We start from the raw sequence: 71791 nt of genomic DNA, 5'->3' as shown, positions 1-71791 counted from the left end.
GAATTCCACACCTTCCAGCCAGCCCGCCCACTGGCCAGCCCTGAGTAAGCGCCTGTCTTGGCCCTGTGGAGGGAGTCAGAAACCAGCTCCCTGCCCTCATGGGCTGTGCAGAGAGCACTTGCCACCGTCTGGGCCTCAGAACCCCATGTATACAGTAAAGGGGCTCTGCTCGGAGGTCTCCAGGGTTCCTTCAACAGCTCCATCCCATGCTGTCAGGGTGTGAGGACAACATGAGGGGATATTCTCCAGCGCATTTTACAAACTGTTTAGGGAAACTGACATTCTGTGGGATGTGAATAATGTTCAGTAAAGCAAAAGGTAGGGAGAAGGAGGTTGTTTCAGCCTTCAATATTTAGTTAAATTCAAATAAAAATTCTCTGGATGTTTAACATGTTTATTACACTTGAATTTCCTCAAGGGACAATGCAGTAGATAGACAAAAGTAGGCTTACAGAGTGGCTGAGAGCACCAGCTAGGTTTTGAATCCTGGTTTGCTACTTTCTAGCTGTGTGACCATGGGGAAGTTCACTGGCGTCTCTGATCTGCAGCTTTAGCACTGTTGTGGGGAGGAAATGCAGCATTGCATGCAGAATGCTCTGCACACTGCCTACAATATAAGCACTCAGTACATGCAAGATCATTATTGTATTGCCCATGTGGCACTTCTGTGGAGAAGTAGTTAGAAGCATCCCTTAGAATGCTGGTGTTCCATGAGCCCAGTGTGGGCAATACTGACTGCTTTGCTTGTTTGAGCACTATGCCTGCCTTGTCACCCTGCCATCGGAAGACTCCTGTGAGTACCTGCCCCCTTTCATCAACTTGTGCTGAGCACAGGGTCTCAGGGCATAATGGGCACAGAGCTTGGGTACTGAGCACAGGGTCCTGAAAACTCAGAGGAACCCAAAGAAGGGTGAGTAGGTGGGTGTGGTGGCAGCAGGGGGCATCTGAGAGGTCATTGGAAAGGACGAGGCTGGAGAGGTGGGCTCGGGGAAAGTCATGGGAGACCCCAAGGCCCGATGAAGAATCAAGGCTTTACCCTGTAGTGACAGGGAATTGTGATGGAGGCATCTGGGGGTGCTTGCTCCACAGTGCCCAGAGGTACTGCCACCTGCTCTGTGTTGCCTCACCTTCAGGGCACATCTGGGAAGACAGCAGCGTCAACAGCTAGACCAGGAGGCAGGAGACACTAGGCCAGGAGGCAGGAGACACAGATAGAGGGTTGGCCCCCTCTCTGCACTGGGTTCGCAGGACACGGCACTTTGGTTTTCCATGTCCCAACTTCCACTTCTGTGAAATGGGGGGAATCACCCTTCCTGAGCAGCCTAACCCACAGAGCTATAGAGGGTTCATTGAGATAAAGTATTTCAGTAAGCACCTGAAGTTGAGATCCGACTATGTATCAGGCCTGTGTTCAGGCCCAGAGAAGACTGAGATGAACAACACTGATCTCTGCTCTGGGCGGTGGAGTGTTCGGGCTTACAGCACAGTGAGATAAGTGGTATAGTCAAGTCAAACTCATGGAAGGGCCCTTCGTCCAGTGTGGAGTCTCCTGGAGGAGGGAGACATTCAGGAAGGTTCTCCAGAGCGGGCAATGCCTCAGCTGAGTCCAGGCACCCCGGGTAGTTAGTGGATGAAGAAAGAAGAAGTAAGGTTGCAGGCAGAGGACTCAGTGTGACAAAGGTATGGAGGAATGAAACACTGTGGTCTATATGGGCAAATGAGGAGCCGGTGGTATTGTTAGAGCACTGCATTTGAGCTATGGAAAGAGACTCAGTGGATGCTACTGGCAGGAACAATGCTTGCATTTAAACAGAGGACATAGTCTAAAGCTAAAGAAGCGAAGCTCTTTCTGGAGAATTTTGTGAATTAGCTAGTATAAAGCTTTGTTTGTGCCGCCTGAAATTGTCCCATGGTCCCTTGGGTCTCTGTGAGAGGTTACATCAGTGGTGCTGGGCAGACCACAGGCCTTGAATGCCAGGCTGAGGAGTTTGCTCTGTAGCCTGCAGTCTAATGGAAGAATTAACCATAAAAGCCAGGGGATTTAGAATGGAATCATTGGCATTCTTTGCATGTGCAGGGCTGGCTAGGCAAGGAGGTTCCCAGAAGAAAGACAGAAGGACCTTTGCCCTCCACCTGCACTTAGGCAAAAAAGTAGAATTAGGGTAAGGTTGTCTGAGTGATCTAGCTATTGTGCCTGCCCTTTGGGCTTCAGCGTCCAATCTCCCATATTGCAGGGGCTTAAGGCATGCCGCTCCGGAGGCTAGGTGGTAAGCCCTAGCCGCTGCCCGGGCTTTCGGGAGTTATTGCAGGCAAAGAAGCCTGAGCCACGGAATTAGTCCTGCTGTTACCCAGAGAAAGGAACTTGGCTGTCCTTCCCCAGCTGGGAATGCATGCTCTCCAGCCTGCTGCCATTGGGGGGAGTGTCTCTCAGCCTACTCCTTGAGCCCCCCTGAGCTTCTGAGCTTGACCATTGGATCTCCCATCTCGAGGCCTCTGGGGTGGAGAGAAGCAAGGGCTGGGAGACACAGGACCAAGCTCTGGCCCTAACCTACTGTGTGACTGTGGGCAAGTCCTCTCACCTCTTTGAGCTTCAGTTTGCTCATTTCCAGAGTGAGGAAGGGCAGATATGAGCATTAAATAAGATAAAGTGCATGGGAGGGATTTGCAGTGGAAGAGGTATCCTTATCTTTATTAGAAGAGGCAGAAGGAGAAAGCAGAAAAGCAGGACAATGAATGGAGATGTGAATGCTGCCCTGTTATTTGATAATCTTATATTATTCCAAAGTTTTATGGTATAGTATGGACATTTTGTCTATGTTTTTTAAAATTAACTTTGTCTATTAAAGGTGCATACTGAAATATTTATGGACAAAACTATATAACATCTAAAATGTGCCTTAAAATAAGGAAAGGGTGATGTGAGTTTGGGTAGGGATGAAATAAAGAGTTGGTTGCTAAAGCTAGGTGAGAGGTACCCAGGGATTCATTATGCTCTTCTGCCTACTTTTCTGTTTACATTTTCCCATAGTAAAAAGTTAAAGAGCATCGCGTTTAGAGTCAGACTGACCTGTCTTCACCATTTAATAGCTGACCCAGGGAAAGTCACTTCCCCTTTCCGATCCCTCTACTCATCTGTCAACAAGTATACTAATAATAGTACCTGCTTCTTAGGGTTCTCACAGAGACCCCACATGATAGTGCATGTAAAATGCTTACCTCCATTCCTAGAACACAGTAGGCATGTGATAAATTATGATTCCCTTCCCTTCCCCTCTAGCGATCTTCATCAAATGTCATCTGTTATCCCCCTGCCCTGCTGGGTGTATCCAGACTCTCTGGACTAGGGCCTGTCTCAGGTGGAGGAAGATGATCATGCCCAAGGCTTTCTCCAGTGGTTGGTGAACAGTCAGCTTGCTGAGCTCGGTTGAAGGAAGCAAAGGGAGCTAAGGTCGTGTCCCCACCCACCCTGGGAAAAAGGGAAATGGGTGAGGGCAAAGCACTTGGATTGAGCATTTTCTCTATACTGGCCATAGAGCTTTACAACCACCCTGTGAGGTCAGGGCTTTCACTCAGAGAGGTTGGAAACTTACAAGTAGTTGCACAGCTAGTGAGTGAAGAGGAAAGAGGAAGGATGGAAGAAACAGAGAGCAGATAAGCATAGAGGGGGGTGGAAAGAAAGTGGCTCCAGAGGAATGGCGAGGAAATGGGAATGAAATGAAAAAGGAAGAGGATGGAAGGGGAGAAGGAAGCACCAAAGGGCACGGAGTGGGAAGAAAGCAAAGAAGGGGAACAGAAGTGGCCAGTTCCTCTCCTTCTCCTCCCCATCCCTCAGGTGATGAAATTACTTCAACACCATCAGCCTCTAGACATGAAGGTTGGGAGATGAGAAGACCAAGCCTGTCTCCCCCCGGGGTCCCATTTTCCCTGCTAACCTGACGCTGGTCAGCACTGCAGGGTGGTGGACAGCGCCCAGGCCACACCCCAACTGGGCTGGCATCACCCTCCCTCCTGGATCTCTCTTCCACATGCTAGGTCTGAGCCCCACAATCAGCACCCCCTTACCCCGTCTCCTTTAAGAGACTCTTCTCAGTGGGCTTAGGACCTGATCTGAAGGACCAGGCAGACTGGGGGTGAGGTATGGTCTTTCACCAATCAGCCTTGGGTAGGTACTGGGGGCTTCCCAAGAAGTGTGACAGTCGGACTCTTCCCACAAAGGCTCAGTGTGCTTGGAGAGTTAAGACAGATGGGCTTGTAGAACAACAGGAGGCATCTGGACTAAGTAGGAGCTGGTGACCTGTTCTTTGAGCCTCACAGAAACCCAGCCCTTTCACTCATCAGCTGTGTGACCTTGGGGCAATCTAAGCTCTTCACTTCTCTGGGCCTGATTTCTACATCTGTAAAGTGCAGATTACACAGTCTGCCCTGCCTGGCTCTCAGGAGCTGTTTGAGCATATGTAGGATTATGGGTGTAAAAGCACTTTTTGATTCTTGGTGCTCTGCTCGTACATGAGCTGTCATTCCTGGGTGCCAGCCTGGGTGACTCTGAACCATGTTTCTCTGTAAGGCTGGGGTTTTTATCCAGGGATTACACCAGAACCTCAACATGAGGTTAGCCCCTTGCTCTTCTCGATGTCACTCTTGGTATTTTATCTCTTGCTTTGTTCAGTGTGTGAAGACACACTTGCTCAGTCATTCTTAGTATGAAATATAAGGGAAAGATGTGTATTTTTTGAAGAAGAGATGTTCTTTTATCAGAAAATCCATCTAGATTCTCTTTTAGCCATTCAGAGTGAAACTTAAGTTCAATAATAACTATATGGATGGTTACTATACTATTTTCCTCTCCTTTTAACCTGATTTTAATTTCTCTACTGCTTTCAGGCTGAGTTGCCACCAAGCTGATCCAAAGACAAGAACCAGGCTGACAAGCCTGAAACACTCCGTTCCAGCCATCAGAAGCGACACTGAACGTAGAGGTAGGATACATTTTATAACTGGATCAGTTTCCCCTGGCTGCTGTAACCAAGTACCTCAAACCTGGTAGCTTAAAACTATAGCTATATATTCTTTTAGAGTTCTGGAGGCCTGAAGTCCCAGAGGTGTCAGCTTGGCTGCAGTTCCTCTGGATGCCATAAGGGGGGGTAATGTGGGGTGGGTGTGACGTGTTCCTGGCCCCTTCCAGCTTCTTGTTGCTGCCAGCATTCCTTGGCTTGTGTCCGCATCACTTCAATCTCGGCCCCTGTCTTCACATAACCTTTTCCTCTCCGTTTTCTCCTCCTCTGTCTGTATACAACTCCCTGTGGCTCTCTTTTATGAGGCACATGTGATTGCACGTAGGACCTGCGTGGATAATCCAAGGAAAGCACCTCCCGAGAAGATCCTTAACTTAACCACATCCTTTGGCAAGTAATGTAATGTTCACAGGCTCCAGAAATTAGGACATGGACATATCTTTGCTTCCGCCATTCAGCCTACCACTCCGTCTGAGAACCCTAAATGCATAGAATCATCTACTGTCTCTTGTTCATTGCATTAATTAGTGGTGAGAAGCAAGATCTCTGGGAATCGGACCTCTGGGCTCCCATTCTAGCTCAGTTAGTTACTGTGGAACGTATTCCTTCCTACTTCAGCACCTCAATTTCCTCCCTGAAAAACTGAAGATAGTATCTCCCATGCAGGGTTGTAATAAGGATTAAACAAAATACTCTGTGAAAATACCTAGTATAGCACCTGGCAGTACATACTCAACAAATGTTGAGTATAGTATAGTGTAGTATGCTATACTATAGTATGTATAGTATATATAGCATAGTAAATACTCAACAGATGTTAGCTGTTATTAGAGATGGTGCTTTTAGCATATGTCTACAAATTCTTTAATATTCCTCCCTTTGAGGGGTGGAGCTTAATTCTCCTCCTTTTGAGTATTGACTGGACCCAGTACCTCATTTTTTAAAAAGATTTTATTTATTTATTTATTTGATAGAGACAGAGAGACCACAAGTAGGCAGAGAGAGAGAGAAGCAGGCTCCCTGCCGAGCAGAGAGCCCGATGCGGGGCTCGATCTCAAGACCTTGAGATCATGACCTGAGCCGAAGGCAGAGGGTTTAACCCACTGAGCCACCCAGGTACCCCTACAGTGCCTCGTTTTTAATGGACAGAATAAAGCAGAAGTGACCATGTGTGACATCAAAGACTAGATCAAGATGCTCCAGCTTGCTCCTTGTTCTCTCTCAACTCACTTGCTCTGGAGAAGCCAGCTTGCAGGTCTCCAGCCATCAGCCAGCAGAGAGTGAATTAGGAAGAGGATCCTCCGGCCCCAATCAAGCCGCTGGATGCCTGCAGCTCTGGCCAGTACCTTGATTGTAATCTTATGACTGACTCTGAGACAGACCATCCAGCTAAGCTGCTCTTGGATCTCTGACCCACAGAAGCTGTGAGATAACAAATGTTGTTTTAAGCCACCGAGCTTTAACATAATTTTTACACAGTAACAGCTAACTAATTATTATTATTTATCTTTAAACATTAATTATCTATTGCATGCCAAGCAAGAGGGTTTACAGGGATGGCAGACTACCAGGCCTCAAGGAGCATTCAGTCTGGTGAAATGTCAAATGATGTTTAGAATAAAGTATGAGACAGTGCCAATGAATTGTATAGAATAGACAAGGCCAAAAACCGCTTTATTTAGACAACATTCTGTAAAGGGGGCTGCTGATCTGGTACTAGGATATAGGCTGACATTCGGGCAGAATCCAACCATACTGGGAGTCTGTGTATAACAGTACCTGTGGGGACTTTATGAAGGAAGAACCTCAGTCACTCTTTAAAATTACACACTGTCGGGGCACCTGGGTGGCTCAGTGGGTTAAGCCTCTGCCTTCAGCTCAGGTCATTATCCCAGGGTCCTGGGATCAAGCCCTGAATCAGGCTTTCTGCTCAGCGGGGAGCCTGCTTCCACCCCCCCCCCTCCCCCGCCTGCCTCTCCGGCCCCAATCAAGCCGCTGGATGCCTGCAGCTCTGGCCAGTACCTTGTGATCTCTGTCAAATAAATAAATAAAATCTTTAAAAAAATAAAAATAAATAAAATTACACACTGTCCTGTGATCCAGCCATTCCACTCTTGAATGTATACCCCAGAGAAATGTGGTTCCCCGGAAGACAAGTATAAGGGTGTGTATTCATAGCAGCATTATTCATAATACCCCTGAAGTAGAAACAGAACTTCTCTAGGAATCCATTAACCAAGGCTTGCACTTGAACTTTGAGTAATGTCCTATAACATGCTTAAAGATGTTCTTCAAATGTTAATAAATTCCCTGAGATAAGAGAGTATCACGTTCCTGCAGGTGGCCCAGATGTCCGTAAGCAAACTGTAATATAGTCACACAATGGAATACTTCTGAGCAATAAAAAGGAACAAACTACAGTTATATTCAACAATATGAGTGAATCTCAGAGACATTACGCTGAGCAAAAGAAGTCAGACACAAGGGAGCATACCTGTTTATACCAAGATCAAGATCTAGAACATTTCTGGTATTTCATTGTGTTCACATAATAATATCTCAAGTAAAAATTTTAAAGGTAATTGGAACCACTAAAAGAGAATAGAGCATATTATTAAATAATAATTACATATATTTAAATTATATTTATGCCCAAGTATATATACAACATACTGTAAGCTGAGGGGCTGGGACAAACATCCAGCTTCTTGATGGAGGCTCTCCCTGGCTTCGCTGTGGGACTGACTGAAGGAGCACTTCCTAAGTGGGGTATGCTGGAGTACTGCAAAAATGTAAACTCAGTTTTAGCTACAGTAAGTCCTAATGTAGTTGGAAGACTGAATCGGAGGGATCATGGAGTACAATTCACTGTGAGTGAGAAATAAGCACAAGCAGCAAGGGGTCATCTTGACAAGGGATTATACCCAAACTCTGCTTTGTGGGTGTGTAAAGGAATAAGCCCGAGCAGCCATTGGTACTAGTAAATCGTGTCACATTGTTGAGAGGCATGCAAGTCAACCCTGTAATCTCCCTGGAGTACCGTGTAGTCCCTTCAGGCATGCCCCTAGAAACCCTAGTATTTGAGAGTGTGTCCCAGTTCCCAAAGATCAAGAATGAGTCAACTAAGGAAGTGTCTCCATTCAGCTCTGTTCTGGGCCTTTCTTGTCCCACATCCACACATCTTCCTCTGGAGTCCTGTTCTGGGCCACCTGCAGGAGCATGATACTCTCTTATCTCAGGGAGTTTATTAACATTTGAAGAATATCTTTAGGCATGTTGTAGGATATTACTCAAAGTTCAAGTGCAAGCCTTAGTTAACGGATTCCTAGAGAAGTTCTATGTCCTCTGCTCCCTCTTCAAGATCCCTGTGCCTTGCCTTTATATGCATCTGAGGGTTGCCTTCCTTGTCTACTGTTGAAGCCGGGATTTGATCACGTGACTTGCTTTGGCCAGTGGACGTTTGCACATGGAATGCAAGCAGAGACTTCATAAGCCTCCTTGCACAACGGGGTTTGCCCTCTTTCTTGTTGCTGGGGACCTGAGTCTACCACATAAACAAGTCCAGGAAGACTTATCCTCCTGGAGGATAAGATCATGTCAAGAGAGATTCTAGCCATCCCAGCTGTCCCAGATATCCCAGCTGAGGCCCTGCACATACGAATGAGGCCAGCCCAGACCAGAAGAACCATTCACCCAACTTACAGACTGGCGAGAAATAATCAACCTGTTTTTATTTTCTTTTGTTATAAGCTACTATGTTTTGGGGTGGTTTGTTATGCAGCACAAGCTGACAGATACAGAGAGGATGATGCCATTTAGTAAGATTCTAAATTGGCTAGCCAACTGAAGAAGAGGTGGTGGTCCGGGAGAGGGACATTGCTGGGAGAAGAAAGAGAATCCGCAAAGGCACAGAGGCATGGAACAGTGTGGCCTATGTGGCCACCTCATGCTTTGGCCTCACTGGAGCATAGGGATGGAGGTGGGAAATGACAAAGAATATAGTTAAAGGAGTAGGGGCGGGGGCTGGATCAGAAAGAGCCTTCTATACCAGGTCAAGGAATTTCCAGGTAGCCTGAGGTCTATGGGGAAACCATGGAAATCTTTTAAGCAGTAAAGAGACATAATTAGATTTGCAGCCTTAAACATATCATAGCTGTTATTAATGGAGTGTTTACCGTATTCCAGGTGCTTTCCATATGTGTGGCAAAAAAATGTAGCCAGGTTACAGGGTGGAAAGTGGATTTGAGGTGGTCAGGAGGTAACAGGCTGACCAGTGAGGCGACTCCTACAGGAAACTGGGGAGAGTGGATGGAAGCCTGAACTGAGGGGGTGGCCACTGAGATGGGAGACGATGGGGGCAGATAGGCGAGGTGTTTGGGAGGCAGGACTGCCTCGGAGGACAGAGAACAGACTGCCTCTGTCCTCTGCATCAGCAGAATGAGGAAGGAGGTGGTGTCTGGGGTGACTGCTGAGTGTCTGGTTTAAGTGGCTGTGGAGAATTTTGGAATCAGTTGCATTGAGGATTCTCAGTTTCATATAAACCCAGCTCTCAAGAACTGAATGGGGCTGGTGGCTGTCTTACCAGTCCATTCTCTCTGCCTCACCACGGACAGTGCTCAGGCTGACGATAGGTAGTCTAGGGCCAAGCCATTTTTTTCTGTGATTGGGGAGTTATTTTTATTGTATTAAGAGCTAGCACATAAGACCCATGATTTCATAAACATTATTGCTTAGCAAAGGGCAAAAGAAGTTGTTTCCATTTACAAAGTTGGTTAAAAGAAAAACCTTGTCAGTAATGGTCCAGGTGTATGCAGGTATGGCTAAAATAGGGCACGAGTGCCGTTCAGGGCACTCTGCAGCACCTAGAGTACACATCTTTTCCAGGGGATCCCAGAGAGCGAAGGCCCATCTCTTCAAGTGGCCGGATGGGACTGACCCGTGGCAGAGCCCGGCTGTCGGCCAGCATCTCTGTCTTCGAATCACCTTCAAAGCGAATTGCAGCTTGTCCAAGTGAATGATTAGGTGGTGGCTGTAAGAAGGTATAGACAATGAACATGCCCGGTCCTCAGAGGCCTTGAGGAGCCTCTGGCTTAGGGGAATGAACTTGTCCTCACCCGCCTGCCTGCCGCCTGCCTCCTACCTGCCTTTTGTGAAGATGTTTGCATTGTCCCAAGAAAAGATTCCTGTATTCAGGCTAAAACTTTGTGTGTGGATGTGGGGACCTGGTCTTGGCGGACACTGGCAGGCATGGGACTCGTCATGCCCCTGGGAGTCCCAAGCTACCCCCTAGGCAGGTAAAGGGCAATGCCAGGCTCCTGTGAAGGCACAGCCTCTGGCTCGGCAGACAGGCACGTGAGCTCTGCGGCCCAGCGGCCTGCCCTAGCTACTGGGTGGTGGATTCCCGCCTGGACACAGCCTTTCCCCATGGGCCGGGCCTCCCTTTGTGCAAGGCTGCAACACAATATGCGTAATCCTGCAGACCTGCCCCGCAGAGGCAGGCGGGCAGGAGCGCGCTTGGCTTCCTGTCTTGCTGAATGGGTTGAATGGGCGCTGGGCCTGCTGTTAATCCCCCAGAGGCTGACTGTCCCGGCTGGGGGAGGGGGGTAGGCCGAGGAGGAGGGAGTGGTGGGTAGCAGCTCACACGTCTCCAGGCAGGAGGCTGGCAGGGCCCTGCCCCAACAGTTCCTCCTACCTTCCTGGGGCAAGACAGGGAACCAGCAACGACCTTGCTTGCTGGCACCCTCTTGGGACCCTCCGCGCTTCTCCCAGCACTGTTCTTGGCCAGAATTGGGTGTGCTAGAGTTAAAAGCAGGGAAATAATTGTAGAAAAGAGCTTTGAAATCCCGGTATGTCAGAACCAGAAGCAGCCTCAGGAATTCCATTCTCTCCCTCTCATTTTACAGATGGGCTAACTGAGGCCCACATGGGTCAGGGACATGTCTAAACTCACACAGTGAGTAAGTGGCAAACACAATGTAGGAAGCAAAGGCTCCTGATTTCAGTCCAGTGGCCTTTCCAGTAGTGCAGCAACTGTTTCCCAAACTGTTTCCTGCAGCACCCCCAACTGCCGGGGCCATTTAGTGCTCCTGACAAGAATTGCATGGTGGGCTACACCAGGAAATGCTGTGACGCAGGAGCACATCAAGGAGCAGTCCACCAACTTGGACCTCCTCCCCAGCTTACCTGGCAGTGCAGTTCTTTGTTTACACGGCGTCCTTTCTCTCACAGAGTAGTACTCTGAAGTACTCTGAAGCTCATGCTCAGCAAATTCTGCCCCAGACCCTGCTGTAAACTCTTTAGAAGTGACTATGAACATGGTGAGGGTGTTTCTGTTTGACCTCCCAGGGGTTTATGCCATGTGGGGGCCTAGACAGGCAGCATCACATCCAAGATTCAGAGTTGACCAGGGTTTATTACTGGGTGCCTTCCACCTTTGGACAACCTTTGGTTGTCTCTGGCAGCCCTGTTGGCTGGCTAATAGAACCTCAACGTTACAGTCATGGAAACCGAGGCACTGGTACTTGGTTACTTAAAGTCATTTGGCCAACAGTTAGCAAAACTGGGTTTCAAGTCTAGGTCTGCCTAGCCTCTTAAATCCCATGTTCTTGGTCTTCTATCATGTTCCCCTTTCCTTTTTAAATAATTTTTGATAATAAGCAAAAAAATCACTGGAAATAAAAAAGATTGGATTCATGCCCCATTCCAACCTGATGTATTGTGTGACCCTAGACAAGACCCCCATTCCTGATGCACTGTGTGACCTTGGACAAGACCTCATCTCCCAAGGTCTCTTCTCCTCTCCCTTACAATGGGAGGGTTAGACAAGGCACTTGGTCCCTGTGGATCTCTCCTGCTCAGCATTCCATGACTCCATGATTCTGGTCCTCAGACCCAGGCACAGATCATCTTGTGGGGTAGGTCTAGGAATAAGATGACATGAAGCTGGGCTCGTAGGTGGGGCAGAGACAGACCAGCACTTGCCTGAGAAGGCAGGGCAGGTGCCAGCTCACTCCTGGCATCTTATCAGAGCCATGGGAAACTGTCACCCAGGGCTCAGGGATGGAGTCAGCCTTGCATGGTGCTAGTTCTCAGTAGCATGACTTGTGACACCCTCACAGGCAATGACCTCCTTTGTGGGTGGTGGAGAAACTTGTAGGACTGGTGAGGGTGGGAGTCAGGCAAGGAGCAGGCAGGTAGTAAGACGGCATTGTGGCATTCTAGACCTGACTTGGATTTACTTTTTATGGGCTGCATTTGTCATAATTTAGCCAACAGGTCATTCTCTTTTTACAAGAAGGTGGTTATCTTAGTTGGGGTTAACCTAGAAACAGACTCGAAGGCAAAGATTCAAGTGCAAGTAGTTTATTTGGGAGAGGATCCCAGGAAATGCTTCCAGGATCATGGAAATAAAGCAGAGCAGAGAGAGAACACCATGAATGACATGTTATCATGCAAGTGACCCCTGTTGGGCAACTGGATCTTGACCACGCTGGGGAACCAGTGTGGTACATGTATGTGTTCAGCCTTAGTGTTAAGCCACCTGAGGGGCAAGGCCGCTGGAATATGTATCCCCAGCTTGGGTGTCAGAGTGTCAGCCACTGGTTAAGAATCGTTTCTAGGGAGGGGGCTGTTCATTCCCAGCATGTCTGCTCTGCCCTGGGAAGGACCACCAGGGAGAGCTCCTAGGCAGAGTGGCAGGTGCTGAGGTCCCATGTGTCTGCCACAGAGAGTTGTGAGCCAGAAGCTGAGACAGCTATGCCTGGGGAGGGGTCTAAGCTCCTCCTCAAACTGCTAGGGCCTGGGTGCAGGAAGGGGAGGGGGAGGAAGGCTGAGCAAGTCATTTGCCATCTTGGAGCTTCAGGTCTCATCTGGCAGATGGAAGTGGAATCCCTGCCCTGTTTATCACACACAGGACCAAATCCTAAATTACACAAAGATGAGGAGTATATAGTCATCCCTCTCCAATCTATCCTCCCTGCCTGCCTGCCCCAATACCACATGCCACTTCTCATTCACTTCACCTAGGATTGTCAGCATTTGGGTCCTCTCAGCACCTATACTTCTCTCCTGCTCCTCCTGGCCAGATACGCATCCCCCTTAGAATGGGCAAGGACTTTAGATTTAGAAATTATGATTTTTAGATTCAAGAGGGAGCAGAGGTATATGGGCCTGGAAAACAAAAGGTCTGGATGAAAATCTTAGTTCATTCGTTCATTTGCTTAATATTTATTGAAGACGTACCCTATACACAAGTTGATGGTGCTTGAGGAAGAGGACACCATTCCCAAAGGAGCTCTGTACCCTTGGGTAGGCTGGTCCCTTGCCCTTTCTTGGCTTGTCTCCGCATATGTGAAATGGGCCAGGTGGCTCCTGAGGTACCTTCTAGCACTGTCATGTTTTGTTCTAAGTATAGCACCCCCAGTCTCCATGAGATCTGTGGCCTGGTGTCCAGGAGGCGTCCCAGGAGGCCAGCACCCAGCTGTGTCTGGAGACAGTGGGCACGGGCAGGAAAAGATACACGACAAGCCCTCCCATGAGACTGTCACCGTGCCTGGGCTTTGCCTGCTGAGAGCTCTGCGTAAGCTCTGCAAACAGCGGCTGAAGATGGTGGATTTGGGCAGCATTAAGCTGTATTAAGTCGAGCTGTTTCTACAAAGAATATGTTTTAGGATAAACCTGGAACCAAAGGCGCACTAAGAGGGTGTAACCCATGTGAGAAGTGGCTTCATGCCACCCCTAGCACCTAGCGCAGAGAACTGTTCCCCTTCTCCGCCCACATGCAGGACTCCCAGAGAAGAAAATTGCGTAGCATCCCAGTCCTCTCTTTATTCTAGGAGCACATCCCTGGCGCTTTAGGCACATGACCCAGGCTGAGCCCATCAGAAGATGTTTGGTCCAGGTACGATCATGTGACCCAAGCTGGGCAAATTTGGGTCCTTTCTTGGGACTTTTTAAAAAAGCTGATTAGAAAGAATCCTTTCCTGATGGATGTTGGAGGTGTGAGCCTAGAGCTGTTGGGAGCCATGTCCTCATCGTGGGGAACCCTGTCTGTGGAAGGAAGGAAGGCAACAGTTAGAGATGAGAAGCTGAGAAGAGAGTGTCTTGGTGTTTGAGTTCCTTGTCCCAGACCTCCCAACCTAAGGCCAGCTCCACCCCTGTCCTTCTTGGTTATTAAATCAATAAAATGCCTTTTTAAGCTTTATTAAGAAATAATATTATTAGTAGAGTTTTGTCACCCCAAAACAAGAGAATCCTAAGTGAGAACAGTTCCTTCCATGTATTGGGCTTACCATGCGCCAGGAGCGTTTCACTGCATCACCTTATATAATCCTGCACACGGCCATATCGGCCATGATTATTATGCCCATTTTATAGATGAGGAAGCTGTGAGGCAGAGGGTTGAGGGACTTACCTAAGGTCACTCAGATGTCACAAGCTGGCGAAGCAGGGATTCAAACCCAGTGCTTTCCAACACCAAAAACCTCGCGCTTGCCTCTTTGGTCAGAGGCAAGTGTATCCCCTGAAACCCTTCTAGTTCCCACCCTCTGGGAGACTGCCTTCAAGACAGACCCACCTTCCATGACTTGACCTTCTGTGTCTTGGCTTCTGGGGCTGCATTTGCATTGCAAATAAAATTACTCCCATAGGAATTTTCAATCATGGGGGCTTATGATGGCTCTTCGCAGCTTAGCAAGTTAGAGTCAGTCTCCACATTTGACCTCTTCTTGTACCTTCGCTGAACTGAGCACGTTTTTTTATTGACATCCTTTGGAATGTGAGACATTTCTGATCTTGTCAAATCCTAGCCATAAGACCTTCAAATAGTACTGTTATCTCCAAAGGCTCAAGAGAGGTGAAACAACTTGCCTAGGTCACCCAGCTTGTCAGGCAGTGCAGAATCTGGAGCCCAATTCTTTGTTTAGGTTATTCCTTTTCTGATAGATCTCTGGGTCCCTACAGCTCTCAGGGTTTCAAGCCCTCTGCCACCAGACCCCTGTGTCCAGTCATAGATGACAGTGTTGTTGGAGCTAGCACTAGTAAAGAATGTGCAGAGAGCCTTCCTTTTCTGCTTTTACCCAGCGAGAGCTTGAGTTTTCCTCACTGGAAACTCCTATGGGAGCTGTAGACAAGGCTGTGGGCAGGGACGTGGGGTAGAGTAACTGCCCTACCCTTCAATGAAAGAGGGTTCCCCCAAAGCCAGTGCAGACTGGAGGGGGTGCAGGAGAGCTTAGGGCCGACCCTGGCACTGGCAGTGAATCGGTGAGTGACCTTGAATATGATCATCACCACCTACTCTGCTTCCAAGAAAAAAATATTAACAACCACTCTTGTTGAGCAGTTTTGTACATTCTGATGTCATAGTCACCCTGTGGAGCAGGTGCTGTAGTCACCTCACCTGGCAGATGGCAAGCCTGAGGCCAAAGCCATGAAATCCCATGTCCAAGGCAACATGATGCACCAGCAAGTGGCGGAACCAGGATTTGAGCCCCGGCAGTCTGGTTCTAGAGCCCATTCTATTAACTACTTTGCTGTAGCATCTCCCCCTCCCCCCCCACAAGCCACACAGTTATGATTGCAGAGTTCTGGAGGTTAGAAGTGCAAAATCAGTATCTTTGTTTTGAGTCATCAATCAGGATATTCTCCACAATCCCTTCCAGATTTGATGGGGAGGAGGAGGGGCACTCCAGCATGATTCTAAGGTTGAAATCACTAATGTTGTATCAAGGTAAAACTAGAGTAAACTTATCTAATCTCATTTCAAAGTCAGTCCACCTGGCTTATTTTATTATTTTTTTAAAAAGGGGGAAAAAACCCTGTTCTTTGCCACGTGCGTGGATGGATCGACTGAGCATGATTCTCAGCACTTTACACTTTGTACAACCAGTTTCAATGTCTCCGAACCCAAAGGATCCTCTGGTCAGACAAAGAGAGTTGTCTCCCATTTTACTGATGAGGAACCGGGGGCCAGAGCCGGGGAAGCACTTGCCAAGTGTGTACGTGCTTGCGTGTTTGTGTGTGTGTTTCCGTGGGCATGTGCAGGAAGGGCTGCGAGTGCCCCTGCAGGCCTGGATCCTGGCCTGGAGAGGAGCTTGTCAGTTTCGATGCTTGGAGGGGAGGGTTCCGGCCCACTGCCCGTGTATGGAGTCACTCAGACTTAGCTAAGTACACAACAGCCAGGAGCCTGCGTTACAGCTGCTGAAATGAGAGGGCAGCACAAAAATGTAGGTGTAGCTCCTTCCCTCCTCCCCCCTGCCCCTTTCCTCCTGCCTCCCACAGGGCAGAACTGCCTGGAACAGGCCTGGCCCAGCCAACGAGTCTGCACACGCAGCATCCAGGAACAACTGCAGGGCGGCTCTGGGGCACATGTTTCTACACGCGCCCTGCTCCACATGCATGCGTGTACACGCATATGTGCACACACGTGGCTTCTTAGGAGGTATACTTGGGAAAAGTGTGTGGCTCTGGGGTCCAGGCCAGCTCAGCCTTTGACTCTTTGGTGACCTCTGACTCTTCCCTCCTCTAAGCTTTGACTCTCCATATATAAAATGGGCATGATAATGTCTACCTTCCTGAGCTATTACAAGTATCCCCAAAAAAGACAGCAGAATCTGAGAGCCCTGGGTCTGAAGGAGCCCTGGGAGGTAATTAGCCGAATGCTTGCGTTTCACAGACAGGGATACTGAGGCCCAAAGAGTGAGAAGGAATTGCCCAGATCACAAAGCAAGTCAGGCACAGATTGGCTAGAACACAGGCCTCCTGACGGGACGTGTGCACCAAGCCCAAGACTTGGCCGTGGGAAGAGCAGAATGCTGTTGAAGATGAGTTCTTGCTCCTGCATCTGGCCATCCATGTACATGTGATTTTGAGACCAAGATACACTATAAATACCACTTGTTAACACAAACTCACATGTACTCTGCTGGGGGATGTCCTTCTTTGTGAAATGTTAGCTCAGAGAGGCAAACAAAAGCTTTTATGAATCTCAGTTTGCTTAATGTCTTTGATGTGCTTCATGCCTACAAGTTCATACTAAGCTTACCTGTCTCCTGGGCTCTTGAATGACCCTGTATCAATCAAGCTTTCCCTAAAAGGTAAATTCCAAAATGGAGAGTCAGGGGAGCCAGGTTTTAGGGCCACTGGGAGTGTTTGCCCAAGTCCCTGACCCTCCATTTGCCCAAGTCCCTGACCCTCCATTTATAAGTGGCTAGGCTTGCACTCATCTGGTGTGTTCTCCCTGCCTTGCCTGCCTCAGCCCCTGGGACCCACCCCAACTGCACTTCCTCAGCCAGATTCTCACTTTGCCCTCTGCACCGCAGCTGTCCATATACACTCCTGCCTGTCTGTCAGGGCAGGTACTCCTGGGCAGGAACTGAAACCCCAGTGTCCTTCAGGACCCAGTCTACAGTTGCTGCTCAGGAAACATGTGTCCAATGGAAGGGCTTCTGGTTGAACTTGGAGTTAAGCTATGCAGGTAACAAGAAGAAGGAAGAACCTAAAGACAGTAGGTAAGGCATTGGGAGAGTCAGGATTCCTTTCTCCCACCTCTTCCGCCACCGAGCCTGAGTACTATTCCAGACAAAGTGACAGGACTTCCCAGGTGACTGAGATTCTCTTAGTAGTAATTGTATGCATTTATTCAGCACATACCATGTGCCTAATGTTTCATGTACATGTTAGCTGTCACCCTAACATCAGCTCAAAACCCATTTTCAAGATTGGGACCTGAGGTTCAGAAACCTCCTTATTTACTTCAAGGAGAGGAGATAGGATTGGACCTTGGGTCTGCCTTGATTCCCAAAGCCAGGCTTACTCTGATAACACAGGCCTCTTCTGGAACATTGATACCCTCAGGAAACTTGGGACTAAGGGATTTCCCTTTGCAGGACTTTTTTCTTCTTGTAGACACAGGGAGGATAGGACCCTGTCTCCTCATGGATTCTCCTTCATCTCTCTGACCTCAGTTTTCTCATGGGTGCAGTGAAGAAAGGGGCCAGTTCTACCCAAACTTATTGGTAATTCTGATAAGCCATCCATATTCTTCACTTGGGCTTTCAGGAGTGAAGACAAGGAAGAAGTGGGCAGGGAGAGAGCCCAGTTATAACAGGGGGTCTTCAGTACGGGACACAGAGGGTCTCAGGCTGCCTGGGATGGGGATAATTCCCCTCACTGGTCCACAGTCATGGAAATGTGGAACCCAGGAAGGTGTGACACCTCGATGAGCAGTAGAATCACCTGGGGATACTTGCTAAAATGCAGATTCCTGGGCCCTGCTCCTGGAGAAACTAAGGCAATAGGTTTGGGGAAGAGATAGAATTGTGCATATTTTAAAAACTTTTTGAAAATATTTATTTATTTGACAGAGAGAGATACAGCGAGAGAGGGAACACAGGCAGGGGGAAGTGGGAAAGGGAGAAGCAGGCTTCCTGCTGAGCAGGGAGGCCAATGTAGGTCTCCATCCCTGGACCCTGGGATCATGACCTGAGTCGAAGGCAGATGCTTAATGACTGAGCCACCCAGGCACCCCAGCATTGTGCATTTTTAAACAAGTGCTCCAGATTATTCCAAGACAGAAGTTTAGGAGCCACTGCCTGAGATATCTGGGTTTTAAGATTCTTCTAAGTTTGAACACTGGGGGCCAGGAGAGCTAATACGGGGGAGAATACTGCTGTGACTTACAGCCCCTGATTCATTTGAAATAGTCACACGTGATAAAATATTTTTATATCCTACCTTGACCCAAATAGGATTTTAAATGATATAGGGAAAAAAATACACTCAGAATCCTAAAGTTGAAAGTTAATTAGTACTTTCATATATGTACCTATAAGAAATGCATGTCTGTATTAAAACAATATGTATAAGCATGTCCATAGCAGCATTGTTTGTGATAGGTAACAACCTAAGTGTCTTAGGACAGTAGAATGGATAAATAAATTGCAGTGTCCTTGTACAATGGACAACCGTGCTTCAGTGAAATAAACCATTGCTACAGTGAAAAACTTGGATGAATCTTACAGACATAATGTAGGGAGAAGGAAGCCAGACACAGAAGAATACCTACTGTATGATTTCATTTATAAGAACTTCAAAAACTTATGAACGCAAAAATGAATCATGATGATACCTCTGAGGGGTATTGACAGGGAGGGGGGCAAGAATAAGTCTCCTTGTGGTCTGGTAATATTCTATATGTTGATCCATAGGCAGAGACATAGGTATATGTGGGGGGGGGCAGAGGGAGAGGGAGAGGCAGACTCCATGCTGAGCAGGGAGCCCTACACAGGGCAGCTCGGTATCACAACCCTGAGATTAGGACCTGAGCCGAAACGAAGAGTCAGATGCTTAACTGACTGTGCCATGAAGGTGCCCCTAGGTATGTGTGTTTGTAAAAACTCATCAAGCTATACACATAATCTGTAATCACTTTGCTGAGTGTGTATCATACTTCAGTTTTTTAAAAAATGTTACGAAAAAAAATTGTAAGCAGGGGAAATCTCAGTGAATTCCAAAACACGTTCATCAAGCAAACCATATTCACAGGCCAGAATGAAAAGCAATTAGAATTCAGTTGTCCCCCAAGGTCCCCTTCTTGAACTCCTCTCCTTTTTGACCTTGAGAGGCTGGCATTGTGTGATGAGATACCAGGGTCCTCTCAGTTCTGGCTGTCTCACCTCTGGCTTGCTTTGATATACAGGGTCCTCTCTCTCCCTTCCGGTGGCCCCAAGGCTTTTCCTCTTGGGGTGGTCAGGCTCAGCACTACCTCCAGCCAGGCTCACTTCCTGGGAGGTCAGGTGCTGCCCCACCCAGGGTGTCTTTTTTCTTCCAGAAAGCCATCTGGCTAGGGCCCAGGGCCAGAGGAATCCAGGGCAGTGAGGATGCCGGTCCCTGGGAGATAGCACACACCTCATCTCCTACGGCGACACTCTGCTCTAGAACCCATTTACAATCCCTACTGTACCCTTCTCTACCCACTCCTGCCTGTCTCTTCCTGCCCAGTCCTTACCTGTGGTATGCTAGTAGATGTTTACCAAAGGCTCTCCTGAAGAAGGATGTATAATATATATCTGTATATGTTTACTACACATTTTAGGGATGTGAAGAATGTGTAGCATCCAATTTACGGATAATATGCAATACCCTGTCGTAAATCCCATATGCTTTTAGCTTCAGTGCTGCTATTCCTTGTAAAATCTGCTGTCAGTTTTTCTAATTCCGTTGCCAACAATAGCATTGCAAAACCAAACTATGAACAAATGCTTGGTTACCATAGGATGCGGTGAAGAAAAGAAGTCGCTCATATTGTGGAGTGACGTTCTTTCATGAATGTTGACTGGTATTTTCCTTTACATTATGAGTAAGACAAAATGAAATAATGAAGACATACAATGGAACTTCACTCATTCATCAGTAACAAAGATAACTTGTCTGCTGAGCAGATAATAGTTTTCAAGTACTGGAAGAATTCCCTCATATTTTAATGCTTTTCATAATATTAAAAAAAACAACAACCTGTAAGCATGGCAGACTTTTGAATTTAGTCTGCATTGTTAACATATTCTCCATCATTTATTAGAAGTCCAGGGTCTGAATGCTTGATTGTCAACAAAACATTAAGCCAAGTTCTGATTTGGAGCGTTTGCCCATTTCTGTGATGTCAATACTCCCGATGCCGGAGTTTCAAGATGGTGACTTGGTGCCATTGAACATGGAGTTGAGAATAGATGCCCATGACTCTACAGTATTCCCACCGCACAGGCACAGTAGGTATAGACAACCTCAAAGGTACAGATAATAGTAAGAGAAAGTAAAATAATGAGGATATGATGAATTTTGCATATTACCTTTGCTTCAAATATTTTTTATCAAATTATAAGTGTATAGAACTTATTTTAATCAACGGCTTTGCCTAAGCACCGGCCTGCAAGGTTCCTGACAATTTAGCAGTCATCCCTCTCGAGCTAGCACAAACTGACTCTAGCACGCTGCATGCCCCCTACCGCGTTCAAGGTCCAAATACCACTTCCTCTTTGATGCCTTCCCTGATCACTTCAGGCAGAGACCATCTCTCCCTCCCATGTGCTCTGTGAGGGCGGACACCAGATCGGACCTGCCTCTGTTCCTTGGGGCCTGTCACTGAGCAGGCTTCCTGACTTTGAAAACTCATGGCAAAGCCACGTGTTGAACCAGCCCTCTCCCCCCCCCAGCCCCACATGTCCTCTGGGACATGACCCTCTTGGTGCCCGGCCCTCAGCTTTTCCTCTTTGCCACTTCTCCTCCTGCAGGCCACATGGGAACTGTAGGGGCAGGTTCTCAGGGCAGAGACAGCCACTTGGCCTCAGTTTCTCTGCCTGTATAGTGCTAAGGAAGGAGGGCATGGCAAGAATAAAAGCACAATGATATTCCTTGCAGTCTTTTTTTTTTTTTTTTTTTTTAGGGAAATGTGGTTGTGGGCACTTGGATGTGGTATGTACATGCAACTTAGTGTCTTGTGGTTTCTCATTGACATCATAAGCCATTTTCCCTGTTCCTGTATAGATTTCCAATTTTCCACTTTTAGTCGATGCTAAATGTCATTTTATTCGATGAGAATTCACTTTCACTTTCCTTTATTTTGAGACATTTATATCATTTTTGGCTTTCTGGAACCAGTTTTGTCTTACCCTCACCAGCATCGAGCGTTTTCAGTTCAGAAAATACATACTAACATAAACACCATAGATTTTCTTATTGTTTAATATGTTTATGTTTTAATTCCTAGTGCTGTTGGACATTTTTCTGTCAACTTTTCTACTACGAACTCTCTCTGCGCTATTAAATAGAGAGCACAGGACACAATGCAGCTTGATTCTTAGCGTCTTGAGTCATTACCAACACCAGGGCCTTCTGGAATGTGTAGGCTTTTGACCCCAGACTGTGATTTTGAGTGAATACAGCTGTCATTTATACTCTCTTGGACATTTCTCCTGTCAGGCTGTTAAATACTGCTTTTTTGCTAGGGTCAGCGGGCCAACTCCTTGAGTCTTTGTTTGCTTCTCCTCAGAGAAACCAGACATAATAACAAAGCTTGTTAGAACTGCCTAGAAGAAAATACACTGGGCTTCGGAGCCTGGTCACTTCACGGTGAGGAGGGTGCTTGGGTTCTTGTCATCTGGTGCCTCCTCCCAGAGGCCTTATAAATTTGTATCCTAACTCTTGCCTGGTGTCTGGTTGTCTGAGGATGTTGGATCAATGATACTGAGAAAGGGGAGTGACTGCATTTGGCTTTATAAAAATCAAACTGCTAGATCAAATGTGGATAAAATACTTTTATGTATGTGTACCTTGAGCTTGACACTTGAAGCCTCCTAGATATATTGTAGACCCTCATAGTGCCATTATGGGGTAGGTATGGCTTGACCACTTTATGAACAAGGATGCTAAGACCTGAAAAGACCGTACATCTTACCCAGTTGTCTCTCAGCAAGTGTGTGGCAGGGCTGGCCATGGAACTGGGGCTATGGACCACGGCTCTCTAGCTAGATGCGAGGTCTGCGTGACTGGAGCTCCCGAGTGTCTGGCTCCTTCACATGTTTGCTCATGTTCAGAATGCAGGATGTGGGGTAATTGCCTTTAAGTACAATAAAGGAGAAACAAACGGCTGAGCTCACAAGGTCTTTTGTTTGGGATGGTACCTGTTTATCTAACTGACTCTCCCTGAATCACTAATAATGTCTCTGGAGCCAGGAGACGGGCCACCCTGTATCTGAGACATAGGCGTCTCTCTTTGGGGTTCAGAAAGTCACGTTTCAACCTTCTTGGTGCCTTGTGTTAGACAAATTCAAGAAGAGAGGGGTGACTACGGTGAGGGGGGGACCACTAATGCCGTCCTGAAGACACCCACAGGGGCTCTGAGCTTTCTGGAGGCAGGGCGGTCTGTAAGAATCTGTGGCACATGAAGGATTCCCTATGGATGACCCTCTATGGAAAGGGCATTAGGCCCAGTGTAGTGAGAGACACAGTATAGAAGAGAGTGAGCAGGTTTTGGCAGATCAGATGGACTTCACCCAGGCAGACCAGGGCTGGAATTTGGCTGCCATCTGTGTGACTCAGGGCTAGTCACTCAGCCTCTCTGGGCCCAGTCTCCATGCACCTAACTGTGGTGCCTCCCTAAGGCCTGTGCTGTGTGTAACACTGGTTCTCATTTCATTTCCTATGTTTTGAATGTCCAGCCTTCTTTGGGCTAATGTTCTCAGTGCTCTGCCTACACCCACTCGGATCCCCTTACCATTTTGGAGCCCATCTTTGGCCACATTTCATTTCTTTGGCTGCTGGAATCCGCTTTGCCTGTACCCCAGAGAGCTAAAGAGCTGGAAGCACCTGGGGGATTGCCCACCCACATCCTGTTTTTCAGTAACTGATGGGTACAAAGGTATTAGTGCTCCAGCCCCCTCGCCCCTGTCCAGGACAACCCTGGGATGTAACTTTCACTGGAGTTCACTTGTGGGCTGAGCCAAAGTTATCACAGAGTGGCTTGTCTGATAAGGTACTTGCTGGGCCTCCTCTCCTCTCTGATCCCACTTCCCCACTTCCGTGCTTGTTTGGGAACACTTCCTAATTAATCACTTGCACATGAGTCCTTGTCCCCAGGTGGCTTCTAGGGAGCCCAGTTCAAAATGCAGCTGTGGAGCTGCTGCTGTCTTGGGTACAAGACAGACCCAAGCAGGCTCACAGACACTCCCGGAGCTCTTCTCTGCCACCCATGTCAAAGGAACCTGCTAAAAATTCAAGCTTTCAATAAAGCACGAAGCAAATTTTTAAAAAACTCTTGAAGAAATTGATTTACCTTTGAAAGGTTAAAGGATGTTTTGTATATATGGTTTTGTTTGAGTCTCGTAGCACGGCTGATATAGGAAGAACTTATGATCTCTTTTTTACAGATGAGGAAATTGAGGCCCAAATTGACAATGTGATTTGCCTAAAGTCACTCAGGCACACATGGCAGAACCAGGTCCAGGAAGCCAAGTTTTCTAAGACTTCGTTCCTTACTGCGTGTGGCACAGAGGTTTGTTTTGACAGCGTGACTGACGACAATGAAGTGCTTTCCACCGATTTCTCTTAGTGTTTGTTAACATCTTTATTCATCCTTTTACAGTGTTCTTAGAGTTGGCCCACTCCATTATTCTTAGAAAGAAAATTCCTTTCACATAATTATTTTCATTTTTTTTTATTATTTTATATTTCATTATAAAATTTCTCATCACATAAAATTTGGGATATACAGGGGAAAAAGGGGAAAAAAGGGAAAAAAATTCTCATCACATAAAATTTGGGATATACAGGGGAAAAAAGAGCAATATGAAAACAACTTTCATCATCCTCACGGAGGATGCTAGCTTTCTAGCATTTTCTTCTAGTCCTTCCTGCTTTCTGTGCATGGTTATTTCTTTGTGGGTTAAACACTTAGGATAATTATTCCTAATCAACGCATATGATTGCCAATGCACAATCATCTTTATTGATCTGTAAGTGCTATCTTCTCTTCTTTTCTAATCCCCGTGCTTTCCTTTTACAAGATGAGTTTGGTCCATCTTGTGCTGCAGAGTCAGGCAGTGCTCAAAGAAGTGATGGAGACATGCCAAAAAGATACGGAAATCAGCCTGAAGAGACTCCCATCAGCCAAATCTGGGATAATTCAAGCATCAAAATAGTCATGAAAATAAACCATTACAAAATAGGAATCTCTGAATCATTGTGATGATAGATCAGTAATAAGTGGATGAATACTGAGGAAGAGGCTCTTGCTTCCAGTAAAATGCCAGCTGATCAACACGAAGGGAGTTTTAGGGCTGGAAGATTGTTTCGCAGCCATTGTGGTAAAGCTTGGCTTAAATAAAAATTGTCATTCTGGAAGGAGCTCCTCAAGGTGAAAGGAAAGGCTGCTAGTTTGCGACGTGAGGACGTATAAAAATACAAACCACACTTCAGGGTGAGCGTGCAGCTCCCAGGAGGACTCTCTGTGGTCATCATGAGACCCTCTTATCTGTTCTAAGTGAAAACTGATGGATACGTTTTGATTCTGCTATGTGTGTGCTTGTTGTTTGCTCTCTGCCATGTCTCTGGATGTGAGAGGAGGGAACTAGAGTGTTGGGTGTTTTTACCTCTCTTAGAGCAAGGCGGCCAAATCACCTTTTTGCCGTCCCTGCTCATTCAGATGCCGCTCCTCTCCGTCACAGTGTCAAACTTGTTGCCCTGTTGTTTTATCTGTAATGGTAGGTAAAAAGAAAGAAGACACCTCCTCTTGGATCATGGCAAACATTTATGAGAAGCCTCCCAGCTGTTTTCTAGTCCCCTACAACTTGGACAGAATGAAGTCCAAGTCAGAGAAGCAAATATTTGAGAGTTACATGTGGGCTTAGGGAATGTTTATCCAATCTGGGTAAGAATCATTTGTCACTAAAAGGCTCCACACACCCTACCCCCATCACCGTGTCACCTTGCAGAAGGTCAAGTGGCCTTATGCACGAGGCTCATGCTCTGCATTCTTCATCAAGGGGCACAGAGTGGTGGGTGAAGTCACTGCTGTCACAAGCCAGTAGTCAGGAGGGGATTAAGAGTAGAAGCCCGCCTTTGCGGGGGGAATTCAAATATGCCATACCCTTTGTCCAAAGGCCAAACAGCAGAGGGCTAGGGCTTGTGTCCATTTGGGACAGAGCTTTAGAAAAAGAAACAGGTAGACTGAGGTCTAGGCATCATTAAGACGAGTGGTCTCAAGCGACAGTTACACAGCATATTATGGTTTATCCCATCAGTCTCCTCAGCCTGCTCAAGAGAAAAGAGGTCTCTCCAGAAGGCCAAGTTCCAGCCCCAGCTCAGTTCCTGACTTGCTGGGTAACCTTGGGCTGGTGACTTGCCTTCTGTGGGTCTCAAGTTCTGTAAAATTAGGAATGGAGTAAGTAATGCCTAAGTTGGCACCTGATTCTTTTTTTGGAACCCACATGATGACTCTGAGATGGGTATGAAAAAGAGCATCGCCCCCATCTTACAGATAAAAAAAACTGAGGATCGCCAAGTGGAAGAATTGAGGCCAAAGGTGCAGTGGACATAAGTGGCTCTGAATTCCCTAACTCTTACATTCTTTCCATTACACTGACAACCCTATTGCATAGTTGCCATCGGAATTTTTGTACTTGGGACAATTGTGGGTGAGGGAACGGTATGGGCAGAGGCCCAGAATCCTGTCTTTGTAGCCCAGACACATCTGTCTCCACTTAATGCTCACTACTTTCTCTTTAGGGGTTTAGAAAATTGGCTTATCGATGTTTTGTAACCTTGGTTTTCCATCATCACTGAAGGAAGATACCACGGCAGGTAGTCAGAAATAACCCTGGAATGACAAGAATGTAGCCGTCTCTCTTAGGCATGTCAGCAAAAGATGCACCGGCTGATTCCAAGCAGAAAAAGGCTGAGCTGAGAGGCACCTGCCACAGGCCATGTGAGCACCAGTGACAGTAGCCCATAGGTTAGGGACTCTCTAGGCAGCCACATACCAGTTGAGAGCTTCACCCATGTCAACTCATCAAATCCTCACAGCAGTCCCAGACGTGGGATACATCATCATCCCCATTTCACAGAGGAGAAAACCAAGGCCCTCCAAGGCTGTGGAGCTTGCCCAGAAAGTCTCCAGGTATGTGTTGGAACTGGGAAGGAATCTGATCCAAATCTGCCTGTCTGCAAGGATAAGGTCTGTTTTTATAACCTCATAGTACACACTACCTTCCAGATTACTTAGGGATAATTGCAAGATTCTGTAGACACACACATACACACACACACACACACACACACACACGATTAAATGGCCACTTAGAACCACTAATAGTGGATGCCTCTGTGGAGGAAGACTGGTAGCTTGTGGGCATAAAAAGAAGAGAGATTTCCTACTAACCATAAATTTTTTACCCTTCTAAAATTTTGAAACATACGCATATATCATCAATTCAAAATGAATTTATTTATTTTAAGATTTTATTTATTTGTTAGAGAGAGAGAGAGAGAGAGAGAGAGCATAAGCTGGTGGAGCGGCAGGCAGAGGGAAAAGCAGGCTCTCCGATGAGCAAGGAGCCCAACACAGGACTCCATCCCAGGACCTCTCAGATCATGACCTGAGCCAAAGGCAGACGCTTAACTGGCTGAGCTACCCAGATGTCCCTCAAAATGAATTTACATTTAACAAAAGGTTACCTAGTATATTGGTTTCCTGTGGCTGTTATAACAGATTTCCACAGCCTGGGGCTTCAAAGAATAGAAGGCTTTTCCTCACAGTTTTGGAGGTCAGAAGTCTGAAATCAAGGTGGTTCAGGGCCGCATTCCTGTCCAAGCTCTCGGGGGGAGTCCGTTCCTTGCCTCTTCCAATTTCTGGTGGCTTTGGGCATTCCTTACTTGCGGTACGTCATTCTCATCTCTGTGGTCACATTGCTTCTTTCTTCCCTTCTCTGCACATGTGTGTTATAAGGTTATGTGAGGCCGCGTGTAGGGCTACCCTAATCCAGGGTAAGTTCTTCTCAAGGTCCTTGACTTATTCACATCTTTGGTCGTGTAAAGTCATGTTCGGTCTTTTGCTATATAAGGTAATACGCATAGGTAGCAGGGGTTAGGGTATGGACATATCTTTTGGGGGCCACCATTCCACCCATTACGGCTAGGAATTAGCAGGTGAATCTCCACCCCTTCCTGTCTGATGTTGTTTCCCCCCAGTGTATCGCTCTGGGTAAGACACTGGAGTCTGAACACCGCAGCTGTAGCTCTGAAGCTCGTCGAGAGTGTTTCTGTGGCCTTCTTGGAGAGTTATGTGCACAAGCTTGGAAGTCAGCCTGGGCGGGTTCTAATAGCTCCTCCATTTGTCAGCCGGGGGACCCTTCGGAAAACAAATATGCCAGTTTTGCTGGTGATATTACTAAAGTACAATTTTAATATGTGTAATGATATTACAGCCCTTCCGTTAGGCCCTCAAAGGCTCCTCAGTGGATGCCCTAATGCTTGAGGCCTCCGGATGATTCGCCTGCTCGGGCCCTATGCCCCAGGTGTGTTTATCTCAGGATACTATGGACTCATCTAGCTTTTCCTGCTTCTTGCTTGTGCTCCTCCCCTGCCTAGAATTCCTTTTCTCCTCACATCCGTGTGTTGAAACCCCTCTCATCCTTCAAGGCCTAATCAAATGCCACCTCTTCCATAAAGTCTTTGTCTTCATCTGCACAGAATCTCTCCTTCCATTCATTCCTCTCTTGGCCCTCTGCATCTCCTGCACTGGAGACACACCAGGCTTGGCTTTGTATGGCCTCGAGGCCCCTCATGAACTGTGGCTCTGTGCAGGCAGGAAATGTGTGTCTTAGGCACTGTGGGAGACGGGCACAACACCTGCCAGAAGGACAGTGTTCAGTGCTGTTTGTTGAGTTTATATAAAAACAACAGAAACCATACCAGAACAACCCCTCCGTGGTTGTGTGCTCAAAATCCTTGGTTTTATGGATGAGGAAACTGTGACCCAGTCTCAGGTGGGAAATCACGTATCTTCAGCCTTCTCTTTCAAGACAACCTGAATGATTAGAACAAAAGATTGAAAGTTTCCATTTGGGGCCCTATTAGCTGCTGGCTTGGGAAAATATATTTCTTTGTAATGCTGTCAAATGGCAAAGGGTGTGCCTTTCATGGTAAAGTCTCCCTGCTTCAAAGAGACGATTGTGAACTGTTTGGTCCCTTTCTCACCGTTCTCTGGCTGTCACGGGTGCATCCCAGCCCCGGTCTCTCACATGGCCTGGTTAGAATGCTCTTTTAACTCCACTCTATTCTTCTTCTAACCTGCCTTTCCTCAGAGGGAAGCCTGACTTGCCCTCCAGGTTCGACGTTCTCGAGCTGTTTTTGAGAGCCCAACTCTCCCAGGGAAAACACAGGAGACAATGAAAGCCATCCCCGTGCAGCAAATCCTTCTGGTTGTGTGAAACCCCAGAAGGTAAAGCAGTCTTCTTCATCGCGTCTTTGTCGTCTGGCAGCGTGTAAAAAAGGGCGAAGCAGAAAGGCGGACCAGAACACCTGTGGCCTTTATGAAAACCAAAGCCACCTCCCGCCCTGTGTGGTTTGTGTTCTCAACCTGCAGCATCTGTCAGCCTCAGATGAAAACCCAGCAATGGGGGGACCCCGAACCTGGGCTCAGATGAGCTGACTGAGGAATTAGGAGGATTTTGCCATAAGCCCATTAATTCTGTCTGATTGAAATATCTTCCAATTCCACGCGGCCAAGGACAGCTGCACTTTTGTCTCACATTTTCCATGGTGTTTTACGCCTGCTTGGAAACAGGGGTGTGGGTCTTCACAGAAAGGTGGAAGGGCCGGAGATGTGGACCCCAGAGAAAGGGGGCTCCGCAGCTGCCACTTACCAGCCAGAGGGGGGCTTGGCCACACCATTGAAGCCTCTAAGTCTCAACTACCTTAGACGATGTATTTTCCCAGGAGTTCATTTATCGCCAGGTTGGGAGAAAAGGGAAAGCAAAACTTCATGGTTGAAGGAAGGCCATTTATCTCAATTTTCTCTGTTACAAAATTGACCTTGGCCCTTTGACTTACTTCGGGACCTGGGGAAGGCATGGTCTGAGCACCTGGGGTGGGAGGAGCTGGCGGGGAGACCCAAGTGGACACAACTATCGAGACCGGACACTGCTGGGACCAAGATGCTACTTCACTGAGCTCGGGGTCATCATCTAAGACAGGCCCGCAGTCCTCCACATTCAGTAAGGAGCACTCTAGTTACTCCTTCTGGAACCCAAAAACTGAAACCACCAACAGCCCTTGGAATGCGGAGAGACACCTTAAATCGTTCTCTTTGTTTATACATTCCTCAAGTATAAAAACAAATTCTATATTCTTGCTCTAATTTTAAATCAATAAAGAGACAACAAAGGATCTCAATGATGTAAAAACTATGTATGCATGGAAGAAAAGACTTGATGAAAATGTTAATTAATAGTGGTTGTATTTAAGAGATGGTGGGCTTTTTTCAGCTTTTGTATGTATTTTTTAAATACTTAAAAGGGGAGACGCCTGGGTAGTTCATTTGGTTAAGCGGCTGCCTTCTGCTCAGGTCATGATCCCAGTGTCCTGAGAGCGAGTCCTTGCTCGGCAGGGAGCCTGCTTCTCCCTCTGCCTCTGCCTGCCACTCTGCCTGCCTGTGCGCCCGCGCTCTCTCTCTAACAAATAAATAAAAAATAAAATCTTTAAAAAAAAAAACAACTTAAAAGCGTTCATCAATTATTCTTATTATAAAAAAGGTTCCTATTCAGAAATATTTTAATGCCCCAAAGGGAAAGTTCATTTGTATTATATTTTCATGAAAATTACATATATAACTTCAATAAAAATTAATGATAGCATGCTATAATACTGAAAATTGTGGAAGATGTTTTATGAATATTAATAGAGACCAAGTCTGTGTCACTCAGTAAGTGCAATACACATGAAAGTATATTAAATACGATAAATTTCTTACACACAAAAAATGATCGTGTGATCAAAAAACTTCAATTTCTAAAACTTGTACACTCAATAACAAGGAATATTTGATGCATTTAAGAGTACAATGGGGTGCCTTGGTGGCTCAGTCTGTTAAGCAGCTGACTCTTGATTTTGGCATAGGTAGTGATCACAGTGTCGTGAGATCAAGCCTTGCATGGGCTCTGAGCTGGGCATGGAGCCTGCCTGAGATTCTCCCTCTCCCTCTGTCCCTTGCCCTCCTGTGTATGCACTCTCTTTCTAAAAACAACAAAACAGCAGCAGCAGCAATAACAATAAAACCCAGCATAAAAATTTGGGCAGCCTCTTTTTTATTTTATTTTATTATTATTTTTTTAATAACAGCCTCTTTTTTTTACTTTGTTGTAATAGAAGGAATCTGCATCTCTGTAAGCTGTAAAACACTGTCAGCCTTGTTCAAGGTTGTAAATTGGATTTAGTAGAGGAAGGTATTGATGTTCTAAAATATTGTGGTGGTTACGAGTACGTGCATGTAATAGAAATGTATGTTCTATAGCAACCCTGTGCAGGGTTAAGCTCCATGGAACAGTTGGCAAGAAGTCTTGGATGTTACGTGAGTAAAGGGTCCAGGGTTTGGAGATGCTGCATAAACCTTGGTTGAAGTGTGCCACAGGCCTCATCCTTGCACGACTTCTTGGAGCCTCAAGTACGCTAATTTTCACTGAGACTCTCATGAGCAGTGGGCAGTAACCGGCATTCGCTCACAGCATTTGCCCAGGAATGTTTTTTTATCCCCCACGCAGGATACTTGGCACTGGGATGCCCAGTGTCATAGGCACGTGAGGACTTCCTCTTCTCATTTATTCTTGAGCCCACGAAGCCGAGTTTGTCAGCCTCTCTTGCCACAAGAGGGGTGTTTTATGAATTTGAAGCACGAGTGCAGATCGCCCTAAACCACTTAAGGAGCCACGTCACGTGGCTCAGAAGCCCAGTTCCCACCCTCACAGAGAGTCTCGTTCCAAGTCATTCCCTCGCGGAATCTCGGTTCTGATGAGACAGCAGAAGACCAGAAGGGACTTGTGAGCTTCAATCCAGGTTCCGTGCTTTGACCTCCTTTATAAAGTGGCTTAGGAATGACAGGCAATCCTGCAACTCACCCCCTTCCAGCCCCCGACACACAGCTGCACGCCCTTGGCTGGCATGCGAAGCGTGCTCAGAAAGGGGAAGAAAAACCCAAACCACAAAACCCCACATTCCTTCTGAGGGCTGTATGTGTACACACCCTAGACCTTTGACCCTCTTTCCTTGCTGAACAGGGGTTTTCAAGGCTTGGAGTCAGGAGTGCTGGACGGTTAAGATGCAGCTCTACCACGTCTAGTCTAATGGTTCCGGCATTTACTGTCTCGGGGGCTCTGTTTGTTCATCGGTCAGATGGAGCCAGTGAGCCCTGAGTCCCGTCTAACCTTCCAGCATTGTGAAAAGGATAAAACAGAATAAAAATATTACAAAAAGATGGAAACATGAGGCTTGGTTACACCATTATAAATGGAAACAGCCCACTTTCTGTTTCTGAGATGGTGGGGAGAGTGAGAAAAATGGGAAAGGCTGAAGACCTAATGAATGCTCCCCAAAGACTCCTAGACTCCCAGCCTCCCCAGCCCCCTTTCTCACCTACCTCGTCAGTCGGTCTGCTCACCAAATACAGGGCTTCCATGCACCCTAAATTTAGACAGCGGAAGTGGGAAAAGACAAGACGCATGAGGTAAAGCTTGTGTAGAACACCATTCACAGCCTCTATCATTCTGATAAAATGTTTACACCACTGAAAAATGCACTCAAATGAGCACTTTTCTTAAAAATAATGTTCAAAAACATAAAGACTGGAAGTATCTGAAACAGCCATAAACACTTCTGAAGAAACAAAAAGATTCCAGTAACAACACAACACACCTTTGAAGTCCGACAGCTAAGGCCAGAGTCTGGGAAAACTTGCCATTAACTATAAGGCAGATGGAACTGGATAAAGTCTACCAAAGTGGCAGAAAAAGTAGGAAGACCTAGCACTGCATTACATAGATTCCAAGTGGTGGTTTAGATTTTTAACACAAAGCAACAACAGTAACTACAATAGAAGTACAAATAGCAAAGTACTAATAGGAAAAAAAAAACACATATTTTATATAGACTATTTCTATCATCTTCGAGTGATAAAAGCCTTTCTAGAAATGGCTCAAAGGCATATACCATAAAGAAAAATACTGCTTTATTTGACTAGGAATAATTTAAAATTTTAATGCATCAGAAGGTCATAAATACCTCAGGTGTTGCTGGTGGGATTTTAAAAATATGCAGCCACTTTGGAAAACAGTCTGGCAGTTCCTCTGATGTTAAATTTAGAGTCACCACATGACCTAGAAATTCCACTCCTAGGTACAGACTCAAAAGAAATGAAAATACACATCTACACAAAAACTTGTACATGAATGTTCATAGCAGCGTTATTCATAATGGCCCCAAAGTAGGAATAAGCCACATGTCCATCAAGTGATAAATGCATAAACAAAATCTGGTGTACCCATACAATGGGATATTATTCACCCACAAAAAGCCATAAAATACAACAAATGCTACAACATAGATTAATCCTGAGAACATTATGCCGAGTGAAAGAAGCCAGTCACAAAGGATCACATGTTGTGTGTGTATTTTGTGTATGTTCCTGTATTCTTAAGAAATGTCCAGAATAGGCAACTCCTATTATTCTTTCCAAACTAGGAACGGAAATGAATTAGAGGTACCAGGAGTTACAGGGTCTGGGGATAATTCTGGGCAATGACTACCAACGAGTTCAAGGTTTCTTTCTGGGTGCTGAAAATATTCTGGAATTAGAGGATGATGATGGTTTCATAACTGTGAATGTACTAAAAACCATTTAATTGTATACTTTAAAAGGGTGAATTTTATTGCAGGTGAATTATTTCTCAGTAAAGCTATTATTTAAAACATATAAACAGCTACTATAAAAAACATAAAATGGCAAAGCTGATGGCAATTGTAACATTTTGCTATAAGATTAATATCTATAATATACAAGGAATTCTTACATAAAATTTTGAAAATAAATAAGCGATTTTAAAAATTGGCAAAGGTAGGGGTGCCTGGGTGACTCAGTCGTTAAGTATCTGCCTTCCGCTCATGTCATGATCCCAGGGTCCTGGGATCAAGCCCCTCATTGCTTTGCATCGGGCTCCCTGCTCAGCGGGAAGCCTGCTTGTCCCTCTCCCACTCCCCCTGCTTGAGTTCCCTCTCTCGCTTTGTCTCCCTCTGTCAAATAAATAAATACAATTTTTTAAAAATTGGGCAAAGGCCAAGATACCCATTTCATAGGAGAGGAAGCACCAAAGGCCAATAAGCATTTTTGTTTATGTTTATTAAGAAAATTTGAAGTTTCTGTGGTAGTTAGACCTGCTGCTAGAGGTTATCAGTGTGTTAATAATGAAGCACACATTTACTATGTCATATTCTGAGAAGAGGTCCTCAAGCTTTATCAGAACACCAGTGTGTGTATGGCACAAAAAAAAGGTTAAGAATCCCTGATTTACATGAAACATAAAGTATGGCATATTGTATAAGGAAATGCTATATAGTCATTATAATATTGTTGGTAAGAATGTAGAACAATTGGAACTCTCATACACTGCAGGCAAGAATATAAATTGGGGCAACCATTTTGGAGACTATTTGGTATTTTCTATTAATGCTAAACATTTGCATATCCTGCAACCTAGTATTTGCACTCCTAAGCATATATGCACCAGAAATATATACATATGTTCACCAAAAGACATCTAAAGAAGTTACAGCAGCTATAATAGCCAAAACCTGGAAACAACCCATGTGTCTATCAACAATAGAATGGATCAATAAATTGTGATACATTTATACAAATGTATACTCTATGGTAATTGTAAGTGTGAATGAACTGTTGCCAAATGCAACAACATGAATGAATCTCATTCCTCTACTGTCCAGTGAAGGAATATAGACATGAGAATGAACACCACACAATTCCATCATAAAAGTTCAAAAACCGGGGCGCCTGGGTGGCTCAGTGGGTTAAAGCCTCTGCCTTCTGCAATCCCAGGGTCCTGGGATCGAGTCCCGAATCCGGCTTTCTGCTCACCAGGGTACCTGCTTCCCTTCCTCTCTCTCTGCCTGCCTCTCTGCCTACCTGTGATCTCTGTCAAATAAATAAATAAAATCTTTTTAAAAAAAATTTAAAAAGTTCAAAAACCAGGAAAAACTCATTAGAAATTAGAAGGCAGGATAGTGGTTTATTTTGGGGGAGAGGAGACAGTACTGAGGAGAGGATCCAAAAGTTTTTGGGGTGCTGGGTAATGATCTATGATTTTATACTGGTGCTGCATATAAAAGTAGATCTCATTTGTGAAAACACTTTGAGCCTTACACTTAAAATTTTTGCATATTTCTGGGTTTTTTTTTTGTTATACTTCAATCAAATGTCTGCTTCAAAATGACAGAAAAATTTTAATGGCATGGAAAGATGTTCATATTATCATATTATATTGAAAATACCGATTAATATAAGAGCAAACTGTGCATAAATGGTACATTTCCTTTTCTTAACTATATGCCTATATTGCCAGTTCAATGCAAAAGAAAGCAGGTTACAAGCTGTATCATCTCATTTTTGTGAAAATTAAGATCTGGCCCTATCAATATCAAAATGATAACCATGGTTACCTCTGGGTAATGGGCTTATGGATGATTTTTTCTTTTTGAAAAAAAAAAACATTATGTGTATTTTCTCATTCTTCTAGTGTGGACATATATTTCTTTTGAGAATGAGAAAAGTCATAACGATTTCTTGCAATTCCGGTTTAATCAGTGTTATTGAAATGTAATTTTTGTACAGTACAGTGCCCTGCTTTTAAGTGTACAGTTCACTGAATTTTAGAGAGGCATGTGCACCCATGTCCTTACCACTTAAGATGAGAACGTTTCCACCCCCAGAAACTCCCTTCATGTTTCTCCGTAGTCAACTTTTACCTCTCCGAGCGAGATAACTGGATCTGATTTCTATCACCACAGTTTTGTCTGCTCTAGAAGGTTCTAGAAAAGGGATTATACTGTAGGTACTTTTCTGTCGGACTTCTTTCGCCCGACTTAATGCTTTAGAGATTGATTTCTGTTTTTGTGTATATACATTCCTTTTTTTTTTTTTTTTTAAGCAAAGAGTCACGTCGTCAGTGCTTGCTGCTTCCTGATCTGTGGAGTGAGACACCGTCCACGGGGGAAACAGCCCTCCACATCCTCTCCAAGCTTGTCTGCTGCAGGCCGAGTGATCTTAGAGCCTTCCCCACTTGGGAGGAGAGACACCAGCCCGCCCCTCCTCTCCCGCCCCCCCCCTCCCCCCCCCCCGCCCCCCGCAACAATCCAGGTTTGCGCCCCTCCCCCCCGCGGCAGCGCCAGACTCAGGTGAGAGCCACCCTGCTCCTTGCCATTGTTCCGCAAGTGACAGCCTCCGGGGCAAATGGAAAGCTGTCAACCTGAGGGCTGTCAACTGCAGACAGGAATTCCTTTCTTTGTCAGGCTGGGTGGTCTCCGTGGCTTGAGAGCAGCCGGCACAAAAGATGATGAGCGCCGAGTGCGCGCCCGCAGAAAAACACCGCCACCACCCGACGGCCCTCGCCGCACTTCTTTGTGACACCGGGATTAGCCCTGCGTGCCTTCCCTCGACGGTGTGGGAGGTGTTACACCCAGCCCCCGCGAGGGCATCCGGGGTCGTTTAGTCCAGGGTCCCCGTGTCCAACCTCCTGCCCCCGACCTGCATGTTTCCGGAAAAGTATTTGCCCCAGAATCTTAGTCACCGACAGCTAGCGGGGCCCCCAGAGATCCCCTGGCCCGACTGTCTCCCTTTGCAAAAGTGGGTCCAGACACCGGTCACACAGCACAAGGACCCAGGGAAGGACAAGCAGCCTTCTGTGAGGAGCTCTTAACACTACTCTGAGCTGCTTTTTAAATAAACGACCCTCAAATAGTACAGTGTAAAATAAAATTTTCCAATAAAAAAGAACGTGTGCGCAAATCCACAGACTTGTGAACCCCCCCGCGGCCTTTGTAGAGAGGCTTTCGTGTGCTCGCGGCCAGGACGCCAGGCGGATTTCATTTATAAGTAGCTTGGTTCCCCCTACTGGTCATCAGCTGCAAGAGCGGCTGCCTCTCCCCAGGTGCCTTCCGCATGCACCATTATTTCTAATTTCAAACTTAAATAGCGGGACTGTAGACTAGGCAGTTGTATCCCATTTTACAGATGAGGAAATTGAAGGCTCTAGCGATTAAATAAGCTGCCCAAAGTGGCTGAGCCTGGATTCAAACCTACTCTTGTGGAACTCCAACTTCCTTCCACTCCATGTCAATACCACTTGTCAGTATCTGGACGCTGTGTAGCACTTTCCCTTAACAAAGGATTTTTTAAAAAAAGATTTTATTTATTTATTTGAGAGAGAGGAAAGAGAGCGAGATAGCTTGAGTGAGGGAGGGGCAGGGGGAGAGGGAATAGCAAACTCCTCGCTGAGCAGAAAGCCCCGATGCGGGGCTCCACGCCTGGACCCTGAGATCATGTCCTGAGCCCAAGGCAGCAGCTTACCCTACTGAACCCCCCAGGGTCCCCAAAAAACGATTCATAAATACCTCAAAATAGGCCATGAAGTGGGAGTTAACGCCCCTGTTTTAGCACACAGGGAGGCCTGGGCTGGGACATCAGTGACTTGCCCAGGGCCACAGGTCCAATAAATGGCCACGTGCCCACTCACAGCACCAGGCTGCTGCCCAGAAGGAATGCTACAACATGGTCCAGGAGGGAACTTATTTCCTGGGCAGGCTGCATCCTTGTGAGGAACAGGGAGGCTGAAGTGTTCCCACGCAGGCCATGTGTGGGAGGGAGACACCAAAGAACTCAGGGATAAAATAGGTTTTCTACTCACGGGGAACTCACATCATCATCTACTGGGTTCAACAGATGTGCAACTGAGTCCGTGGTGTGTGTGTGTGTGTGTGTGTGTGTGTGTGTAAATGAGTGAGTGCATGAATGAAATGGCCTAGAGAGCAGGGGCCTAGAGAACAGGCAGGTCAGGAGTGCTTGGGCCATTGTGATACGAAATGATTGATTTCCATTTAGTTGGGAGAGTGCATTTCTAGCAGTCAGAGTAGTCCAGGGTGACCCATGGCTGCCTCAGTGGGTGTGAGCGCCAACCACAGGGACACAGGCCAAGGTAAGCAGACCGCAGCTGGGATGTTCTAGAGGGATTGTAAGCTTGCATGATATTTTCTGAACATCAACATTTAGAAATGGGAAGATTTCACATAAAACCCCAGAATGTTAGCTCTTCTTGAACAAAGTGGAAGGCTTGACCTCACTGGGCCTGCTGCAGTGCCATCGGCTGTCCCTTCAGCTCCCAACTCCCACCCCAGCAGTGAGGCTGATCCCATCCCATTAATGAGGTGATGCCATCTCTCATTACGTGTGTGCTGTCGTTTTTCTTATTGGAAGAACAAAAACAAACGTTTTTCTCATCAGGTTTTCATCAGGAAAGGAAAAATAAGAGAGCAAGTCATTTGTTTTAGGCAGCAGAGGGCACGATATATTCATCTGCGGAAGTGAGAACATTTTTATACATTTAAAGGGCAGGGGCTTAACTTGCTTCATTTGTTTGCATGACCAGCCTGGACCCCACGGCAGCTTGCACTGCCTACACTAGAGAGTCTTCAGTATCTCCTTGTGTGTGGATCTCGGGTCAGACTCTCACCCTGTGACTACTTCTGTCTTCAACTCCGGAGAGAGGCACGGCCCCTGGAGCAGACTTTGAGTATAGTCCTGGGTCTGGGGGGTCTGAGGGAAGAAGCAATTCTGCCCAGTGCGCAAATCTTCTGAATTGGCTTCCCTCCCAGCACTTTTCTTCCTATGAGAGGGTTTCTTAGCCCTCCCCATCCTGGCCACATGGATGGCTCTCTGATTCCATGTGTGTTGTTCAGAAAGTGGGCACATGCTCCAGATGTGGTTTGAGCAGCTGAAAACAGCAGGACAAACATCTCCCACAATTCAGATGCCCTACCTTTGTTCTTGTTACTTCTACTCACATTGTCTTTTTTTATCAGTTGTGTCACATGTTGGCTCCCACAGAGTTGGTGGGACACCAGCACCTTCAGACTGTTTTGCATGAATGCTTCTCAAGAGAGTTCTACCTAAACTGAAAATCATAGACACTGAAGTTTGGATGTGGTCCTGGAGGTCAGCTAAGGCCACCTCCCACATATGCAGAAGGAGACCACTTCCTCAAACACCTGGACAGAATGTTTGAACTGAAATGAGGAGGTTCACACTTAGCACACTTGATTTTATATTTGACCCACAGTTCCATTCTTCCAAGAATGGATCTTGATTTTGTAAAAAAATCATAACTACTCAATGTATACTCACTAATACCAGTTTGTAGCTGGGATAACTGAGGCCCAGAGACATTAAGTAACTTGTTCCAGGGCATAAACTAATAAGTGGCAGAGCTGAGCTCAACTAGGCACAAATAATGGTGAGCAGATGAGTGCCATGGTCCAGGGTGTACTTTAGGAAGATAGCACTGTAAGGCCAAGTGAGAGATGGACCAGAAGTGGTCAGCTTGGAGGCTGGCAGAACAGTTAGAGGCTGTTCAGGCCAGAGATGATAGGAGCTAAGGAAGGCCAGGAGCAGTGGGACCAGAAAAGGGGTGGGGGGCGGAAAGAGCCAGTTTTCCAAACATAAAAACCGTAAAAACAAGTGATAAAGTGTTCCTCTGTCTAACAGAAATATAACTATTAGAAGAAGTCCTTGCCAATAAAATATAAGTGGTTTGTGGTTTGAAGCTGCAACCACACTTGTTATAAAGGTAATTGAAAGGAAAACCCCAATTGGGGGTAGTAAGAAAACAGGAAACCACAACCCTGTAACCCCATTATCTGGATTGGATTTCATCCACGTAATAGATGAACCCTGGACCACATTCGTCCTCCGCTGGCCGTTGGCAAGATAGTTTGACAATGACTCTGGGACCAAGCTTCGGGCAGAGACAGTCCTGTCTATTTCAAGCACGTTGATTAGCCACGTGGGGCATTGCAAGGACCTGGTGTCAGCTCTGCACTGACTCAGGCAGGACCACTAATGGAGGAAGGAAGAGGAAGACTCGTTCTAAACTAGGGACTTACAGTTTAGTGGTGGAGAATATTCCTGCCAGGCTGGTCTGTGCCTGGTTGAGTCCAGCTCTGTCACTTAGAAACTTAGACCTTGAACAAGTTACTTAACATCTCTGGGCCTTAGTTGTCTTATCTATAAACTGAGAATAGTGAGGATACTAGAAAACTGGTTGATTTAAAATGCTTAAAGGAACACTGAGTACACAGTAAGCACCAAATAAGTGTTTATTATTGTTATTGCTATTATTATTATTACAGTGAATAATGGGCAAAGCTGGACAACAGTGGGATTGCTGTTTTGAGGAAAGTATTCCATTACCTGCACAAGCAGAGCTGAGGTGGTTGTAGGGTTCAGCTTTGGATCTTGAGTTTCAGTGCTGTCGAGACATCCATCTAGGTTCATTGAGCATTACTGTGGAGACCAGTGTGGGGCTTGAACTCGTGACCCTGAGATCAAGACCTGAGCTGAGATCAAGGGTTGGATACTTAACCGACTGAGCCACCCAGGTGCCCATTATTCGTTCTATTTATTTAATTCTACAAGTATGTACTGAGCAGCTCTTCTGTACCTGACACTATGGTAGGACTTGAAGATACTAGGATTAATCAGACAGTCCCAGCTCCCAAGGACTTGATAATTTAGGAAGGATGGGAGGTAGGAATCTCCTCTTGTGTGTTGAGTAAGTGCCACAACACCAGCACATGTGAGGCTCACAGACACTCAGGAGAGGGAGTCAGGGCAGGTTTCCTGGAAGAGGCAGGAAGAAACAGTGTCCCCTGGACCATATTCAGAATCTGGGAAATGCACAGTAGGGGAGATCTGCCTTTGCTGGTCCATGATTAACAGAAGATTTGGGCTTCCAGTGCTGATAATCATTTTCCTCAAGCCCTGTACTAAGTGGAATCACTTGGACCTTCCCACTTCTTACTGCTTCTGGAAAAATTCTTGTGAACCTCTAAGATGTTTTCTAAATCTCTTTGAACCCACATTTTATTGATCAAGGTTTCAGTATGATGGTTTTGCCTCAACCCCTTGATCTTTTGGTGGAGGGAGGTTGAAATCGAAGTTTCTCCAGAAGGAGGGTCAGTCATAACCAAAAGAGACTACATTTCCTTAATCACTGAATCAAGATAGCTTGAGCCAGGAGGATTGGGCTAATTTCTGTGCTGCTGCACCCCTGTCCCAGACAGTTCCCTGCCTTGGCGTGCTCCTTGTCACAGATGTTCTTCTACTGTGAATTTATGCCAACCATGTTCAAAGTGGCCACATTAAGGGGTAAAGCCCTGGGGAATCAGGGGAAAAATTAAAAAGAAAGCCACACACATGTACTATTTGCTCGATCATAAAGACAAATATGTTTACATCCTGTCATCTCAGGCATGAATAACTCCAGTAATGCTCTAAGCGAGGAGGCCCCGTCAGGAAATGCTGCCAAGTTTCTCCTTCCCCTTCCTGACTTCCATTCTTGCCTCCCCATTCTTCAGGCTCTGGTTAACGCTTTCAATTCTTTCTGTTCTTTGTTAATTACCCCTCTTTCACGGTTGGTCTGGGAGAGGAGAGGTACAAAACAGGAGAGAGGTAGTCACAGGTTTTTCCAGAGACCGTGAGTGGGGAGAGGCAAGAACACATCCGCCGGGTCTCTTCTCCTTGCCCCTTTTCCTTTCGTGCCCCCACCAAGATGACTCATGCTGCTCAGACTCTGTGACTGAGATGTACAGATCAGGGCACGCACTCTTCCTTTCTCTAAAGGAGGAGTCTCATTTTAGCGGGTTGAGGTATCAGCTAACAACTCAGACCCAATTTACATGAAACTTGCTAACAACGGTCAGGATGCCAAAGAAGAAGGAGTCACTGGTCAAAGAAAATCCAACAGGTTGTCAAGAGTCACAAAATATGCGTACAGCATCTGAACTAGGTATGGTCCACATCCTTCAGGATTGGAAGGCTTCGTTGGGGACAAGGTACTAGGGGCTAATTATTCTCAAAACTGTTACCTTGTTCTCCGGAAGTACTGCATAGTCTCAGAGGCCCTTAGAGCTATGGAAAGTCTAGAGGGTCGACCAGGGTGTGGGCTTTCAAGTTTGCTGCCCATTAGAGTTATAGTCCTCTGACCAATGAAGTCAGAATATCTGGGGGTGGTGCTGAAGCATCAGTGTTAAACTCTCCAGGGGCTTCCAATGTGCATTCAAGTTTGAGAACTTCTGAGCTGGACCCTCACCTTTCAAAGTGTGATTGGTGGAATGGCAGCCCCAGCAGGGAGCTTGCTGAAGGTCCCACCATAGACCTAGTGATTCACAATCTGTGTTTTAACAAGGTCACCGAGTGCATGGAAGTTTGAGAAGCAGTTACTTTCCTGACGCATTGGCTAGTCTGGCGACAATGGGCCCAAATTCTGCCTTGGCAACTATCAGCAGGAATGGGGTGGTAGCTGCCCCCTTTAAGAGGGGCTTTGACCCTCCGGTTTGCCTGAGTCTCACACCTGGCTAGGTTCATTAACTTCCATCACCTGGCTGGGACCCATCAGAATTTGAGTTGTTTTTAAAATTTATTATAAAATAGAGTTTACCATTAGTAACATGTAATGCATTCACAGTGTTGTACAACTGTCACCACTATCTAGTTCCAGAACATTTCGTGACCCCAAAAGGAAACCTCATACTTATTAAGCAGTCACTCCCCAGGCCCCCTCCCCTAAGCCCCTTGCAACCATTAATCTGCTTTCTGTCCCTATGACTTTGCTTATTCTGAATGTTTCATAAAAAAGGAATGCTAATGTCTTCAAGGTTCATCCATGTTGCAGCATGTATCAGTACTCTTGCTTTTTCGGCTGAATAATATTACTCTGTATGGGCATATCCCATTTCATTTATCCATTCATCATTTGATGGATATTTGGGTAATTCTAACCTTTTGGTTACTGTGAGTAGCACTGCTGTGAACCCTTGTGTGCAAGTTTTTGTTTGAACACCTGTTTTCAATTTTTTGGGCTATGTGGAATTGCTGGGGCAGAGTTTTACAACAATCTGGCACACTGAGGTTTCACACCAGTGTTCAAAGGTTAAAATTTGAGCAGCACAACCTATTGGTTCTACTCTATTGAGAGAGAGAGAGAGAGAGTGAGAGAGAGTGTGTGTGTGTGTGTGTGTATTTATTTAAGCTGGAGAACATTATATAAAGCAGAATGAGTTGAACTGCTGACTCATGTGGTAATTTTATGTGTAACTTTTTGAATAGCCAAACTGTTTTCCATAGCAACATTTTATAATCTTACTAGTCATGTTTGAGGGCTCCAATTTCTCCACATTCTTGCCAACACTTGTTATTGTGCCCCCCCCACCCCTTAATTCTAGTCATCCTAGTGGTGGTGAAGTGTTATCTCACTCTGCTTTTGACTTGTATTTCCTTAAAGAGTGGTGATAAATTTCTTTTCACGTGCCTGTTGGCCATTTGTATAGAAGAATGTCTCTTTAAGTCCTTTGCTTATTTAAAAACCGGGTTGCCTTTTTGTTATTGAGTTGTAAAATTTCTTTGTGTATTCTGGATACTAGGCCCTTCTCCAATACATGATTTGCAAATATTTTCTACTATTCCGTGATTTACCTTTTTTATTTTCTTGATGATGTTCTTTGAATGTACAAAATCTTTCAATTTTGATGAAGTCTAATTTGTTTTTTTCTTTTGTTGTTTGCGCTTTTGGTGTTATATGGAATTTGAGATTTTGTCACCTGGACAAGGTCAATGGTTAGGAAGAGAAAGAGGGGAAAGGGAACAGGGATTGCTTGAGGTCTCTGTCTCCAGTTCAACCAGAAGATCTGAGCATTTATCTGCTTTTTATAATGTTCTCCAGCTTAAATATATATATATATACACACATAATCAATAGATTAGAACCACTAAGTTGTGCTGCTTAAATTTTAACCAAGGAAAACAAATATGAAACCTTAGTGTGCCAGACTGTTCTGAAAACTAGACCTAAATGGTATATGTAGTAATTAAAACATAATGTGTTTCCGGTTTCCTGGTTCAATTAAACTTCATTTGTAATTAAAAAAAAAAAGGCATACATTCTTGGAAAAGCAAGCAATGTTTCTTGCAAAATGCTCCATTTACGACACTTTTGGGAAGTCAGGATTTGCCCCAAATATAAACCCACTGTCTACCTGGTGGCATCTCATCCACACTTAAGGAATATTTCATGGAAAATATAGCCAAGTTCATGCACACCAGCTTTGATACCAGGTGCTACATTTGGTTGATATTACACAGCAGGTGAGAGTTTGAACCCAGGGGTTCCCATTTCAAATCTAAGGCTCTGGCCCCTAGGACACACTTTCGAAGCAGTCAGATGAATCACCCATTGATCTTTTTTTGACAGGCACTACTACCGCTACTACCTGCTATTATTTTTTGGAAGCTTCCTATATGCCAGGCATTGTGCTGAAAACCTTTACAGCTCATCTTTCTAACAACCCAGGAAGTGGTACGGTAATTATCCTCGTTTTTTTTCTACTGAAGAAACCGAACTGAGGTTACATAACTTGTTCCAGCAACCAACGGTAAATGTCAGAGCTAGAACTTAACCCAGATCTGACTCCAAAGTCCGTATTTTGAACCTCTAAGCAAGACTATTATTTTAAAGATGACCAGGTCCTGAAAATTGACCTCAGCCCCGCCTCTTCTAGACTACATTCCAGCAGGTAGGTATTCCCGGCCCCAACGCCTGCGCAAACTCTGCCACCGCCCTCCCTTCCGCCCCGACATCCTCAAATTGCGCAGGCGCTCTCCTCCGGGGCTGTACTGTGGAGTCCACGCGGAGGCGGTGCAGGCGTCGTCGGGACGGGGTGCCAATGCGCAGGCGCGGGGCTGGAGCCTCGTCCCCTCGGGGAGCTTGGAGATGGCGGCTTCCCGGGACGCTTCGCGGGAGCCGGCGGCCTCGGAACCGCCGGCGGAGCTGCCTGCCTCGGTGCGGGCGAGCATTGAGCGGAAGCGGCAGCGGGCGCTGATGCTGCGCCAGGCCCGGCTGGCGGCCCGGCCCTATCCGGCGACAGCGGCGGCGGCGGCTACCGGAGGTTTGGGCCCTGGCGACGCCTGCCCCTTCCCTCTGGCGGGCCGGGTGCCGCGTTCCGGGTGCAGCGTCGGCTTTCCGGTCGGCTGCCCGCGCGTCTGCGCACCTGTTCTCCCGCAGTCCCGGGAGTCTGCTCCGCGGGCTCTTTCAGAGCAGGCTATGACCACTAGCGGTACCGCGCTGGAGCCGGGTCTTTCCTCACTGCACTCGGGTGGCCCAGCTCTCCTCTTAAGCTTGGGGGATGCAGCCGCCCTCACGGTCGGGAGGTGCCAGCCAGTGTTGGTCGGCGCCTTAGTTTTCCCTTCCCAGCTGCGCGTCCCGCGGTCCCAGGGGCAGTCCTTGTATAAAGCTTTTAGGCTTGGGACCCGTTTGCCGCAGCCCTCCTGCACCGCTCCCGAATTCACCCACTCAACAAAGGGCGATTGAGTGCATTTTCTGGTTCCGCTCGCTACGTGCCGGGCACCGAGAGAGGCAAATAGGCAGGAGCTGCTGCCTTCCTGAGGCTCTCAAGTGTGGCACCTGTTGTGTTTCACATATTTCAAGTTGACTGACTTGATTCTCACTATTAATTTGGAAAATGATTAGGGCAGCGTTTGGTACCGGTGTTTTACTGAGGTGGTCATTGAGGAAAGGAAAAGGATCTGCTCAGGTTCTTAGCGGCAAGTGTATAAGCTAATCAGGATTAGAATTGAGTTCTGATACTGCGTTCACGGCCTTTCCTTTTCACCAACTGCTGCTTCTGTGCCAGGCACTGTCTCACTTTTAGGAAGAAAGGCTGTTACTTCTGTCTGAATTTTTATCTTCCCCCTTTCTTAGGGCAGCCCTTGACTGCGTGTCTTTCATGTATGTACGTTTCTGTCATAATTTCCCACTGTAGTCCCGTAATAATCTTCTCTAGGGTACTTAAAATAGTGTAGATGACATGCAGGTCTTCGGGACTGCCTCTGTAATGTGAAGTACATGTGTTCCTAAAGCTATATCTCATACTGTTTGCGTCGTTGAGCACAGTTTGGAGCTGTCCTCTGCTACCCCTTTTCCTCAGCCAGAAGAAAGGAAGAATGACAAGAAACTGGGGCTGGCGGTCTGTCTTGATATTCATTCTGAATCTGCAAATTCCAGCCCCTTTTAATGGTTCTGGTGTCATCCTTCTGTTTTCTAGTTCTCTTATTCCTTTCTCAACTTGAGATGTTATAGAGTCAGGACGAAAGTTGTTCATTTGTATTATTTCCTATTCATGATTTCATAAAAGTTTGTAGATCTGTGCTGAATGGTTGTGGAACAAGGGTACAAAAAAGAACATACAGAGGTATTAAACTTCTGATCGTGGAAAGCAAGGGCGAATGTATGTGCTCTAAGAGTTTTCTGGCAAGAGTTCTCAGACAAGGGACTGCGCTGCGACATGGGCTACACCCCGCTGTGCTTCAGGAGCTTGGACCAGCTGGAGTTGTCAAGACCTTGACTTGAGCAGGATACTGAACGATGCTCAGTCATGCCAACACAAAGCCCCGTTTCTCTCTGCTGCTCTAGCTTGCTGTTTTCCTCAGGCCCTGAGTACCACATTCTAAGCAAGTTCTTCTCTGTCTTTTCCATGGCCTATGTCCTAGCTCAGACAAAAAAATGGAAATTGTACTGTAGCTGAAATAAAAGTACTGCAGATAAAAATCTTAGCACCAAATAGAATATTGAGGCTTCCAGTCTGCGTGTGGTCTGTTTCTCGGTTTATATTTAGGTCTTTGATATCTCTCAGTGGCGGTTGCACTGTAGAGGTTTTACACCTATTTTTCTCGATGTTATTTTGTAGATTCTTATGGATATTCTATGTGCTTAATCCCATCATCTGTGGATAAAGATGGCTTTATTCCTTTCCAGCCTTTATGCCTGTTGTATTTTCTTACCATCTTGCAGTAGTTGGGCCCTTCAGTATAATGTTGAATAGAAGTGCTAACAGTGGACATCTTAGTCTTATTTGATATATATTAAATTTAAATAACTTGCTTATGCACAAGGGAACATATGGGCTTACCTGGTTAAATCATTGACCACTTTTACTTACTTTTCATAGGTGTGGCTAATGTAAAAGCAGCCCCAAGGATCATTGACACAGGAGGAGGCTTCATTTTGGAAGAGGAAGAAGAAGAACAACGTATAACTGGAAAAGTTGTCCATCAACCAGGTAAAGTGTATTTTCAGAAAATAGGGATCTAGATTGGTCATTTGGAGTAACATGCATAATTCTTTGTAAATCGATGTTAGTGCCATATCTATTGTCAGTGAGCAGGTCAGCTTTGTGAGAGGTATAGAGTTTGGCAGTTTTACTGGTAGATTAAAAATTCAACCGGTTTGGCAATAATTAGTTTAACTTGTGGTTTGTGGACTTACGGTTGATGCTCTCTGTTATTTTAAAATAGGGACAACCAATATATTGACTTCTGATATACTTCATTGTCTTAATAGGCCAAAATGAGGGGCTAGAACGTTCTACCAAGGGATAAAATTTAGGACATTCTTTTACTTGTTTGGAGGAAAAATGGGATATATAGATATCTGTAACTCTATCCTTGGGGAAGCTTAAAAAACCTAGTTTAGTTTTACCTGTGGCAACAGAAATGTTACATGTTCATCAAGGTAGGGAAGGGTCCTGTTCTATTACACTGTCTTCAGAAGCTGAGATTTGAAGGATTAAAATATTTGTTCAGTTTGGGTGCCATATTTAAGGGGGATATTCACAAGTGTATAATGTCCAAAATAGGGTGATCAAAATGGAGGTCTTCATGACGTGTGAGGAACAGTTGTCAGAACTGGTTAGGTTTATCTTAGAGGACTCTTGTAACCGCCTGCAAGTGTAAGTGCTTCCCTGTGGAAGAGCTATTATACTCACTGTGATTTGCTTTGGAGGGCAGAACTTGGAACAGTGGGTGACAACTACAATACAGTGAGGGAGATTTCAGCCCAGTACCATGCATCTATTTAGCAATTTGCACTTACATAGTGTTGGCACGTATTTCATGTGAATCTCGTGGTGACTCTCTGAAATGGAAAAACTTCCCAACCATGTGAATTGCTGCTTCTAAACAGCAAAACACTGGAGGGGTTCAGAGACAGAAGGACCTGGCCAGGATATATTAGAGAAGCACTGTAGGAGGAGGGAAGGCATCGAATTAAAGACCTTTAAAGTCCTTATGATTTTATGGATATGAAGACTCATGGTAACTTTATCTGCAGATTTTGGACTCAGCTTTGGGCTGTAAAGCCTATACTTTGATTTAACAGGTCACACGACAATTTTTTTTTTTTTTTTAGAGATTTTATTTATTTATTTGAGAGAGAATGAGTGAGAGAGAGCATGAGAGAGGAGAAGGTCAGAGGGAGAAGCAGACTCCCCAAGGAGCTGGGAGCCCGATGCGGTATTCAATCCTGGAAGTCCGGGATCATGACCTGAGCTGAAGGCAGTCACTCAACCAACTGAGCCACCCAGTTTTATATGTCAGAGAGACGGTGTACACACATGCAGCAGGGAGGGGCAGAGGGAGAAGCAGGCTCCCCACTGAGCTGGGAACCCGATGATGTGGGGCTCAGTCCCTGGGATCATGACATATGACCTGAGCCGAAGGCAGACGTTTACCCGACTAAGCCACCCAGGTGCCCTGTCACGCAACAAATATTTATTGATAACCTATTGTTGTGCCTTCTTGCTTAGCGGAGTTTTACTCCTGCATCGATGGTGTGGCTGCCGCATGGGATAGAACTTGGGTAGTGAGTTTGTGGAAGTTAGAGAAGGTGTGTGTGTTGGTTTGCACAGTGGCATGTACACAGAGGGCACAAGACTGAAGGAGTCAGGCCACTCCACATTGGTAGGTGGCAGATTTAATTATGACCTGAGCTGAAGGCAGAGGCTTTAATCCACTGAGCCACCCAGGTGCCCCTCTTTGTTAGTTTTTAAAGAGCTTCAGCATAGCTGAGAAAAATTAAAATTATTTGGGCCATTAAATTATTTAGGTCATTTGCCTATAAAGCAAAGCCTATCGAATGCTTTTATAATCTAGAATAGAGGTTCCCCAGGATCACTAGGAAGGTGATAAGGGAAGGTGGGTGGTGAAGGACTTCTGGTTATGAAATAAGTCATGAGCATGGCAACTAGTTAATATTACTGTGCTGCATATTTGAAAGCTGCTAGGAGAGTAGATCTTAAAAGTTCTCATAAGAAAGATTTTGTAAACTGTGTATGGTGACAGATGTCAACTAGACTTATTGTGATAATTTTACAATATATATAAATATCAAGTCATTTGTTAGACATCTGAAACTAATACAGTGTCAGTTATACCTCGGAAAGATACGTGTGTATGCACGAGTACTTGCGTGTGTGTACATATATGTATGTGTGCATGTATTCACACATATATGTACACACATGTGCATGTATTTCTTAGCTCTGTCCACAGAAAGGGCCTTGAAGTGAAGAGAACCCAGTGGCAGTGAGCATACCTGGTGTCCAGATCTTGGACTCGGATACTGTCCCCCCACCGAAAGGAACCAGGGCCCTACAGAGAAATAGCTGATTCTAGGGTTGGGGCAGGATGGCCACCAGGTGAGTTTGGAACATTCTGTAATGCCAGAAATACGTAAGTGTTCAAAAGTAATAGAAGTGTGTTGCACAGTTTGAAAGGACTCCTGCTGGCCAAATCTGAGACACTTTGAGCACCAAACTCATTAAGGACACTACTGAGTGGTAATGCCATTGGAAAAAAATTAGGAATCTGTGTGTCTATATCTATAATTAATAGGTACATGAGTGAATGAATGGCGGGGAGGGTAGGTTCTTGCTTTCACTAGACTGCCAGTTTCCACGTGATAAATTTAAAGGGAGTAAAGGAGTAGAAAAATCATCATGATGGACATTTAAAATTTTCCATCATAAAGACTTTCTAAAATTAGGAAAATGCACATTTTATGGCTTTTGATTAATATTGCTATCCAGTAGTCTCTTAATTGGTATGTTTTTATGTTTTTCTCCTTTCTAACACATTTTAGTAATCAATTTTTTGAAGATCTTTGACTGTATTTTTAACTTTTCCTTTTGTCTGTGGCTATGCCTTGCTAACATTCTAGAAGGAAGAGTGATATTTTTGTTAGAGTTTGGAGATAGTGGAATTAAGGGGTGCTGGAGTATTTACTGACCTTGATGTGTTGAAAGTAGGTAAGGGAAGGCAGTGATAGGAGTATGTCGAACCACTGTGGACAAATAATGACTACCTTCTTCTTTCCACTGGGAGTTGTGGCAGTTCTTTGAGCAGGGGGCTTGGCAGTAGCAATCATCCTAAAGATGTACTAGTAAAACTGCAGACTTGCTGAGAGAACCAGTTCTAGAGGATAAAGATCCTTAGGTATTTGAAGTCCTCAAAAAAATTGAACTTTACTGAGAGTATTTCTGTGCTGGGAGCTGAGGATATGTAGCTAAATATAATCTCCACCCACAAGTTTACAATCTCATTGTTGAGATATTGGCTCTCTTGGTGGTGGTAGGGTAGAATGGAGGGAGACAAAGTTTCCCATTTGAAAGTGAATTCTGTCTTGTGTGTTCTAGTGTTGACTTGCTCTTGACTGCCCTTTCCATGTTGTCTGTTAGTGCCCGTCTCCCTGTCTGTAAGACCCCTCCCCTTTTTACTCTGGCACTGCTCTCCTTTGTCCTTTTTTTTTCTCCCCTCCTTTGTCCTCTCAACAGTATGGTGGTAGGTTGAGTAACAGTTCCCAAAGATGTCCCATTCCAATCACTGTGGATCCCGTGATGTATTACCATATATAGCAAAAGGGACTTTGCAGATTGATTAAAGTTAAAGACCCTGAGATGTGTGGGAGATTATTCTGGTATTATCCAGGTGGGCCCAGTGTACTGACAGGCACTTAAAAAGCAGGAGAGAGTCGCCAGGAGATGTGGTTATGGAAGAAGTCAGAGTGATGTGAGAAACTGCTACTGCGGCTTGGGAGATTGAGGAAGGGAGTCCTGAGTCAAGGAAGGCAGCCTCTAGAAGCTGAAAATGGCAGGTAATAGATTGTCCCCGAAAACTCCCGGAAAGGAATGCAGCCTTGCCCTTGACTGTAGCCCACTGAGACCTGCGTCAGACTTAGAAACTACGGATCTGTAAGATAATAAATTTGTGTTATTTTAGCCAGATTTGTGGTAATATGCTACAGTAGCAATACAGAATGAATACAAGCATCCTATACATGGTTTTGGGTTCAAATGTACTTGATGAATTGATATATATTTTTTTTTCTTAAAAAAATTTTTTTAAGATATAAGGTTATTTAATCATGGTTTTGTCTTTCATGTAAATATATTTGTGTCCATTAAAGAGTACATGCTGATAAACTTAAGATATGGGAAAAATATATTGTTCTATGTCACAAAAAAGGAAACCTAAAGAATTAACCTTTCTTTCTTTAGGACCTGTTATGGAATTTGATTATGCAATATGTGAAGAGTGTGGTAAAGAATTTATGGATTCTTACCTTATGACCCACTTTGATCTGGCAACTTGTGATAACTGCAGGTACTTATTTCCGATGACGTTCTCAATTGCTAAAGTTTAGTGTTAGCGTGTAGGTTTAGGGCAAAACAATAATTAGATCCATGTGGATTTAATATTCTTAGTAATTACGATTTTCATTTTAGCTGTTTCCTAAAATTTCTCTGGTTTCCATTTTGCCAAAGAAATACAGGAAGTCTGTGTTTATTGTGGTGATGATGTGCCCCGCATGTAGGAGGGATGGCTTGGTTTGGCCGTAGATCTGTTTTCCTTTCTCTGGGCCTGGTGGGTCTTTACATCTTCAGTAGCCGGTTCCTAAGTCTTTTCTTCCCCAGGGCCCTGCGGGTCCCCTGTGTCTTATCCCAGGGTTTGTGGACACCTTGGTCAGAGGTTTGGGGCCTTCAGTGAGAGGAGGGGACTGAAGGGGAGAGAAGAGATGAGGAAAAGTCACATTCTTCTCTCATCCTTTTCTTCTCCTCCTAGGCTCTGTCCTCTTTGTCACCCCAGGATAATGCTTCTCATGCCACATGGTTGTGTCCCTGCTGTTTACCCTGCATGTCCTGTGTTATATGTGGTAATTTAGTTCCCAAAAGCTATCCATCTGTACTTTAAGAAGTGACAGTACTGTGGATCTTAACCACTGTGTGTCAGTGGGACCAGAGACCCCATCTGAGATTCTTACTTAGCCCTCTTCTCTGTTCCCTGGTCCTCCTTGGACCTGCTACCCTAGATCAACTGCTCACCTACCTGGAGGACCTGCCCTTTCCAAGTCCCTGCTGTGGCCGTCGAGAGACCTCTCCACTGACTTGTTGCTGGGTAGAGTCCTGGGAAGAGGGCATGGGAGATGTTGCTGGTCTCACGATCAGATCTGTGGCTGGAAATGTTTCCCACCTGTTGGGAGTTACAAGTTAAAACTCTTTTCCCACTGATACACAGTGGTTAAGATCCACAGTGCTGTCACTCCTTAAAGTATGGATGGATAGCTTTTGGGAACTACATTACCACATACAGTCTTACTTACACGAGAAGATAGAAGTGCCTGATGTATCAGTTAAGAGAAAGTTGTGTAGTAGTCTGGAAAAATTCTTTTAAACTTTAAGGTAATTAGGAACACAGCCCTTTATCCTGTTTTCTTTCAGTATCTTCAAAGATTTTAATTTTAGTAGAATATCATTTATCTGTCCCCTCTTTTAGCTTAAAATTCCAAGTTATTTAGCTCTCATAAAGTTCTTCACAATTTTTAAGTCTCCCTTCCCCTCCCTGACCTATATACCTCATTTCAGTAAAGGCCAGCTTCACTGGCTATTTCTTTTTATCTTGTGTTTAATTCCAAATCCATTTGGCTCTGTGTTCATTCCATATCCTATATCCTTGCTTCACCCCCTCGTCCCCTCGCCCACCACGACTTCTGCTGAGGCCACCATCAACCCTGGCTTGGAGCACGGCGCTGGTGGTCTTCTGACTGGCCTGTGCCCCCCGCTTTGTACCATTGTCATCTTCTACGGAGACATTTTAGTCAGAACTCTTCAAAGGTTTTTAATCCGTGTAGACTAGAACTGTCTCTACACTGCTTACAGGGCTTCCACCTGTCTCAGAGTTGATCTCCTGCCCCCGTCCCTGCTCCCCACCTGCCCCCTCCTCACCACCGCTCCTCCCTTAAGCCTTCTGGTCCCGCCAGCTCAGTTGCTATGAGTCCAGTTGCAAAGTGCACTCCTGCCCTAGAGCCTTTGCACTTGCTGTTCTCTCTGCTCAGGATGTTCTTTCTCCAGCTGTTTAGAATGTTCTGACTTTTTAAGGGCCATACTCAAATGCCCCCTCATCAGTGGCCTTCTTTGATTACCCAGTCGATCAGATTTTCTGTCCCTTTACCATGCTTTGTGTTTCTTTATAGCACTTTTCTCTGTCCTTATGTTTGCTTATTGAGTGTCTTCTCCTAACCAGAATGGGAGCTTCATGAAAACAAGGCTTTGTTTTCTTCTTTGCTGTTTTTCTGGTACTTTGAGTAATACCTGGCATGTAGATGGAGAACAAATAAATGAGAAGAACTGTGTAACTGACTAAGCCTCCATTTTTACCTTGGCTTTGAAACAACTGAGCCAGTTGGAAACTAAAGTGTATTGGGCCAGTTGGACCTTGTATACTCAAATTCCTTCTATCCCACCGACCCTGACTTTATGCTTTGATTTATGTTTTCTTACCCGTTGAGTCTTACTTCTCATTTACATTTTCTATACTCTTAGTAATTTCAAATCCACTGTGGCGAAGAGCTACTTTAAATAAATAGAAAAGAAATTCTTACTAAATGACCGGGATCTGCTGCTAATCTAATATAGCTTCTCCAGATTTTAGTAAAAGATAAAGTATCTTAATGTTTAGAATTTTTATGCTGCTAACTTGACCATGAGAGTTGAAGGAAAAACTATTTTTTTTTTTTTTTAGATTTTTAATTTTTATTTATTTATTTATTTTTACTAACCTATTTTTACTAACATATTATTTGCTTCAGGGGTACAGGTCTGTAAATCACCAGACTTACACATTTCACAGCACTCACCATAGCACATACTGTCCCCAATGTCCATCACCCAGCCACCCTACCCCTCCCCTCCTACCCCCCAGCAACCCTGTTTGTTTCCTGAGATTAAGAGTCTTTTGGGGTGCCTGTGTGGCTCAGTGGGTTAAGCTTCTGCCTTCAGCTCAGGTCATGATCTCAGGGTCCTGGGATTGAGCCCCATATCAGGCTCTCAGCAGGGAGCTTGCTTCCCCTTCTCTCCCTGCCTGCCTCTCTGCCTGCTTGTGCTCTTTCTCTGTCAAATAAAGAAAAAAAAGAGTCTTTTATGGTTTGTCTCCCACCCGATCCCATCTTGTTTCATTTTTTCCCTCCCTACACTTCACGACCCCCTCACCCTGCTTCTCAAATTCCTCGTATCAGGGAGATCATATGATAATTTTCTTTCTCTGATTGACTTGTTTCACTGAGCATAATATGCTCTACTTCCTCTAGTTCCATCCATGTCGTTGCAAATGGCAAGATTTCATTTCTCTTGATGGCTGCATAGTATTCCATTGTATATATATACCACATCTTCTTATCCATTCATCTGTTGATGGACATCTAGGTTCTTTCCATAGTTTGGCTATTGTGGACATTGCTGCTGTAAACATTCGGGTGCACGTGCCCCTTCAGATCACTACATTTGTATCTTTAGGGTAACTACTCAGTAGTGCGATTGCTGGATCGTAGGGTAGCTCTACTTTCAACTTTTCGAGGAACCTCCATACTGTTTTCCAGAGTAGCTGCACCAGCTTGCATTCCCACCAACAGTGAAGGAGGCTTCCCCTTTCTCTGCATCCATGCCAACACCTGTCATTTCCTGACTTGTTAATTTTAGCCATTCTGACTGGTGTGAGGTGGTATCTCACTGGGGTTTTGATTTGTATTTCCCTGATGCTGAATGCTGTTGAGCACTTTTTCATGTGTCTGTTGGCCATTTGGATGTCTTCTTTGCAGAAATGTCTGTTCATGTCTTCTACCTGTTTCTTAATTGAATTATTTGTTCTTTGGATGTTGAGTTTGATAAGTTCTTTATAGATTTTGGATACTAGCCCTTTATCTGGTATGTCATTTGCAAATATTTTCTACCATTTTGTCAGTTGTCTTTTGGTTTTGTTGACTGTTTCCTTTTCTGCACAAAAGCTTTTGATCTTGATGAAGTCCCAATAGTTCATTTTTGCTCTTGCTTCCCTTGCCTTTGGCAATGTTTCTAGGAAGAAGTTGCTGCGGCTGAAGTCGAAAAGGTTGCTGTGTTCTCAAGGATTTTGATGGATTCCTGTCTCACATTGAGGTCTTTCGTCCATTTTGAGTCTATTTTTGTGTGTAGTATAAGGAAATGGTCAAGTTTCATTCTTCGGCATGTGGCCATCCAATTTTCCCAACACCATTTATTGAAGAGACTGTCTTTTTTCCATCGGACATTCTTTTGTGCTTTGTTGAAGATTAGTTGACCATAGAGTTAAGGGTCCATTTCTGGGCTCTCTATTCTGTTCCTTTGATCTATGCGTCTGTTTTTGTGCCCATACCATACCATCTTGATGATTACAGCTTTGTAATAGAGCTTGAAGTCTGGAATTGTGATGTTGCCAACTTTTTTTCTTTTTCAACATCCCTCTGGCTATTCAGGGTCTTTCCTGGTTCCATATAAATCTTAGGATTATTTGTTCCATTTCTTTGAAAAAAATTAATGGTATTTTGATAGGGGTTGCATTAAATGTGTAGATTGCTTTAGGTAGCATAGACATTTTCTTTCATGACTACTTTGTAGTTTTCTGAGTACAGATTCTTTGCCTCTTCGGTTAGGTTTATTCCTAGGTATCTTATGGTTTTGGAAGCCTACTTCCCCTTCTCTCTCTGCCTGCCTCTCTGCCTGCTTGTGATCTTTCTCTGTCAAAAAAAAAAAAAAAGATGGTTTTGGGTGTAGTTGTAAATGGGATCGACTCCTTAATTTCTTTTTCTTCTGTCTTGCTCTTCGTTTATAGAAATGCAACTGATTTCTATGCATTGATTTTATATCCTGACACTTCACTGAATTCCTGTATGAGTTCTAGCCATTTTGGAGTGCAGTATTTATTCCCCATAAAATATCTTATCATCTGCAAAGAGTGAAAGTTTGACTTCTTTTTTTCTGATTCGGATGCCTTTTATTTCTTTTTGTTGTCTGATTGCTGAGGCTAGGACTTCTAGTATTATGCTGAATAGCAGTGGTAATAGTGGACAGCCCTGCCATGTTCCTGACTTTAGGGGAAAAGCTCTCAGTTTTTCCCCTTTGAGAATATTTGCTGTGGGTTTTTCATAGATGGCTTTGATGATATTGAGATATTTACCCTCTATCCGTACACTCTGAAGAGTTTTGATCAAGAAATGATGCTATACTTTGTCAAATGCTTTTTCAGCATCTATTGAGAGTATCATATGGTTCTTATTCTTTCTTTTATTAATGTATCACATTGATTGATTTGTGCATGTTGAACCAACCTTGCAGCCCAGGAATAAATCCCACTTGGTCGTGGTGAATAATCCTTTTAATGTACTGTTGGATCCTGTTGGCTAGTATTTGGTGAGAATTTTTGCATACATGTTCATCAAGGATATTGGTCTGTAATTCTCCTTTTTGATGGGGTTGTTGCCTGGTTTTAGGGTCAAGGTAGTGCTCATAAAATGAGTTTGGAAGTTTTTCTTCCATTTCTGTTTTTTGGAACAGTTTCAGGAGAATAGGAATTAATTTAAATGTTTGGTAGAATTCCCCGGGGAAGCCGTCTGGCCCTGGGCTCTTGTTGGGAGATTTTTGATTACTGCTTCCATCTCCTTACTGGTTATGGGTCTGTTCAGGTTTTCTTGGTTCAGTTTTGGTAGTTTATATGTCTCTAGGAATGCATCCATTTCTTCCAGGTTGTCAAATTTGCTGGTGTATTGTTGCTCATAATATGTTCTTAAAATTGTTTGTATTTTTTTGGTGTCAGTTGTGATCTCTCCTTTTTCACTCATGATTTTATTAATTTGGGTCCTTTCTCTTTTGTTTTTGGTAAGTCTGGCCAGGGGTTTATCAGTCTTACTAATTCTTTCAAAGAAACAGCTCCTAGTTTCTTTGATTTGTTCTCCTATTCTTTTAGTTTCTATTTCATTGGTTTCTGCTCTGATCTTTATTTCTCTTCTTCTGGGTTTAGGCTTTATTTGCTGTTCTTTCTCCAGTTCTTTTAGGTGTAGGATTAGGTTGTGTATTTGAGACCTTTCTTGTTTCTTGAGAAAGGCTTGTATTGCTATATACTTTCCTCTCAGGACCACCTTTGCTGTGTCCCAAAGATTTTAAACAGTTGTGTTTTCATTTTCATTTGTTTCCATGAATTTTTAAAATTCTTCCTTAATTTCCTGGTTGGTCCATTCATTCTTAGTAGGATGCTCTTTAGCCTCCACATATTTGAGTTCTTCCAATTCTCCTCTTGTGATTGAGTTCTAGTTTCAAAGCGTGCTCTGAAAATATGCAGGGAATGATCCCAATCTTTTGGTACCATTTGAGACCTGATTTGCGACCCAGGATATGATCTATTCTGGAGAATATTCCATGTGCACTAGAGAAGAATGTGTATTCTGTTTCTTTGGGATGGAATGTTCTAAATCTGTGATGTCCATCTGGTCCAGTGTATCATTTAAAGCTTTTATTTCCTTGTTGATCTTTTGTTTAGGTGACCTGTCCATTTAAGTGAGGGGGTGTTAAAGTCCCCTACGATTATTGTATTATTATTGATGTGTTTCTTTGATTTTGTTATTAATTGGTTTATATAATTGGCTGCTCCCATGTTAGGGGCATAGATATTTAAAATTTTTAGATCTTCTTGTTGGACAGACCCTTTAAATATGATATAGTGTCCTTCCTTATCTCTTATTATAGTCTTTGGCTTAAAATCTAATTTATCTGATATAAGGATTGCCGCCTCAGCTTTCTTTTGATGTCAATTAGCATGGTAAATTATTTTCCATCCCCTCACTTTAAATCTGGAGGTGTCTTTGGGTCTAAAATGAGTTTCTTGTAGATATAATGTCAATGATAGGATATCATATCATATCAGTGGGTCTTTTTTTTAATCCATTCTGATACTCTCGTCTTTTGATTGGGGCATTTAGCCCATTTACATTCAGAGTAACTATTGAAAGATATGAATTTAGTGTCATTGTATTGCCTGTAAGGTGACTGTTTCTGTATATTGTCTCTGTTCCTTTCTGGTCTGTTACTTTTAGGCTCTCTCTTTGCTTAGAGGACCCCTTTCAATATTTCCTGTAGGGCTGGTTTGGTGTTTGCAGATTCTTCTAACTTTTGTTTGTCCTGGAAGCTTTTTATCTCCTTCTATTTTCAATGACAGCCTAGCTCAATAGTATTCTTGGCTGCATATTTTTCTTGTTTAGTGCTCTGAGTATATCATGCCAGTCCTTTCTGGCCTGCTGGGTCTCTGTGGATAGGTTTGCTGCCAATCTAGTATTTCTACTGTTGTAGGTTACAGACCTCTTGTCCTGAGCTGCTTTCAGGATTTTGTCACTGAGACTTGTAAGTTTTACTGTTAGATGATGGGTGTGGACCTATTTTTACTGATTTTGAGGGGGTTTCTCTGTGCGTCGTCAATTTTGATGCTTGTTCCCTTTTCCAAATTAGGGAAATTTTCTGCTGTAATTTGCTCCAAAATACCTTCTGTCCCTCTCTCTCTTCTTCTTCTGGGATCCCAATTATTCTAATATTGTTTTGTCTTATGGTATCACTTATCTCTCGAATTCTCCCCTTGTGGTCCAGGAGTTGTCTCTCTTTTGCTCAGCTTCTTTATTCTCCGTCATTTAGTCTTTCTATCACTAATTCTCTCTTCTGCCTCATTTATCCTAGCAGTAAAAGCCTCCGTTTTTGATTTGCTTAAAGATTTTTTATTTATTTAAGAGAGAGTGAATACACAGAGTGAGTAGGAGAGAACCTGCTTTGAGGGAGAGGGTTCGAGGGAGGGGACAAGCAGGATCCCAGCCAAGCAAGGAGCCTGATCCGGGGCGGGGCTCTATCCCAGAATCCTGGGATCATGACCAGAGCTGAAGGCAGATGCATAATGACTGAGCAACCCAGGAGCCCCAGGAAAAACTATTTTAAAATAATGTTTTGGCATGCATGCCTCTAGGTTGTTGGACTATTTGAAAACATAGTTTATTTAAAATAACTAATAGAGTACTGGACTTAATTTGTTTTCAGAGATGCTGATGATAAACACAAGCTCATAACAAAAACAGAAGCCAAACAAGAGTACCTTCTGAAAGACTGTGATTTAGAGAAAAGAGAGCCGGCTCTTAAATTTATTGTGAAGAAGAATCCTCATCATTCACAATGGGGTGATATGAAACTCTACTTAAAATTACAGGTCTCTGATATGTTATACTCCTTTTAATCCCTCGTCAGGTGAAGTTTTAATGGTAGACTTAGTAATTTAGTTTAGTTTTGCTTACAGTTAAAAAGATTGTTTTCCTTCTGTTGTTCTGTGTATGGGTCACAGTCTTAAGTAATGATTTTTTGGTGTGGTACTTCGGGGCAAATACATCAGGTAATGTTACTGGTACAATTTGGGAGCTAAACTGGGAGTAAAAGTTGGGCCCCATTTCCCTAGCCACCCATTCTCCACTGAAAATCCTAAGAAGTTTCAGGAATTTCACAGATGCCTGAAAGCTAACTCCACTTGGGAAAATGCTCATCTGGAACCGTGTCAAGTGTCTCTGTAACTCTCCTGTGTCTCAGAGTAGATCTTTCCAACTCCTGGCGTTGTAGTGGTGTGTGGAGATAGTTACTGCTTAGTGTGAGTGCCTTGGGTCAGAGCCTCCCGTATCTATCGCAGAAGAGTACAGACATCCTATTTTTGTGCCATTATATTAAAAAAAAAAAATTGAGAGGCATTGCTTTACAGCAGGTTGATTGGAAAATACTAGAAAATCCTAGTAGCTTCAAATAAAATTAAGAAACTACATTGTAAAGCCAATCGTTTATTGAAATTTTTTAAACCTGAGACAACATTAATTAGAGGAATCACCACTATTTTATGTATCATTAAAAATGAAAAAATGCCAACCTAATGCCTTGTTATCACTTGAAGCTTTTATCTTCTTACTAAAATAGTGCCATTAGATTTATCATAGTCTTTTTTTTTTTTTGCTGTATGTTATGCTTGTGCATACATACATAAGAAATGTAACTATACCAGATTTATTACAGTATTCCTAAACTTCTTTGCATTCAGAGTCCAATTCTTCTGAACCACTTTGTGACTCAGCTGTTAAAGCACTGGTGAGCCGGTCGCTGTTGCTGCAGCATTGCAGGGGTGTTAGAGTGTGGAAAATGTGATGTTTGAGAATTTAGGAAATGCCAGGATATTGTTTGATCATGTCAGGAGGAAATTTGAGTTTGGCTACCTTTATTGGTATTTTTGTTCCCTTAACGTATTGTGAGAGAGGTCCTGAGCATAATTCTTAGTGTGTTTGTTAGTCTCCTAAATGTAAATAAATATTATAAAGAGTAAAGATACTAGAATGCAAAGTTTTTAAGCTCGAATAAAGACTTTAGGTCCTTCAGGTACCAGTTACAAAGAAAAAAAGTTAACATTCTAAAGATCAGAAGTCAGTACTGGACTAAGAAGGAGAAAAGCAGTAGTGATGGATTCTCTGTGGGGAGAGGTTTCTGGAGATGACCTTATGTTCACATAGGCTGTGGCTAACTGGTCTGCAGATTTTTTTGGTGAGTGTGACAAAACTCATCCAACCCACTGGCTACTGATACTTCTGTGGATTCATGTGAAAACAGAGAAACAATTACAGTCAGAGCCCAGCTCTTGTACTTACCGTCTAATTCAGCATACATTTACTGAGGTTCTTTAGGCTTAGATAAAGATGTTATTAGAGTTGTTTCTTAGCACAATTTAAAATCTTCAGAATTTCAAATACTTATAAAATCGCCCTTGAGTGAGATCATGTTTTGGTGTCCGTGGATTTAATCATTACGACTTTATAATATTTAACTCTGAATCATGGCTTATTTTAATCTGGATTCTGTGTTGTAGATTGTGAAGAGGTCTCTTGAAGTTTGGGGTAGTCAGGAAGCATTAGAAGAAGCAAAGGAAGCTCGACAGGAAAACCGAGAGAAAATGAAACAGAAGAAGTTTGATAAGAAAGTAAAAGGTAAGTGGAGGGGTGCCTGGCTGGTTCGGTCAGAGCGTGAGACTCTTGCTCTTAGGGTTGTGAGTCTGAGCCCCACATTGCGGGTAGAGATTACTTAAAAAATAAGGTCTTAAAAAAAAAAAAAGGAAAAGGAAGTGGCTACATTGATCTCATGAAGGACTGTATTTTATTGACTTGCAAAAAGACTTTACTAAGTAGTTCTTGTTTAAAGATCTGTCACTGGTAGATTGGAATGTTTTTTCATTCAAAGACAAGACTGAAAGTTTGAGGCTCTCGGTGCAAACTTCAGAGTATTGCAGTTCTAAAAAGCATGTAAATCCTCTCAGAGTGAATTATGTGTTTATATAGGAACAGTGGTAGAGCAGGGGTATATCCTTGGTCGAGGATTTGGCATCTGTTCAATCTTAAATATGATTAACCGGGTTATAAAAATGGTATCCACCGGCAAACCTTTCAATTGCTTAAAATGAAAAAATCATGCCTAAGTGTTAGTCCTCTAATTTAGTAGCTAGAAGGAGCCTTCTCATGTCAGCAGGTCTAATCGTTCTTCTTTTGTATGTGAATAAAAGGTAGAGTGACTTGTTACATCGGTAGTTATTAGTGAGGTGGGACCGGAAGCCGGCTTTCATAACCGAAAGTCTGCATTGGTATATTCATTCCTTTGTCAGTACATCTGTCTGTCCATTCCTTTGTCCATCTTTCTCTGTACCTGTCCATCCATCCATGTATGCCTCTGTGTGTAAGTCTGTCCAGTCATCCATCTGTCCAGCAGTGCCTCCGCTAACGTCACCAGGCCCTGTGCTAGTGTCCATGCTGGAGGGCGAGTCAGTCAGAAGAGAAAGTAAACTTAACCCCCTGTGGGAGTGTGGTCAGTGCTGATGGTGGGCAGTGGGGGCTGGCGTTGGAGCAGCAGGAGCGCTCCGTGCTAGACCGCCGAGTTCCTGGATAGCATCCCTCTCAGTAGCCATCCGTGTTCTCCCGCGGGAGTTGTAGAGGCCCACTGTCGTGTGGGTTGCGTCTGGATGGCATGTATCTTATGTATTTACTGGGTTTATATACATCCATTTAAAATGAGTGTCTTAGCCATAATAAATTTGCTTATGTTTAGGATTTAGAAGAGGTTTTGGAAGGTAGCTCAGATGCGTTAAATATTACAGCAACAAAAATTGTAAGCCTGCCTTGTTTCTTCTTGTGAGGATCTTTTTTCCCTCTTTCCATGACAAGATTGTGTGCAGTGCAGAAAGGTTGGGAAACTGTGAAGAACTTGTAGTAGTCTCCTGCCCAGAGACCATCAGTAGTGACATTTTAATGTCTGTTTTTCTAGTTCTTTTCTACACACAAACTCTTTAAAAAAATATTTCTTATAAAAATGGAAGCACCGTTGATACTTACGACGTTTATCAAAACCCTTATAATGAACATCCTCACATATGTCTTTATATAAAGTCTAGCAACTTAAGAGGCCAGTTCCTGAGTCAGGGGACAAGCGCACTTCTCTGGCTTGGTTAGATTTCCTGTGGCAAACTGTGCCGTCTAGAAGCATTTCATTGAAGAGTCTTCCCCATGTGAGCCACTGCTGTACCGGGTCAGTGGAAACCCCGGCAAGGACCACCTGAGGGGCTTTGGAAAGACTTTTTTCAGTTGAGTCCTGTCCTTTAATCTTCCATTAGACTATGTTCACCTGAGATTCTGCTTCAGCCCTTCCTTCTTCCAGCATCAAGGACAGCTTTGAGGGGGAAAGTAACAGAAGCTTCTTACTGGGCGTGAGAGAGGACTGCAGAGTTGCAGACTCGTTACAGACCAGCCTGAGGTTGTCGGTAACTCTAGTTACCTGAATCGCCTCCACTCTTCCCACTCTGCTGTCCCTGAAGCCACTTCCTGATGGTGTTTTGGTGCAGACAATGGTATATGGATAAAGGCATTAGAAACTGAGACCTGCAAAGTGATGAAATACTTCAAAAAGGGGGGTGATCTGTAATTTTTCTTCAGATACGCCGATCTCTGTAGTTTGGTCAAGAGGTCATCTGAATGGGGCTAAGTTCCTGTAATTTGACTAACAGTAGAAGATTATAGGATCTGTTTTATGCTTTTTTCTATAAGAAGTAAGATAACAATTCTTTTAAGAATTATATAATTTTCATAGGTATTAAAGAAAAATAAACTCAAATGTAATTGGCTTTTTTTCTCACTACATTCAACTGCTGCTATTAATTACCAGATAAAACTATGGTTTTTTCTCTTCCTGGAAGAGTTTGAATTTGCCCTGAATTTTTTCATGGACCCTTAAGACTGGTTTCTTAAATTCAGTTCCTTTCTTGTTGAGATGAAGCATGTCTTTTTGAGGAAATTTTTCTGAGTGGATGTATTTTCCAAGTTCCTCCAAACCTAAGTGTTTTCCAGTTTCCTTTGCATATGAAAACCTGAGCATGCTCTCAGTCATAAAAGCGTTGCTCTGTTGTCTTATGGTATTTTCCTGTGCAGGGGTCAGTGGGGTACCCTGTTTAATTATGGCTTCTTCTTGTTGGTTTACTTTAGAGGTCGGTGAACAAGTTCCAGTTCTCCTGACTAGGCCGCAAAGGGCTGAGAGTGGAGTAGACACTGTAGAGATTAGGAACAAGCAGCTTACCGTGCAGTTTGCTCAGAACAGAGAGAAATAAAAGCAAGTCTAAAAGTTTTTTAGTTGAAAAGAAATTGGAACCTGGTTCCTCTTGGTCTTCTGATTTTGATCCACAAAGAAGCTGACACAAAGCTTACTTCTTTATGGAAAGGTAAGAGATTACATTTACCTGCTTTGAAAATGTGATCTGCTTAGCAGTTTGAGAAAGTACTGGTCTTACTACAGAAAAAATTTAAGTATAAATAGTATAAGGTATTTATAAATATAGGCAAAGTAAAAGGCAAGAATTGTCAGCAAATTCAAGTTATTACTAGATCTCTTAGATCCAAGAAGACAGAAGTAGAAACAAGGGCATCACTGTTGCTCCGTTTAACTGGATTTCAAAGAATGCACTACATGCTGCCTTTGATCCGGATGAGAACTCTCATTTGGTGCTAATACATAAAATGTTTTGGGCTTGCATGCCTCTCCACAAATAAGGTGGAAATGAAGCTTTTCTTTAAAGTTAGACTCCAGGGGCACCTGGGTGGCTCAGTGGGTTAAGCCTCTGCCTTTGGCTCGGGTCATGATCCCAGGGTTCTGGGATCGAGCCCCACATCAGGCTCTCTGCTCAGCAGGGAGCCTGCTTCCTCCCTCTCTCTCTGCCTGTCTCTCTGCCTACTTGTGATCTCTCTCTCTGTCAAATAAATAAATAAATAAATCTTTAAAAAAAAAAGAAAGTTAGACTCCATTTTCTCTTACTTAGTACTGATAGAGGTAAGCCTTCTAAAAAATGGAAAATAATTCTTCATTGTTAACTATGCATTTTTCCTCCCAAAAGGGTGGGTAAGAAAAGCCCCCTTTGGAGTTCCTACTATGTGTGTGGACATTTTACATTCTGGGTCTGTGGTTCTATTTATGACCATTTTCGGGCTTCTCTCAGTGGAGTTTGAAGGACACAGTTCCATGTTCCTTTGCTTCAGTGTATGGAGGAGGACAAGATAAGATCAAAGCTTCATGTTATTTGGATATTTCCTTGTGACTTTTCCTCTAGTTAACAAGGAGCACCCTATGTCACAATTTCTGCCCTTCCATCAAGTATATGAAAATGTTTGGTCTCAGCTAGTTCTCCTGTAAGTTTACCTCCTAAATAGTATTGGGCTTCTTTGAATACAATCCGTCTTTTTTACAAAGTGTAGGATACAGTGCAATAGAAGAACTAAAGGAAAAGAAGCTATATCTGTTTTAAAAGACTGACTTAATGCAATATGATTATAACTAGAACTGAAAAACTATTATAACTTAGAAGAAAGTTTAATAATGTTGCTGGATACAGGATAAATATCTATAAAACAACCTTTCAAAAAACAAATAAAATACACATTTCAGAGTGGCATAATAAATTTTTTCATTGAAACAAGGATTTAAAGGGAAACTTCTTCAGGTAAAAAGAATCTCTCTCTGAAGATATCCATAGCAAGACTGTTTATGGTGAATATTTTTATACATTTCCAGAGAGGTAGTCCACAACTTTCTGTGCTGTGAAATTCTAGGCCTGTGGGACTGGGAGGTTATAACCTGGTAACATGTTTTGTTCTCCAGCTCAGCTAGGCTTTTAGTGCTGCCTGGCACGGTGCCCCCTCCTCGCTCCTAGGGCTCCTTGGCTCTCCCACGGGCCTAGCGAGGCTCTCCCATGGGCCTAGCGAGGCTCTCCCACCCATCTAGGCTCTGACTTTTCTGCCTCCCTCTTCTCACTCAGCAGTAGGTGGTTACCTCTACTTTCTGGAAGTTTTAAGTTGCTTAAATGAAGTAATGTAAAAAACTTAATCTTGATTTAAAAAATTTTGATTTCATCAGATGTTGGCATTTTGCCACATTTGTTTACGTGTGCACACACACACACAATGTTGACCCATTAGAGTTGCCTGAGGACATTGTAATGAATATTTCAACGTGTTATCTCCTGTAAGCAATGGCATTCTGTGTAACTGAAAAGCAGTGTCAAACTCCGTAAAGTTAATATAATGCTATTGTCTAGTATGTCCTAGACATTCAGTCATTCTGATGTCTTTCACAGCTTTTTAGTTGTTGGATCCCAGGGCCAATCAAGGGTGGTGCCTGTCTACTCTTTTAGGTCCTCATTGGTTTTCTTTTCAGACTACTATGGACATTTTTGGAGACTGCCAGCAGTTTGCAGAATGGCCCCCGTTTAGGTTTATTAGCTTATTTTCACACAATTAGATTGTGGGCATTTTTATTTTTTAAAGATTTTATTTATTTATTTGACAGAGATCACAAGTAATCAGAGAGGCAGGCAGAGAGAGAGAGGAGGGGGATGCAGGCTCCCCGCTGAGCAGAGAACCCGATGTGGGGCTTGATCCCAGGACCCTGGGATCATGACCCGAGCTGAAAACAGAGGCTTTAACCCACTGAGCCACCCAGGTGCCCCAGATTGTGGGCATTTTGGGTAGCAGTCCTTTCCTGGTGATGTGTCCATGTGTGTCACATCAGGAGACACAGGCTGTCAGCTGAGAGGGGATCTTCTGTTTGCTAACGTGGTTGGGGCGGTGTCTGCTAGATTTGTCCGTTGTCTAGGTATCCTTTCCCCATTATAATTACGAGGAAATCTGTGGGGTGGACTCTTTGGTACTGGGTGAGCATCTCCTTCCTTAAGTCTCACTCCTGGGTTTTAGCACATGGCATGACTCTTGTTACTAGACTGGATATAAATGGTGACTTTCTATTTCTGGTATTCTTCCTATAATTATTATTTGGCTTCTTTTAGTATTAAGTCAGATTCATGGATTCTTAAGCTCAAATCAGTGTTACAGTCCATTCCTGTTATTTTGAGACTCAAATGGTCTCAAATTTGGCCCCTTCAAGCTAACTCCTTTTTAAGTTTTTATTTGGAAATAAATTCAAAAAGTTCCAGAAGATTGCAAAGATAAGTATAGTATAGAGGATACAGCGGTTATATCCTTACCCCAGAGTGATCTGCAGCATCCTTTCTGCCATTTTATTATCGGTATGGATTCATGAATTCCTGTTCTTCTCCTTGGCTTTTGATTCATTTTCTGTACTTATTTTGGTGTTAAGATTGAGATTTGGGCCAAAAGGAATCTTTAAGCAAGCTCCTCTGTCCTTTTGCCATGTCTTGTCAACAACTTCTGCTTTCTAGCACAAAACGTGTATTATCTGTATTTTTATGTCTGCCCATATATGTTATAAATTAACACCTTGAGTTCACACTCACATACCCAGTTCTAATCTAGGATTTTAGAATTCATTCTCATTTTTTTTTCCCTTGTTTGTAACTCCCTTCTCTGAGAGTGAGAGACCTGATTTGCACAATCTGTAATGTAGTTATTCGATTGATGCCCCTGTACGTAATTTCCCGTCACTCTTGCTAGCAGCCTTCACCGTAGGGAGCTCCTCACTTTTCTTGGGCCCCTTCTTCCCCACCACAGATGCCTGCTTTACTTGCTCCACTTAATGGCTTTTGGGACTAGATTGTTCAGGAAGGGAAAGAAGGCAAGAAAATGATCAACATACCAGTATTTTAGTACTTCCTTATCTTCTAGCACAAGTTTTTTCCAGGAGTGTCTAGTAAATACTACAGATACGGCTTTATTTCTTGTCATTATTCTTGATACACTAGCTGAAGGATGGGAAGAAAAAGCCATAAAGTCAGTAAAAACCTTATGTACAGTTATGACCAATTATGGATAGTAAACTACATTTTGTTGTCCGTATTCTAGTGTTAAGCAAATAGCTCTCTTCTTTCTCTTCCTGAGTTCACATAATGCTCAAGTTAGAGGTTAGTGTTTAGCAGTGACCGGGTTGCAGTCAGATTTTGAGAGCGTTTTCTCAGTGGAGTAAAGGAAAAGCAGATGGGATACCTTGTATCAGAACGGATCTGGAGGGGAGCTATTGGAGCTCAAACAGGAGACCTCTTCTTGTCATTGACCGAAACCATGAGGCATCTGTGCTAGTCAGCACATGATTTCATTTTTTATTTAGAAATACCTTAAGGTTTAAAAAAAAAAAAATGGATAGGGCATTCTAGGTATGTCTAGAAAAAATTGCCACCTTCAGAATGTGACAGAATATAGGAATACAGATTATTGTTTGGATGAAGGCGATTTTCCCCCTAGTTTGGAAACTGTCTAGAGGTGTGTACGCTGAAGCCTGAAAACAGTGGTCTGAGATCCAGGGCTTCTCACACCAGAGGTGGGGAAGGGCAGCATAGCTTTCGTGGTTAACAGATACGTGAGACAGACCACGCCTTCGCCATCAGCTAGCAGTTTGATATTAGGCACAATGAATGTAACTTCTTTGGGCCTTGGTTTTCTCATGTTAAAATTAGGATGGTAGTTGTACTTCTCTCCAAGGATTGTAAGGATTAAATGTGTTTATAGATAAAGTGCTTAGAACAGTGCCTGGTACATAGCACTCCCATCTGTTTATCCCTAAGATACAATAAGGGCCGAAATACAAAGGCTCAAGTATTTTGATACTACTAATAAATCTAAAGAGAATTAAAGAAAATGTGTGATCGCTTAGTGTACAGTGATTTTTATGGTTGAGATATGTAACGTACTCTTCCTTAGGTAGTGTGCTGTCCGAGCTGGGCTTGATGGATCACTGGTCAGAATAAAAAAATGTAAACGACTCGTGTTGCTTTCTGTTCATTAAACCAGAAATTGAAGTTATTAGCTTGTTAATTTCCAGTTAACACTAAGCATTTGGTTCCTTCAGGTAATGCAGTATGAACTTTCTACATGTGATTGGCTTAGTTACTTTTCAAAGTGTCCAACAGTTTTTTTTTTGTTGTTTTTTTTTTTAATGACATTTTAACATGATACAATGGAAAAGTTCTAAGCTCTGGAATAGAGGACTTGAAGTCACATGCTATTTTTGTTCCATTTCCCTGCCTGTAAAATTAGTAAGTAAAAAAAAAAAAAGGGGGCGCCTGGGTGGCTCAGTGGGTTAGGCCGCTGCCTTTGGCTCAGGTCATGATCTCAAGGTCCTGGGATTGAGCCCTGCATCGGGCTCTCTGCTCAGCGGGGGGCCTGCTTCCTCTTCTCTCTCTGCCTGCTTGTGATCTCTGTCAGATAAATAAATAAAATCTTAAAAAAAAAAACAAAACAAAAAAACCCCACCAAAACTAAAAGAAAAACTGTCCTCCTTTCCAGTTCTTAATTGGCTTTGATTCTTATATTTAGGTTGTCCTTTGCAATAATTAGGAATCCCTCTCCTAAAATATTGCTCTCATTTTATAAGGAATTGAATGGACTTCAGGTCGGGTGCACAGGCAGTTGCTCTAGGATGAAACCCCAGCATAACAGCAGACTTCTTGGCTTTCTGGTTCTCTTGTAAGCAAAGCTTGGCCTGCCTCTTATAGAAGCAGCCTCTAATGTACGGGACTTGGAAATAGGTCTTGTCCTGAATTATCCAGCGGACTGACCCCCTCTTTCCTGCTGTGGCATCATTTTTCTTAGCTACTTGAACAAATCCCATTTTTTGAAATCCTCTTTTACTCATCTTCTGAATTTTTTGTTTTACTGTCCCTCTAACCCACTTACCCCATTTCTCTATCTCCCATTTCACATGGCTCCAACAGTGAGTAATTTCACAGACCAAGCTGGCTAAGTTTTAGAGTCAATTTTGATTTGTTATAAAATTAATGTAAACCATATTTGGTTTACACTACACCTTGATGGATTTGGGCTTCAGCTGAATAGCATCACTGAAAAACGGCTTTTATTTATTTTCTTAGAATTACGGCGAGCGATAAGAAGCAGCGTGTGGAAAAGGGAGACCGTTGCTCATCAGCATGAGTATGGACCAGAGGAAAACCTAGAGGAGGACGTGTATCGGAAGACTTGTACTGTGTGTGGCCATGAGCTGACCTATGAGAAGATGTGACTTAAGTTATTCACAGATGAATGGGACACTTGTGTAAATAACGCTTCCGGAAGAAATATATATGTTACAGCTTCAGTTTCTGGTCTGGTTGTGGGCAAATACTGGGTCTGTGATTGCTTTTCTCTATAGTAGGGATTAGAGCCAAGGGGGTGGAATAGGTTCAAAAGTTAGCTTCGAGCTAAAGTTGAGAAATATACCGAACCAAACCCTAGATTGGAATAGAAGGAAGAACTTTTGGTAAGGGCAACTTGAAGTGAATTTTTCTAGGAAACAACAGGGACAGTAGTCGATCCTGTGCCCCAGAGGCTAGCCAGGTCTTCTAGACCCTGTCTCCACATGAGGGAGTGGGGAGCTGTTGTTGGACAAGGCCTGACAGCAGGAATTGAGTCATGGCAGTCTGATCATGTTTTCGGTATCCTTATGGCTTATTACCATAGGCCCTAACGTCCTTGTTGAGGTAGCTGTTTTCACATCTGGATTAAAATGGAAAAACAGCCATATTGTCTTCTTGATCAGAAAAGGTACTAAGTGTGTCCTAACTTGTTAACATTTTACAGAGCACTAACTGGACCAGGCGGGTGTGATGTGAAATGACTTACAGGTATTCTCATTTAATCCTGGGAGGGAAGATGATTTCTGTTTATTTCACACTTCTAAAGGAAGTGATACTACAACCTGACATTGCCCCAGACATCTGGAACAAGATTAGTCACTTTTGCCCGTCTTGTCAAAAGATCACAAGGTAGTTACAGCTAGTAAGAGGATTTGTGCTTGATTATAGGATCTATGCAAGATAGATACACACATACACAAAACCTGTTCAAGTTAAACTGGATATTATCAAGTTGTTCTTTGACATGGCCTTTTTAGTCCTGTTGCTACAAATAGAAAAAATAGGAAGTTTATATGTTTATATGTAAAGGAAGATGTTTCATCTTCCTTTCTAGATCAGCTCTCCTGGAGATGATGCTTGCTTGAAGAAAGGCAAATCTAAACTAGTCCAACTCAAATAGACTTTTGAGACTGTAATTATTAATCGTTCTCTAAGAATTCAACATAGAAATGTTTACTATATTAGTCCAGTGTTGATATATATGTATATTTTTTAAGTGTGCCATGCTAATTACTGACTGGTTCAGAATGGGCAGCAAGATGCTCCTGGTACCACAAAAAAGCTTCCAGCTTGATGTTAACAGAGTAATGAGGGGGTCTAGGCAGCTGTATTAACTGCATGGGCAATAAAAAGCCGTTGAATCCCAGGAACTTAGGTTCAAATTCCTCTTTTTTAGCCTTGGGTATATTACTTCATGGGAGTATTTTGATCTGCTGGATGGGCACAATCATCTCGCAGAGAACGGTTGTGAGGATTAAAGATGGCCAATCTGTGGCATGTGGCACTTGAGCATGTAATCTCATCAGGACAGCACAGTTCTAGATTTGTCTGGTTTCCCGTATGCTTCTATGCACGCTTTCATCACTTGAAGAGGATCCCAGTATCCAGAGAATACTGACAGCACAATGTATTCTACCCAGGTTGGCAAGTTTTTTCCTCATTTCTCATTTTTAGGTATAATTACAGATTAGTAAATTATGTAACAAACTATTAAATACTTTCCAGGAAGACCAAGCAAACTTATTTTCATATGAACCACTGCCTGAATTATTCCTGGAAGGGAGATTGAGAATCAAGGAAAACAAAGCATATGTTTGTTCACTTTGACAAAGGAAATGTTAAATGGCATTGACAGAGTATTTAACAGAATATTGATTTCTTTGCGAGGTTTGGTAGTGAGCTGCCATTCTTTTGTCTGTATGAGCTGCTTGAGTGGGGAAAGCAGCTGCTGAATGTTTTTGCTCTTATGCCTTTTTTTTGAAATTCAACTTCCAGTTTTTTCCATAAACTTAGCTACCAAACTGTACAAGAGCAGAGTCCCATCAGTGAATTCTTGTGAGAAGCAATATTACATGTGAAAAGAGGACCCAAGAGAAAAATTCCTCTAGACTTGGGATCCAGCAGGTATACCAGCCAAACTGCAGGTACACTGGGCTAGGGAAGGCTACAGGACAGTGTAGGGTCAAAGTTATCAGAGCCATAAACGGTTATTGTTTTGGCCTCTTGAGGACAAGAGCCATGTCTGACTTGTGGGAAGGAGGAACAGCATAACCAAAAGAATATT

General features: G+C 44.1%; 1 protein-coding gene across 1 annotated transcript; it reads left to right on the top strand.

Annotated features, from left to right (window-relative positions):
* The first annotated feature begins 44626 nt into the window (after positions 1 to 44626).
* On the top strand, positions 44627 to 69689 carry XPA (XPA, DNA damage recognition and repair factor). The gene is made up of 6 exons (XM_032860665.1): positions 44627 to 44828; positions 46887 to 46997; positions 51270 to 51375; positions 59124 to 59289; positions 60973 to 61090; positions 69466 to 69689. The coding sequence occupies exons 1-6, from the start codon at positions 44654 to 44656 to the stop codon at positions 69612 to 69614; spliced, it is 825 nt and encodes a 274-aa protein (XP_032716556.1). The 5' UTR covers positions 44627 to 44653; the 3' UTR covers positions 69615 to 69689.
* Positions 69690 to 71791: the final 2102 nt, after the last annotated feature.

Source organism: Lontra canadensis, unplaced genomic scaffold (genome assembly GCF_010015895.1).
Source record: "Lontra canadensis isolate GAN:19392208 unplaced genomic scaffold, GSC_riverotter_1.0 scaffold19, whole genome shotgun sequence".
Taxonomy (NCBI): Eukaryota; Metazoa; Chordata; class Mammalia; order Carnivora; family Mustelidae; genus Lontra; species Lontra canadensis.
The sequence above is the reverse complement of the archived record's forward strand: the minus strand, read 5'-3'. Positions and strand labels throughout refer to the sequence as shown.

Coding starts and splice junctions, on each gene's coding strand:
- XPA (XM_032860665.1), top strand. CDS start 44,654: ATGGCGGCTTCCCGGGACGCTTCGCGGGAGCCGGCGGCCTCGGAACCG. Junction 44,829..46,886: donor GGCGGCGGCGGCTACCGGAG/GTTTGGGCCCTG, acceptor TACTTTTCATAG/GTGTGGCTAATGTAAAAGCA. Junction 59,290..60,972: donor AACTCTACTTAAAATTACAG/GTCTCTGATATG, acceptor TCTGTGTTGTAG/ATTGTGAAGAGGTCTCTTGA.